The 70,917-nt window shown below is 43.7% G+C and overlaps 3 protein-coding genes and 1 long non-coding RNA gene across 4 annotated transcripts in view; 3 read left to right on the top strand and 1 right to left on the bottom strand.

Moving 5' to 3' along the window:
• SCD (stearoyl-CoA desaturase) overlaps positions 1–3,292 on the bottom strand; it is a 13,240-nt gene extending 9,948 nt beyond the window's left edge. Inside the window, exons 1-2 of the mRNA XM_029932379.1 lie at positions 2,839–3,292; positions 2,056–2,338 (exon numbers count right to left, since the gene is read on the bottom strand). Of these exons, the coding sequence (XP_029788239.1) occupies positions 2,056–2,338; positions 2,839–2,865 (310 nt within the window). The 5' untranslated portion in view covers positions 2,866–3,292. The remainder of the gene's footprint in view (positions 1–2,055; positions 2,339–2,838) is intronic.
• A 21,945-nt stretch (positions 3,293–25,237) lies between these two features.
• On the top strand, positions 25,238–26,810 carry LOC115274200. Its single transcript, XR_003901140.1, has 2 exons — positions 25,238–25,278; positions 26,627–26,810. It is a non-coding gene; the product is annotated as an uncharacterized LOC115274200 (long non-coding RNA).
• A 5,196-nt stretch (positions 26,811–32,006) lies between these two features.
• On the top strand, positions 32,007–61,733 carry PKD2L1 (polycystin 2 like 1, transient receptor potential cation channel). The gene is made up of 15 exons (XM_029916508.1): positions 32,007–32,232; positions 32,778–32,891; positions 52,517–52,644; positions 53,101–53,354; positions 54,363–54,587; positions 54,802–55,030; positions 55,667–55,837; positions 56,020–56,201; positions 56,519–56,639; positions 57,455–57,553; positions 57,763–57,884; positions 59,135–59,261; positions 60,053–60,171; positions 60,416–60,539; positions 60,855–61,733. Exons 1-15 carry the CDS (start codon positions 32,007–32,009, stop codon positions 60,912–60,914), a joined length of 2,301 nt encoding a protein of 766 aa, XP_029772368.1. The 3' UTR covers positions 60,915–61,733.
• Positions 61,734–63,151: 1,418 nt separating this feature from the next.
• Positions 63,152–70,093, top strand: BLOC1S2 (biogenesis of lysosomal organelles complex 1 subunit 2). Its single transcript, XM_029916495.1, has 5 exons — positions 63,152–63,229; positions 63,555–63,671; positions 66,807–66,926; positions 67,601–67,705; positions 69,514–70,093. The coding sequence occupies exons 1-5, from the start codon at positions 63,169–63,171 to the stop codon at positions 69,543–69,545; spliced, it is 435 nt and encodes a 144-aa protein (XP_029772355.1). The 5' UTR covers positions 63,152–63,168; the 3' UTR covers positions 69,546–70,093.
• The last annotated feature ends 824 nt before the right edge of the window (positions 70,094–70,917 follow it).

Raw genomic sequence — 70,917 nt, 5'->3', positions numbered from 1 at the left:
CCCACTCCCCACCAAGGGCTCTTCTAAGAGGCTCTCAAAATTGCTCAGAGTCATGAGAAATACTGGAATCACTACCAGTTGTTAATTTAATACTGTCCTTAGGATAGAACAAAACAAGAAGCCAAGCTCCTAAACTATGAAGATGGACCTCTGACCTTCCCTTCACCCCTCTTGTTTCCAAAAAAGAGAGGTTCTGACTTCCCTAGATCCAGCCGGTCTTTCCATCAACTAAGCCATCTACCACATGGCCCGAGTCGGGGGGGGGGGGGGGGTCCCCATCCAGTCCCTCTGTGCCATGTTTCTCTGTCCAAAGGTACAGTACACACCCAAGGGCAGGGCCTCCAAAAGGTAGCATTCTTCCCCCTACACCAGCAGCCAAGGGGCAGGAACAATCAGCAGTAGTCCAGCCAAGCTCTGGGCCTAACAAGGCCTCCAGGGAGTTCTGAGGTTAGAAGGGGCTAAACTACTTTTGAAGAATCCTCTACTGGGGAGGAGTGAAGAGAAGAATCCATAGTCTCCCTTGGGGATCCTTATACCTGCTCTTGACCTCTCACACAACAGCTGAAGTTCTGCTGGATTCTCAGAGGGGTACAGAACACATGTCCGTCCCCTTCCCTCCCAAGCACAAGAGCCCTTCCTGGTCTGCAGATGAACTGATTTCTTGCACCTGGCCAGCCCCAGCAGGGACACACATGTGACCCAAGGAGCACTACCTTCCTAATCCCCAAAAAAGTCCTGTTTTCCCAGTTTGTATCTGGAAAAACTGAGATCCCAAAAAGAGGGGATCTACCCAGTTGCATTTCTCTGTGGCACTGAAAGGATTTCCCAAGACGAAGCTCCAGGGACCAGATCCCACCACCTTTACACCAAAGAGGTCTTGGGGGGAATCCGCTAAAACTTGGCCTGCCAGCCCTTCCACACAACTCTCCCCTAAGAGCACAGCTATCGGCAAGGACCCTACACCCAAGACGGCTCTGGAAACCCTCCAGTTGTTTTTTGGAGGGGAGTTCTGGCTCACTAGCCTCAGAGAGGGGCACTGTGGAGCCCCTGGGGCACTGGAGCTCTCTGCTCTCCCCTTCCCCTGCCCAAGTCAGGCTTTTGGTGGCAGAGGTGAAAATGCCGGCAAAGCACATGTGTCTGTCCAGCGGGGCAGAGCCCTGCCATCAGCCCATATATCCCGGGTCCCTGAAAAAGCTGAACTAAGGGCAGGTTCAGGACAAACTGGAAACCATCTCCCTTGCTGCAGCAGCCTCAAGGCTGGGGCTGCTCAGGTCCTCTTTTCTGGCCTCTCCTGGCTGTCCCCGGCAAGGAGGGCATTCCTGGCATCAGGAGAGAGGGGCCAGAACATGCCAGATGGACATGAAATATTTCCTCAGTTGTATTTCATTCTTAGAGTATTTTCCTTTGGTGGCATACTCCATTCCCTGGAGACTTGCAGGGAGTCACAGAGCAACATCTGTGTGACCTGCTTTATACAGGAGCTTCCCTTCATCTGCCTGTTTAACAAAGAAGCCTGGTTGGGCCAAGGGCCAAGGCAAAATAATTTTGTAGATAACTTCATCTCTGTCCCTCCCTCTTCTACTAGCTCTTCTCTTGAGCGGTATCTCTTGCTTTCCTATGACTGTGCTCAGGATATGCCCCTAAAGCTGCTGGTCTAGTCCCATGCTCCCCTGCCTCCCAGACGGTGGCTTTGATTCTTTTGTGGCTGGCAGGGCTAGGACAGGCAGCCAAGCAAATGACTTGAAACAGAAATGCTCTTTCAGGGAAAGTTGAAACTCTGGCACAGGTCAACTCACTTCAAGGCCTGCAGCACTGACTGGGCTCAGGGCTCCCTCCCCAGCCCCCATATTAAAAGACCTCCCCAGCATTGTCACTCCTGCATCCCCATCTCCCCAGGCTCCATTCCCAGCCCACCATTCGCAGGTCACCAAGAGACATGGCTGGGAAAACCTGGGCCTGGAGGGGCTGTTCCTCTGCTCTCTGCAAGATCCTGCCTTATTAAAGGAGTGGGGAGAAGCCAGGGTACTGGGTCAGAAGGATAAGGGAATCTCTTACCCCAGATCCAGGTGTAGACCTTGCAGGTGGGAATCAATGTGATCCCATAGAGGGCTCCTAAGTGTAGCAGACCCATAAGGATGATGTTTCTCCAAACATACTCCAGCTTCGGCCTCGGGCCCTCAGGATCTTTGTAGCTTGGGTCGTGGATGTCATCACTTATTTCAGGGCGGATGTCTTCTTCCAGGTATAGGGAAGGCTTCTCCAATTTGCGCCCTCCATTCTGCAGGATCCTGGAGGGAGGCGCAGTGATGGTGGTGGTGGTTGTGTAGGAGCTGGAGATCTGGAGGGGAGAGGAAGCAGAGTCGGGAGAGAGGAGAGGACACGTGCACCTAGCCCTTGCCACTTCACTCTAATCAAGGAGGGGGGGAGGCTGGTGGAGTATGGACAGACCCTGTGCCCAAAGCCCAGTTAACTGAGAACCGGGGCTCTCCTCTGATGGAAGAGAGGGAAGCCCCTAGGAACTGTGCAGATAGATTGTGTAAGGTGGTGGAATCTCAAGGTGAAGAGCGATAGGAAGGAGAAGACCACTCACACCCTTAGGAACACAAAGGAAAACCCGCACGCACATAGACATCAAAGTGCCGGCACGACCGGGTTTTTCTTTAAAGCTTAAGAAACAAAAGTTTGGGAACCAAGTCCTCAAATTACAATCCACGTTCCCAACAAATTGAAGGCAGTACAACTCGCGAAAGATCACTATACAGTCCGCGGAGATCCCAACGCTCTCGTCCACCCAGCGCCTGCGAACCCGCGGTCTGCGGGCAATTGCTGGGAGCTCACCTCCTCTTGCAGCAAGTGGGCCGGCATCTGGGCTCTGTGATGCTGGGATCACTTTCCCGGGGCTGAGATTGCAACGTAGGGTTCGGGACAGCCCGAACACAGGCTTCGATTCCCGAGCCCGCGTTTGCGCTGTGACCCGCGGCGCTTCCCTTCTCTGGCGCTCGAACCCTTCTCTGCGCGATGCGCACCGGTTCCGTGTCGGGATCCGATATGCTGTGCGTGGACCTACCCGGGATGGGGATTTAAAGGCTAGAGCTGGCAGAGGATGTCCCGTATTTCCTCAGACCCCTTTTATTCGCTGCCAACCAGGGGCAAAGTGCGCGGAGTTGGCTCGCCGTGGGAGACCCGCCAGGGCGGGAGAGGGGAGGAGACAGAGCCGAGACGTGCTGCAGGCTGGAGACGCGCAAACAGGATGCTGCAGACACACCGCGGCTCCGCCGCTGCAGCCCGGGCCCTTGCCCCTGCCCCCGGGGAAATGCTAATGTGCTTGTGTAGAATCTGGCGCGTCATTGGCCGAAGGGAATTTGGTGCCACCTCGTCCAGCCGTTGCCATTGGCTCCGCTCAATCTGCTGTTCCCTCTGCCGCGAGCTACTCACTCCCCCTCCCCTCTCTTTCTCCTTCTCGGCTCCTCTTCCCTGGGCCACTGGCCGGGTGCCCTGCACCCTGCGGCCTCGGAGGCGCTCGGGAGCCTTCCCTCCGCAAGCGGGAGAGGACCCGATCCGGGAGGGGGGGGTAGCTACCTGCCCAGGACGGCCCCGCGACACTGGGCGAACCGATGGGCACCGGGAAGTTTCCCGGCAACAGCGGGAAAGCCCCGGGCCGACCTCTACGCACAGCTCGGGGGTGTCTTCGCGGCCCCAGAGACGCGTGGCCGGCGAGACGTGGCTTCAGAGGTGGCGTCCCGAGCAAAGGGTCGGGGGTCCCGCGTGCCTCCCCAGCGGGGCGCGAGGCCCGGGGCGGCTGGGGAACAATGGCCCTGCCTCTCCCACCAGCCCCGCCGAGCGAACCCCAGCCTGCGGAGCCCGCGGGGTCTCGGGACCGGCGGCCCTCACTCCTGCATGCACATCCACGTGTGTGTGTGTGTGTGTGTGTGTGCGCGCGCGCGCGCGCGGGTGTGTGCGTGTGTACCTGCACGCGCGCAGGGTGTTCCTGCCTCCGGGCGCGCCCAGCAGGGGACAGTCACCGCCAAGCACCGCGGTGGAGGGGGGTGGTCAGGAATCCCATCCCTCTGCCCAAAGGCCTCTATGCCTCTGGGATGTTTGGGGAAGACTTCAGCCGGGTTGTGATTGGGGATCTCCTTCAAGGAAAAAGGCAGAGAGCATGGGCTTTCGCTTTCACACAGACACAGGCCAGGAGGACTGGTGGGTGCAGCACAAGTAACCAACAGGTGTTGCATTATTCCTGTAAGCCAATTCGCCAGGATCAGTGTATTTCATCCTTACTGCGACCCCATGAGCTGGGGTGTGTGTTCAGTGAGATATGGGGAGATTCAGTCCCTTGCCTCTGGTCACCTCAGCCAGGAGTTGAGCCTACAAGTGTGATGCTAGAGCCCAAAGTCTTAATTCCCTGCCCAGATTCCTGGGTCGCTGCTGCGCTCTGACCTCCCTGACCTGTCCCTCATACCCCCTGTCTTTCTGGGCCTGTGGGAGTCTGACCATGAGAGCAAGCTCAGAACCAGGCAGGGTGTGCATTCTCCCAACCTCCTTCCACACCCAGGCCTCCCCAGGTACCATCCCAGGATCCTTGCTCTGGGAAGAGGAGAAAATATGGAGTTCCGTGCCAGCCGTTGGCTTCTCAGCAAGAGAGGCACCTGGGATTGGCTGGGAGGAAGACTAAGGAACTCCCTTCTTGGCCACTGGTCTCAGGATCAGGCCAACCCCGTGCCAGTCACGGGCACCTCCATCCCAGACCTGGCTCCCTGGCCAGTGCAAAAGTTTTGAATGAGACTGACTGCCTGTTTCCCCTCAGAACAGCTGGTCTTGTCATGGCTCTGAGTGCTGGGCGTGTGGGAGGGAAGTCTGTGCCCTTGCTGCTCCTCCTCAGGCTTGCTGTGCACTCTCTGTTTACTTAATTCCTCTCCCAACCACGGGCTACTCTTCAAAGGAGAAGATCCAGAGTTTCTTTAGTTTCTACCCTTCACTGTGCCTGAAGGTAGCTCGCTACCATGGAGACCAGCTTCCTTCTCCTTAACTGCCCAAGTATATTTGACCCTGTTTCTTCCGGATCCTGGACTTCTGCTGGTATTACTTAGGCCAGGAACTAGATCATTCATTTTCTGCCAAAGAAAGAAAAGGAAGGCCTGCTAAGACAAAAGTAGAACTGGGATATTATATGTCTCTCTAAGGACAAGATGCTGCCCTATGGGGGAAGCTTTGGGAATCTAGGGAAGGTCTTGATTAAGGAGAGAGTTTCAGGGAGAAATGGTCAGATCCCATGTCATTGTTGATAAATATAATAGAAAGGTGACCTCTGGTTCCCTAGCTTAGGCTTCTCTAAGTTCATCTGGGGCATATCACATGGAATTGAGTGTGTCATCCACAATTTTAAAACTGCCCACAAAATATGGCTGCATGGTAGGAGTAATATGGGGAGATCTTGAGCCTTGTTGTCAATAAGTAGCAAACTGGAAGTTATATATAAGTATGTGATCCATCTTTGGATACAGTAGAGTTTACATATTGACTTAGATGACAGATGTTTAGTATTTAAGAGCACAAACTAAGCTTGGGAGGTGGAGATTGGAGTCACAAATTTTCCTCTATGCAAAGGGACACAATGTACCATGGCAGTTTTAAAATTTAACTGATTTTTCAACTCAAGAGAACAAGAAGAAACAGACCTCTGTAGTCATGCAGATAAATGTCAATCACAGGAAGTCACAGATAATGGTCTCCTGTTCCTTCAGGCCTTCCCAAATGTTCTTTAGCCCGTCCTAAGTGTTCTTGCATCTGGTTCTTACAGGCATGGAATTGTTCATATTCAGGACGTGGTTAGGAATGTGTGCAATCTGTGTTTGCAAATGTCCTTGATTCACTCCCATTTTTTCTGGGTGTCCTGGTACTCTGAGGCTGGAAATCCTGAAGTTCTCTTATCCAGGACAGCCTGGGAATATGTGGACCCAGAGGAATATTTCAGTGCAACAGTGTGCTGCAAGTGTAATTGTCCTTCAGACACACCCTTGGAAAATCATCACTACTTTTGACATAAACCTGATGAGGACATGATTTAGAATCAGATGATTTTTGGGGCACCTGGGTGGCTCAGTTGGTTAAGCGTCCGACTTCAGCTCAGGTCATGATCTCATGGTTCATGAGTTCGAGCCCCGTGTCGGGCTCTGTGCTGACAAGCTAGCTCAGAGCCTGGAGCCTGCTTTGGATTCTGTGTCTCCCTCTCTCTCTGACCTCGCGCTGTCTCTCTCTGTCTCTCAAAAATAAATTAAAAACATAAAAAAAACTTTAGAATCAAATGATTTTTTAAAGTTTATTTATTTTGAGAGAGAGAGAGAGAGAGTGTGTGTGTGTGTGTGTGTGTGTGTGTGTGTGAGCATGAGCTGGGGAGGGGCAAAGAGACCTGGAGAGGGAGAGAAGCCTAAGCAGGTTCCACACCAGCAGTGTGTAGCCCTATGCCAGGTTCAAGTTCAAGAACAATGAGATCATGACTTGAGCTGAAATCAAGACCTGAGCCATTCAGGTGCCCCATAATTAAATGATATTTCAACCCCCACTCCATTCTCCTTTGTTAGCATTAGAATCTAGAGGTGCTTAAACTGGAAAAGAAAAAAAAATCGACCTCAAGTTAATCATCTGAGAATATTTTTAAAATATTAAATTTTTCTTTAAGTTTATTTATTTATTTTGAGAGAGAGAGAGAGAGAGAGAGAGCACAAGTTGAGTAGGGGCAAAGAGAGAGAATCCCAAGCAAGCTTCATACTGCCAGTGTGGAGCCCAATTTCGGGCTTGAACTCACAAACCATGAGATCATGCATGACCTGAGCCAAAATCAAGAGTTGGACGGTTAACTGACTGAGCCACCCACGGGCCCCCATCTGAGAATATGTTTATTCTATTTCCCTAACTGAGAATTTGTTTCCCTTTTGAACAGAGATCACACGCACGCCTGAGGGACCGGTCACACTCTGGCTCTCCAATGTCAATGGTCAAAGCAACACACTAACTTGGATTCTATGTCTATTTCTTGGTCAAGGGGCTTTAGTCAGCAAAAGAAACAAATTGTCCCAACAGTTATGACAACAAAATATCAACAGCCTTGATACACAAAGGGCTCATACAGACTGATAAGCTTAATTGCAACTCAGGTAAAGGAGAAAAGGAATGGAGGGGGCACTTCATAAGGGACAGAGATAGATGCAAACACTTGGAAACTTAAACTTCACTAATCATTCCACACAAAGTAATAATAATATGTATTCATCAGTACCAAAGACTTGAGAATAATTAATATTGTTGGGGAGGATGAGAGGAGATAAGCATTCTCTTACATTGCTGGTAGGAAGATCAATGGATTCACACATATTCACTGTAGTATTATTTATACTATTTTGTAAATGTTTTTAAATGTTTACCTTTTTTTGAGAGCGAGACAGAGAGAGCAAGGGAGAGGCAGGAGGAGTAGGGACAGAAAATCCCAAGCAAGCTCTGTGCTGACAGCAGGGAGCCCAATGCAGGCCTCAAACTAGAAAACCGTGAGATCATGACTTGAGTAGAAGTTGAATGCTTAACTAATTGAGCCCCCCAGGCACCCCAGTAATATTTTTATAATATATAATATTAAAAATAATGTTCTAAAACATAGTATTGCAGAAACTGTCAATGATGCTGCAGCTTTATGTAGTCAACACCAATAAGAATACTGTGTAAGAAGATTACTACTGACATGGAATAATGTTCATGCTATAATGTTAATGAGGGAGGACAAAACTTACATATCTATGAGATCTCAACTATGTAAAATACTATTTTCGAAAGGAGGAAAAAGTGTTAGGCTGAGATCCTGGTTCTTAAATTTACGGAGACACCTGGTAACCTTGGGCAATTTACTTTGTTCTGTGAACTTCAATTTCCCTATTCGTAAAAGGGGGATAATCTTTGTTTTGCAAAATTTTTGTGAATATTAAATAACATATTAAGGTGATTAATACTCTGTTGGAGGGACACCAGTATGGCTCAGTCAATTGAGCATCCAACTTTGGCTCAGGTCATGATCTTTTGGTTCGTGGGTTCGGGCCCTGGGTCATGCTCTGTGCTGACAGCTCAGAGCCTGAAACTGGCTTTGGATTCTGTGTCTCCCTCTCTCTCTGCTTCTCTCTTGCTCACACTCTGACTCTCTCTCAAAAGTAAGTACACATAAAAAATTACTCTATTGGACACATAATAAGTTGCAATTATTATTTCATTTATACCTAGGCTCCATACTTTTAGTATTCAAAGTGCTCCATGGTTTGACCATGAATTTCCCATTCCAGCCTTAATTCCCGCACTTGTTTGGCATATCTTACACTACCCTCAAACTACACTTGCTAATTTCTAAACATGCTCCATCTTCCCAGCTTTTTCTTCCCCTCTACTTTTCCTGTCCTAATGTTAGTTCATTTCTCAAGGCAAATTCAAATTCCATCCCTTTCTTAAAGCCTCCCCTGACCTTCACCATTGCAGGATATGCTCTCTCTTTCTCTCTCACCTGGGGCTTCCACAGAGCACCATCATTTTTGGTCCTTCTTCCCCAGACTTAAGGATAATTACCAATATGTAACTTATCTCTCCTATCAAAGTCCAAGCTCCTTGAGACAAGGGTTTTGCTGCATTCTTTCATTGGGCCCAGTAAGAGGGAAATGAATAGGAAACCTTAAGCACTGAGCTGGTTGCTAAGAGTAAGGGAGTTAACTGTGCACTGGGGTCATATTGTTGTGTCGGAAGGAAATAATAAGAGGGCTCAGTACTGTTTTTAAAGCCTAGATGTGGGCGCAGGGGGATGGGTGGGATAAATCTCTCAGCTCCAAAATAAAAATCTCTTGGAAAACTCGATAGAGGGGCACCTGGGTGGCTCAGTCGGTTCAGCGCCCGGCTTCAGCTCAGGTCATGATCTCACGGTTCGTGGGTTCAAGCCCCACATCAGGCTCTGTGCTGACAGCTAGCTCAGAGCCTGGAGCCTGCTTCAGATTCTGTGTTTCCCTCTCTCTCTAACCCTTCCCTGCTCGCACTGTCTCTCTGTCTCTCAAAAATAAATAAAAGACATAAAAAAAAGTGAACAATTAAGTTAAAAAAAAAAAACTCGATAGAAAAAAACCTCCCTAAGCTGATAAAGAAGGTCCATAAAAGGACTATAGCTAACATTATACTTAATGAGGAAAGATTAAACTCCTTTTCTATAAGATAGGAGAACAGGCAAACATGTCTGCTCTCACCACTTCTTTCAACATTGTGCTTAAAATCCTAGCTAGTACAATAGGCAAGAAGGAAACTAATAAGAGAATTCAGAAAGATCAAGAATACAAACTCACTATAAAAATAATTCCATTGTATATACTAGTAAAAACAGTTGGAGAAGGGCACTTGGGTGGCTCAGAAAGTTAAGCATCCAACTTCAGGTCAGGTCGTGATCTCATGCTTTGTGAGTTCAAACTCTACATCGGGCTCTTTGTTGACAAATCAGAACTTGTTCTGGATTCTCTCTCTCCCTCCCTCTGTTTCTCCTCCATTCTCTCTCTCAAAATAAAAAAATAAATCAAAAAAACAATTGGAGAATAAAATTTTAAATATATTCTTTGAAATAGCCTCAAAAATAGCACATACAAAAGAATAAACCTAAGAAAATATTTGCAGAATCTCTACACTGAAAATTAGAAAACATTTATGAGAGAAATGTAAAAATTCTTAAATAATTGGAGATAAAAAAAGATAAAAAAGAAATAATATATACAATGTTCATGGATGGGAACACTCAATGTTGTTCTACAGATTAACTTATTCCCTATAAAAATCCAACAGGTTTCTTTGAGGAAATAGATAAGTTGATTAGAATTATAAGCAAAAATATAAAGGGTTTATGGAATAGCTAAAAATAATCTTGAAAAAGAATAAAGTTGGAAGAATTGAGCTATTTTATTTCAATAAAAACTTACTGTAAACTTACTGTAAAGCTAGAGTAGTCAAGACACTGTATTACTAGCAAAAGTAGAAACTATTTAGACCAATGATATAAATAGATCAATGAAATGAACTAGAAATTTCAGAAATACATCAACACATATATGGTTAACTGATTTTTCACAAAGCTCCCAGGTCAATACAATGTGGAGGAGAAAGTCTCTTTAACAAATATTGTGGCAACAACTGTATATAAAATAAATGCACCTCATCCTGCAGCTGAATCCATACACAAAAATTAATTTGAGAGGGATGATAGCTAAATACAAAACCCACAGCATTAAAGCTTGAATATAAAACCATAGGAAAATATCTTTGTAACCCTGAGGTAGGAAAAGATTCTTTAGCTAGGACACAAGAAGCAATAACCATAAGAAAAAATGCATAAATTAGACTTTATGAAAGTTAAAGTTTTCTGGCATGAAAAAAATTTTAAGGAATCAAATAGACAAGCCAGAGAATGGGTACATCTATCAGAGCACTTAAAAAGATAAATAAGTCAATATGAAAAATGGCAAAAGATTTGAAAAGGCATCTCACAAAAGAAGATATAAAATGATAGATAAGCACATCAAAATCGTTCAACATCTTAGATATTACACCTAAGGCATAAAAACAAAAGAAAAAACAAATAATTTGGGCATCATCAAGATCAAAAACTTTTGTGCTTTAGAGGATATTATCAAGAAAGCAACAGAGTGGGAGAAAATTTTTACAAATCACATATCTGATAAGGGACTGACATCTAGAATATGCAAAGAACGCTTACAATTCCATAATAAAAAGACAAGTGACACAATTAAAAATTGAATAGACACTTCTTCAATGAAGTGTTACAAATGGCCTATAAGTGCAAGAAAAGATGCTCAATATCAGTAGCCATCAATGAAATGCAAGTCAAAACCATATTGAGATACTTTATACTCATTAGGATGGCTTTTTTAAAAAAACAGATAATAAAAAGTGTTGGGGAGGATGTGAGGAAACTGGAACCCTGGTACACTACTGGCGGGAATGTAAAATGGTGCAGCCACTTTTGAAAACATTTTGGCAGTTCCTCAAAGTCAAACCTGGAGTTCCCATCTGACCTGGCAATTCCACTCAAGTATATACTCAAGAGAAATGAAAACATGTCCCCACAAAAACTTGTGCACAAATATTCATAGCAACATTATTCATAGTAGCAAAAGTGGAAACAACCCAGATGTCCATCAAATGATTAACATCAATAAGATGTGGTATATTTTTACAAGGGAGTACAGGCATCCCTCATAGATGTTGTAGGTTCAATTCCAGACCTCTCTAACAAAGCAGATATTGCAATAAAGCAAGTCAGAACATTTGTTTGGTTTCCCAGTGCCTATAAAAGTTATGTTTACACTATATTGTAGTCTATTAAGTATGTGTTAGCATTATGTCTCAAAAATGTACATACCTTCATTAAAGACACATTATTGCTAAAAAGTCCTAACCATCACCTAAGCTTTGAGCAACTCATAATCTTTTTGCTTTTGGAGGGTTTTGCCTCCATGTTGGTAGCTGCTGACTGATCAGGTTGGTGGGTGCTGAAGGCGGGGTGGCTGTGGTAATTCCTTAAAATAAGACAACAACTAAGTTTGCTGCATCAGCTGACTTTTCCCTTCATGAATGATTTCTCTGTAGCACGTGATGCTGTTTGATAGCATTTTACTCACAGGAGAGCTTCTTTCAAAATTGGAGTCGATCCTTTCACACCCTGCTACCACTCCATCAACTGAGTTTATATAATATTCTAAACCCTTTGTTGTCATTTCTTTCTCTCTCTCTTTTTTAAGGTTTATTTATTTTTGAGAAAGAGAGAGAGTGTGTATGTGATCAGGGGAGGGGCAGAGAGAGAGAGAGAAAGAGGATCTGAAGTGGGGTCCCCACTGAGAACAGAGAGCCTGATGTGGGATTCTAATTTATGAACCTTGAGATCATGGCTTGAGTTGAGTTGGATGTTTAACTGACTGAACCACCCAGGCAGCCCCACTTTGTTGTCATTTCAACAGTCTTTACAGCATTTTCACCAGGAGTAGTTTTCACCCCCAGGAACAACTTTCTTTACTCATCAATAAGAAGCAATTTTTTTATAGGTTAAAATAATCACAAGATTATAGCAACTCAGCCCCTTCTTCAGGCTCTACTGCTAATTCTAGTTCCCTTGCTATTTCTACCACATCTGCAGTTACTTCCCCTACTGAAGTCTTGAGCCCTTCAAAGGCATCCAGGAAGACTGGCATCAATTTCTAGAAAATTTCTGTTAATGTTGAAATTTTGACCTCTTCCATGAATCATGAGTGTTCTTCATGGCATCTAGAATGGTGAATCCTTTCCAGCGAGTTCTCAAAGGACTTCGCCCATATCCATTAGAAGAATCACTACCTCTAGTAGCTATGACCTTGTGAAATGTATTTCTTAAATAACAAGACTTGAAAGTTGGAATAATTCCTTGATCCATGAGCTGCAAAAAGGATGATGTGTTAACAGGCCTGAAATCAGCATTAATCTTGGACATCTCCATCAGAGTCCTTGGGTAACCAGATGCCTTATCAATGAGCAGTAATATTTTGAAGGGAATCTTTTTTTTCTGGGCAGTAAGTCTCAACAGTGGGCATACAGTATTCTGTAAACCATGTTTTAAACATATGTGCTTTTATCCAGGTTTTGTTGTTCCATTTCTACAGCAAGGCAGAATAGATTTAGCATAATTTTCTAGGGCCCTAGGATTTTCTGAATGGTCAATGAGCATTGGCTTCAACTTAAAGTCACCAGCTGCATTAGCACCCTGACAAGAGAGCCAGCTTGTCCTTTGGAGCTTTGAAGCCAGGCATTGGCTTCTCTCGAGTTATGAAAATCCTAAATGGCATCTTCTTCCACTATAAGGCAGTTTGCCTACATAGAAAGTCTGTTGTTTAGTGTATCCACCATAGTGAATTATCTTGGCTAGATCTTCTGGAGAACTTGTTGCAGCTTTTACATCAGCACTTGCTGCTTCACCTTGCACTTTTATGTTGTCGAGATGACTTCTTTCATCAAACTTCATGAACCAACCTCTGCTAGCTTTAAACTTTTCTTCTGTAGCTTCCTCTCCACTCTCAGCCTTCGTAGATTGAAGAGTCAAGAGCCTTGCTCTGGATTAGGCTTTGGTCAAAAAGAATGTGTGGCTAGTTTGATCTGTTCAGACAAGTGAAACTTTCTCCCTATCAATAATAAGTATGTTTCACTTTCTGTCATTGGTGTGTTCACTGGGCAGCACTTAGGTTTTCCTTCAAAACCTTTTCCTTTGCACTCACAACTTGACTATTTCATGCAAGAGGCCTTGATTTCAGCCTATCTTGGCTTTCAACATGCCTTCCACGCTGTGCTTTATCATTTCTACTTTTTGATTTCAAATGGAAGACATGTGACATTTCCTTGCACTTGAACATGTAGGGGGCATTGTTTAGGTGTTAACTGGCCTAATTTCAAAATGGTTGTGTGTCAGGGAATAGAGAAGGCTGAGAAGAGGGAGAGAAAGGGGCAAATAGCCCGTGAAGCAGGCAGAATGCATATTATTATGAATTAAAATCATGTAGTTTGTGTTCCCCCAAAAACAATTTACAATAGTAACATCAAAGATCAATGATCACAGAGCACCATAACCAATAGATAATAATGAAAAACTTTGAAATCTTATGAGAATATCCAAAATGTGACATAGACGCAAGAAGTGAGCAGATGCTGTTGGGGGAAAAATGGCACCAATATACTTGTTCCACAAAATTGCCACAAACCTTCAGTTTGTAAGCAACACAGTATCTGTGACATACAATAAAGTGAAGCCTGGGGCACCTGAGGGACTCCTCGGTTAAATGTCTGACTCTTGATTTCAGCTCAGGTCACATTGTCGTGATTTATGGGTTTGAGTCCCATGTGGGGTTTTGCACTGACAGTGCAAAGCCTGCTTAGGATTCTCTATCGCCCTGTCTCTCTCTGCCTCCCCAAATAAATAAACATTAAAAAATTGAAGCATAACAAAATGAAGTATGCCTGTATTATCTAGCAACAATAATAATGAAATGCTGGTACGCGATGAACTAAATGAGCATCAAATATGTAATGTTAACTGAGAAACCAGTCACAAAAGACCACATCATATTATTCAAAATACATGAAATGTCCAGAATGGGGAACTCTATAAAAATGGAGTAGGTTAATGGTTGTCTAAGGCTTGGAGTGGGTAATGAGGGAGACTGAAGAAGGGGGTGGTGGCTGAGGAGTGCATTTCCCTTTGTGATGGGTAATAAAAATGTTCTAAAATTGATTTTACTGATGGATGCACAATGTTGTAAATATAGTAAAAGCTGCCAAATGTATAACTTATATGGGTAAATGGTAGGGGCTGCAAATCGTATCTAAACGAAACTATTTTTCAAAAAACTACAGTGAGATACCACTACATCTTTACTAGAATGACTATGTTTAAAAAGACTGAGAACAGTAGATGTTGGGTGAGCACATTGGAAGCCAGAGCTCTCATGCGTTGCTGATGGAAATGTGAAATGGTACAACTAGTTCAGAAAATGGTTGGCCAGTTTTTTATATAAAGTTAAATGCTCATCTATCTTAAGATCCAGTAATTCCACTCCTAGGAATGTCCTCAAGTGAAATGAAAAGCCATGTCCACAAGAAAATCCACTGCAGTTTCTGTCATTGTTGCCTCAAATGGGAAACATCCCAAAAGTTTGCCAGATGGACCAGATAAATAAGTTATAGCCCATTCACCCCTTCGATGGGTCAGAATCGAAAAGAATGAACCACAAATGCATGCAGCAACATGGATGATTCTCAAAAACATGCTCAACAAAGTTAGCCACTGGAAGGACAAGATGGTGAATTCCCTTCATAGGAAATCCAGGAACAGGAAAGACTAATCTCCAGTGAGAAAAGGCAGAATGTGGTTGCCCAAGACAGGAGGATTTGATTTGGAAATGGGCCAAGGGAAGATTCTGGTCACTGAAATGTTCAATGTCCTGTTTTGGGTGGTTGTCTGAGTACACACAATTGTCAAGATCCTGGAACCGAACACTGAAGAGGTACACATTTCAGGGTGTGGTACTTTCCCCTCAGCTTAGCTAGGAAGAGTTGGGCACCTGCGTATGAGCCCAGGAAAGGGAGTCCTAAAATTTGCTTGCATTATCCATACCCTCAAAATACCATATACAGTAAAACCTTGGATTGCAAGTAATTTGTTTTGCAAGTTTTCCTCAAGACAAGCAAACATTTCTAGTAAATTTTAAGTTGATAAACGAGCAATGTCTTGCAGTATGAGTAGTACACGATGCAGAATGTCATATGATCGCAACTGAGCCAATGGTTCTTCCCCTTCCCTCTCTTTCTCTCTCTTTGGGGCATTGTAGTTGTACATCTCCCATGCTGAAATGCTCAGTCTCAGGCCACGGTGTTTAGCAGATATCAGTGACTTTTCAGAACGTTGGAAGGTGACTGCAACAGGCATTAGTATATTTTTCGTCATTTCAAAGCACCTATGGAAAAAGATATGGCGAAAGAGAAAGCTTAGGAATGCTTTGCTTCATTCTAGGTCATTGGATAGATTCCTTGTTAAAGATGCACGAAAAGAAAAAGAATCCATTGAGTCAATAGACAGCAGTGATTCCGTTAGTGATGGTGAAAGTCCTACACAATAACCCTCCTCTCTCCTGACCTCCTCACACCAGCCATGAAGGTTTTCAAAGGTAAATGAAGGTTAATTTGTTTACTTTTCTTTCTTTTTTGGATTTTCTTTGTTACTTTGTATTATATTACAGTATTGTAATCATTTTTATATGAATATTTTTTGGATTGTGGAACACTGTCTGAGTTTCCCTTACTTCTTGTGAGGAAATTTGCTTTGATAAACAAGTGCTATGGTCTACAACCATGTTTCCAGAATGAATTATCCTCCCAAAATGAGAGTTTACAATAGATTTACTGAGCTCCTACTATAGAGCAGGCACTGTTCTGGAAAGTTTGCATCATGGGTCAATTAACTCCATGTTCTTGCCCTCATGAAGCTCACATTGTGATAATATACACAATTAACAAAATAAACAGATATAAAAGGTCAGGTGCAGAAAAAAACGATAAGGGAATTTAAAAGTAAATTATTCTACTAAATGCAGACATTTTGCAGATTATGGGCATCATCTTTCCTCAACAGGCGCCCAAAGCTCTTCTTTTCTCCCTCGCTCTGCCCTTGCTTCCTTCCTTCCTTCCTTCCTTCCTTCCTTCCTTCCTTCCTTCCTTGTCATTACTGTCCTCTTGCCCTGAGCCTGGTGATTCAGTGTTTGAGCCTTACAAATTTCCTAGCTGATTTCTCACCAGCCTGTGACTTTCCTGGCTCCCCTCTGGGGCACAGAAAATATCATAATCAAGACTTACCCTCATGGGTGTTTTCAGTGCTGGGCCTGAAGGTGGGCAGAACCTCCATCAGGAGATGTTGATTTCTAGATTGCACATAGTTGCAAGAGGACAGCCTGAAGGCAGAGCTCACCAGAGCACCTGAGTGTCTCCACCTGACCTCTCAAACTTCCTGACCTCTGCCAGGGATCGGGAGCTTTCTGAGGAATTCTGTGCCCGAGCTCTTATTTGATTGTCTTCCCATCAGGGGCCTGGCAGCTGAACCCTCTCCAGCACTCGCCCTGCAGCATTTATTGGATGTCTGTCTCATAGGGAGAAGGGTGGGCAGTCAGGACACTCTCCTGCCTCTTCCCACTGCTGAGAGGGCAAAGAGGTTGATTGTCCTGTAAAATTCGTCCAAGCAGGTGACTGTCAAAGGAGATGAGAGAGACTTCTATGCCTCTTGGGGGGTAGGGGTGGGCAGGCGCTTCTCAGAGTGGTGTCAGCCTCTCTTTAATGACCTCACGGTCCCAGTCATGGCATTGGGTGTCCCAGTGTAAGGAGCCCAGTGATGGGGGGTGGACTTCCCCAGGAAGCGATGATGCTCCTGGAAGGGGAAGTCTTCCAGTCATGGGGGGTTGGGGTCAGAGGAGAGTGGCCCTCTCCCAGAGCTCTCCTGGGCTTTCAAGAATAAGCAGCCTTGTTGCTTCTCCCTGTCTCACCTCCCATGGCTGTGAGCCACTCTTGGCAGGAAATTCAGCTGCCACATCTGCAAGACAGTCCCCGCGTTGCCTCTGACAAGGCCTGGCCAAGGGTTTGAAATGTATGGGCACACACCGTCTGCTGTCTCTGCTTCCTTCCTGGACTCATGTTGAGGACTCCAAGTCCTGGGCATTGTGATACTGACCCTGCACTGCACTGTGGCTGATCAAAATCACACCCTTTGTAGGATTCAGTTTCTTTCCCTAGGCCACAGGAGGCAAGGGGGTGACACAGTAGTCCTAAGTTGATACTTGGAAAGATGGAAATTAACAAGATTCCGGAGCCTGTTTCTTTCTTCCCACTGTCCTCCCAGCTTCACCTTTGATTGGTTCTTTCGATGCCTTGTCCCTCAGTTTCTCTTCTGTGAAATGGGGACAAGCTGCCTCTGATCATCATGTGCTTCCCTCTCAGGTGGGAAGTCAATAGATCCAGCTCTGGTCTCCCAGGTGTTTGGGGAAAGGATGAGAGGCCCTGTGATAGGCTTTCTGTATGTGAATGACCTTCATCCCAGGAGATCTTGTGATTCTCATGAATGCTGACTCATCACCTGGACAAGCCCCAGCACTGGGGACAGTTTGGGCCTTGCTTTTGCCTTTTCTTGACCCGTTCAGGGAGAGGGAGCTTGGGGACACATCCATGGAGTTACGGCGCACTAGGCTGCAGAAAGAAAAAGAAAGATGGAGTTGCCACTTTGTGATTGGGTCTAGTCTTTGTGGAACACCTCCTTTGTGGGTCTGTGACTGTCCCCAGCCAGATGTCAAATGGGGTGGTGGGTTTAGGGGAGGTATGCTTACAGATCTCCAGCAGCCTGGACAGTGCACTTGGCATTCCCTTCCTTTTGCCCTTCTGGCTCCCTGCAAGAAGAGGCCAGCAACATCCATAAGGCTCTGAGCCTAGGGAGGCAAGGCCCACAGAAGGACCAGCTGGGCACCGCAGAGGCACTCAGGGAGCTCATGACTGTCTCCTGGCCTAGCTGCCCTCTAGCTCTGGCCTTCTTACCTTCTCCTTCCTCCCCCTTTGACACTTTCAAACACAGATCTGAGTCAACTCTGGGTGTACGTAAGTAAAGATAACACATTCTCTTACTTAAGTCTCTACTCCACAGTCACAAAAACTAAGCCCTTCTCTTCCCCCATGACTGACAGGTACGGGACCTAAGCCTTCTCCCAGCACTGTGGCTTCAGCCTCTCTGTGTCCTGAAATTAACATGTCAACTTGTTCAAATAAACAAGCACACTGTGACTAGTTGTGATCCGACCAGCCCCACGTATTTGTCCATCCACACTGTCATGGCATCATGCAGCAGGGCAGGCGGCCAGCACTGTACACAGTGTCCTCACAACTCCGACCTGGGGCTTTCCCAGGGGACCCAGTCAGTGTGGAGAAGGGATGGAATCCAGCTCCTGCATCTGGCCCGGTATTCGTGTGTCCTAGCGAGTTCTCTGTTTTGAAAGATGGAGGAAGGACCCCCTGGGCTTTGGAATCCTCCCTGTGCCCTGGCCCAAGCTGACTCACACAGGCAGCAGACAACCTTGGGGCCAGTGTGAGTGGACTCCCCTCTTCCTTCCCAGAGGAGAGGGGACCAGGCTGGTCTGCCCTTCTGATCCTGTCCTGGCACCACGGGCTTCTGGAGGTGCTTGAGTGAAATAAAGCAATACCTCTGTGACTATGCTGGTTCACTCAGTGAATGTTTATGGAACACCACATGGTCCCAGGCATATTCGCAAGTGCTGAGGTCACAAGGAGTTCCTGACCTTGGGCAGTCACCACAGTGGAGCAGATTTTTATGACTAATCTATGATAGAGCTTAACACAGGATGAGGAGAGGCACACAGCAGACCAGTTTGGGAGGATCAAGGAAGGTTTTCTGAATGAGATAGTGGTGCTAAACCCAATGGGGTCATTAGTGCTGAAATTGTATGTAGGCAGTTGATGAATTTATGTGGGAAGAAGAAAGGACAGAGACTCTGATATGACACCGCACTGACTAGGTCCCTGCATTGCGTCTTTTGGACTTGTGCTACGTGTTCGTTTGTGCATACCAGGAAAGAGCCCTCTACCAGGCCATATATCTATCTATCTATGAGACTTTGGGGTATATCTCCAGATGACAGAGTGTGATTGGGAATAGTTAGTTGTGTTGGGGCATAATATGTGACCTAGGGACTGACTGCCTGGGTGTGTGAGACCCAGGGACAAGATCACAGGACCAGGCTAGAGATTTCTCTGGTGGCCTGACCTGCCTCAGGGATCTTTCCCCATTCCAGAAAGGCAACCTCACATTTGAGTATTCTATCTAGGATGGACAGCACAGAGGACAGGCAGACACAGGCACAGCACTTCCCGCAACAAAGGAGCTGAAGGAAAGTCCTTTTTGCCCTAGTTCTGTTGAGCCAAAGTGGGATGAGGGGAGGGACTGCCTCAGCCTTACTTCTGTGGTCAAAGAGAAGTATAACCCCATTTGTTTACTTACGTTGCTAAGAGTCTCTGAGAGCATCACAACCAGTGTTCCAGAATTCCAAACCAGTACCTCCCTCCCAGGATCAAAGGACAGGAGAACCAAGCCATTCTTATCCCTCCCCCCTCCCACTCTTTTTTCTCTCCTCCCCTTTTCATCCCTTTCCCGTAGCTCCCTGCAGGCCCCTACCAGAACTGAGAACTTCCCCCCAGTGCTACAACCTTACCCCATTGGATCTAGCCCCATGCCAGGCTAGATCTGGCTAGTTCCTCTTCCACGGAGCACAGACAGCTTTCCCTCCCTTGGCCTTCCCTTTGCCTGACAATAACCTCTTCCACAGATGATGTCATCTCTGCTTTGCAGTGACACAGCAGCTGAGCTGCGCACAGCAGGACTGCAAGGTCCAGAGGGCAGCTGGCTATGTCCCAAGCCAAGCTTCCCTCTGTGTTCCTTCCACCAGCCTTTTCCAGCCAAGAGTCTGCTGCTCTCCCCTTCTGTTTCTCTGAGCCGTGTGTCCACCTGGGGATTGAGTGTTGACTGAGCATCCCACGTGCCCAACAGAAAGTCAGAGCTGTTCTCTCCATGGGGGAGAAGGGAGCCAGAGTTCTGGTCCTACCCTTGGGGAACTCACAGATTTCTCAGAGAAACAGGACAAAGCACAATAGCCAATTGGGCAAGATAGTATCTGATATTGGCAGAGTGTAAACACATTAAGTGGGTAAAGGTTCAGGAAATGGAGAAGGAACCTTCCTAACATAGATACCCTAGAACTGATTCGGGGAACAGGGTGGGCTTGAAACAGACTCATTTAGCAATTTTTAAGTGTCTACTTATGTATAATGTGCTAAGTGCTTTGACAAACTGTTAATATTTACTCCAATTTTGGGGGCACCTGGGTGGTTGAGTTGGTCAAGCATCTGGCTCTTGATTTTGACTAGGGTCATGCTCTCACAGTTCATAGGATCAAGCCCTGCACCAGGCACTGCAGTGACAGCACAGATTCTCTCTCTGCTTTCCCCCACCTCATGCCTTCTGGCTCTCTCAAAATAAATAAATAAACATTTTTAAAAATTTTACCTTTTTTTATAGTTAGTACTTTTTTAAAAAAAATTGTTTTTGTTTATTTTTGAGAGAAAGAGACACAGAGTGTGAGCAGGGGAGGGTCAGAGAGAGAGACACACACAGAATCGAAACAGGTTCCAGGCTCTGAGCTGTCAGCACAGAGCCCGATGTGGGGCTCGAACTCACAAACTGTGAGATCATGACCTGAGCTGAAGTCGGCCACTTAACCGACTGAGCCACCCAGGCGCCCCCAAAATTTTTTTCCCTTATATTTAATCTAATTTTTCAGGGCTCAGAACAGTTGTGCCAATTCAGGGTTTTGAGGTGGGGGGTGATGTGCTAGGAATAGTACATATGCTAGGTGGGTGGTAGATACTCCATAGATCGTCTAGCAAGCAGTCTTTCCAAGCATAGAACAAACATCCTATGCAGAGAGTGGACAGGAGACTTGATGGGTCCCATCCCTTTTCTGCCTTCCCACCACCCATCACTGCACCCTTGGTCCCATCCAGGCTCCATAAACCCTGGAACCTGGGGCCCTGGCCCTGGGCAAATTACAGTCTGGAAGGCCCTCTGGTCACCCAGAGGCATCTCCCTTCCACATTTCTTCTCTGATGTTCCCTGCCCAAGAGGGAAAAGGGCAAATCTCATGCTTGCCATCAGTTTTGCCTTTGACGTGGAAGGTGTAAAATAATGTAATCACAGTGGATTTCCAGGCTCTCAGCTGTTCCCACATCAAAATTTGGCTGGATTTCCTTTTAAAGCCTGGAGTTATTGCCTCATATTTACCTTGAGAATTCTGAATTGGCAGTCCCATTTGGCCCAGACAACTCTTACAGAATTGGTTTCCCTAGGCCCTCCTTTCAAGCAGCAGCCAAGAGAGCCAACTATATTCATCCCATCCCTCCCAAGCCTGTGTTGCAACTGAGACCCAGCCATGGGGAGAAAGGAGCTAAACTCAGAACCCCATGTACTGTGGGTCCCTCAGCCCCAAGAGCCCACAGGGAGGCCCACAGGGGCCACTGACAGTGTCAGTGGCTGTCATGCCGGGTGCCCAATACTCTTCTCCCCTATCACCCTCCTTACCAAACCTCAGCTTTCCCTACACAAATGCCAGCTTCTTCATCCTGACCCTCTAAGAGCTACCTGGCTCTCTGGACCACCTGTAAAGCTACGGCTGCCCTATCATGTCCTAGGTCTTGGTTGAGGCCAGAACCACACTGTCAACCACTCAGATGCCTGGGGAGGGTCACCTGAGACAGTGGAGACCCCAGGAAAGGGATGGGGCCTGGTGCTGGCCCACCAACTTCCTGCCAGGGCAGGCTGGTACCTGGGCCTGTGGGTCAGGGCTAAAGTCAACACATATCTCATCCCATCACTACCTTCAGGTTGCCCTGTTTATAAGCAAGAAGGAACCAAAGACCGAGGTGTAGAAGGTAAGGCTTGCTTGGGAGGATGTTTGTATCTGGATTCATCCATGAGAGCAGAAACAGAGTCAGATGCAGGGGATGGGAGGAGCTTATTCTCTGGTGGGGTGGCTAGGCGCTGCCCTGCCAATAATTGAGCTTAGCAAAGATACTAAGGTAGGCCCCTTCCAGGGAGACCCAGAGTTCCCTCTCCCTGAAGACCTTGGCAAACCTTTCTTATGCTAACTGCAACCTACACGGCAGAAATCGACCCAACCTTCCTACCCTCTCTTCTTGACTCAGAGACAGACTTCCCTCATGGTCTGACAGCTCTCCTAGCCTTCCTGGGCTACCTCCCTATTTTCTCTCACAGGTGTTTCCCCTACTAAAAACCTCAGGACCTTCATCCAATCTTGGTGTCTGCTCAGAGGACCCAAATCAACACAGAGGTCTATTAAGGCTCCTGAATGATAAATCCCTGTGGGACAGGACCTGTTAGCAGGGCCTGTCATGCGCTTTTAGCCTTACCTAGAAGAAAAGAGTAACAGGAAGAAGGTGGGGAGAGAAAATGTCTCTGGACCCTCTGAATGCAATTCCCCCCCAGCTGGTTTGTTTTTTACAGACTGAGATAGGGCAAGAGTTCTGCTGTCATCTGGTGGCCATTTGAGGCAAAGCACCTTTGCATCTTCCCACTGTTGTGTGACTCCACTCAAGAGGGCGTCAGTGAAGAATTTGTTGTGGTGGTGTTTGGGGTCCACTTTCTCCCTCACTTACAGCACTAATTGTAGGTATTGACTTCCAAACCATAGTCCCAAATGTTCCACCTTTAAAATTAGTACTATAGGGGCGCCTGGGTGGCTCAGTCGGTTAAGCCTTCGACTTCGGCTCAGGTCAGATCTCATGTTTGTGAGTTCGAGCCCCGGGTCGGGCTCTGCTGACAGCTAGCTCAGAGCCTGGAGCCTGCTTCCAGTTCTGTGACTCCTTCTCTCTCTGCCTGTCCCCCTCTCATGCTCTGTCTTTCTCTCTATCAAAACTAAATAAAACATTAAAAAATAATTAAAAATTAAAATAAAATTAGTACTATAAGGGCACCTGGGTGGCTCAGTCGATTAAGCGTCCAGCTTCAGCTCAGGTCATGATCTCTCGGTTCGTGGGTTTGAGCCCCGTGTCAGGCTCTGTGCTGACAGCTAGCTCAGAGCCTGGAGCCTGCTTCAGATTCTGTGTCTCCCTCTCTCTCTGACCCTCCCCTGCTCATGTTGTCTTTCTCTGCCTCTCAAAAATAAATAAAATTTAAAAAATAATAAAATTAGTACTATAATTGCACACACCTGTGAATTTACAGAAACCTATTACATGCTTTAAATGGGTGACTAGCATGCTATGCGAATTGTATCTCAATAAAGCTGTTTTTAAAAATCAGCATCATAAGAGGAATTGGAAGAAAGTGAGCCTTTTAGAACACAAAGAGGAGATGAGGATGGTTGGTTTCAGTTTCTTAGGATATCCCCAGATATGCAAGAAGTTCACACAGTAGGTATTCAATAAACATTTAATAAATTACTTGTGTAGTTAAGTGGAGCCACATTGTTTCTCGCCTCACCACCCATGCTTTACAGGCCTCCACAGCCTTCTCACCTTCCAAGGTCACCTGAGAGATTCTAGTCTAAACATCTGAAAGGCTTTTAAGTTATCAGAACCCTTGACCTTTTAACACTGTTTGATACGGTCAAGAATCGCTCCCTTCTTAAAATACTCCTCCTCTGACTTTTGTGTCTTTAAAACTCTTGGTTGCCTTCCTGTCTCTCTTCCGACTCTTTCTCTCCTTTCCTGGCTCCTCTCCTTTCCCCTTGACTCCTTTCTCCCTTCATGCAACCCTTGGGCAATTTCAGCTATTCCTGTGGCTCCAATAAACACGTCTAGCTACATGATTCCCACATCATTCCCACCAGGGTTGATTGCTGCCTCAAACTCTAACCCAGATTGTCCAATGACCTCTCAGATTTCATCATCTGAGTGTCCCATTAACATTTCAGACTCAAACACACCTAAAGCTGAATTTCCTGCTGTAAGCTGCTCCTTTTGGTCCTTATTCCTGCCCCCACCCCACCCCTTTACACCATCACTATCCTTCCAGTTGTAAGGACTTGAGACCTTGGAGCCGCCTTTGACTTCACTCTCCCTTGTACCCTACATCCTGTCAGGGGCTAATCCCGCAGCTTCTGCCTAGGAGATGCTACACACATCTTTCCTTTCTTTTCTATTCTTATTTTACAACCATCATTCAGGCTTTCATACCCTGTCCCTAAACTAACCCAGCAACTTTCCAACTGATTTCCTTACTTCCAATCTCCCCTCAAATCAACCCATCTTATTGTCTGATTATTTTTCATAAAATATACCTTTAATTTCATTACTGTTTGGAAGCTTTCTTTGTCTTTCTATTGCCTGAATAGAATTAAGTTTCTGTTGCCTGAATGAATGAAATGTTTGGCATTTGAGGCCTTCCATATTCACTGCGGACCCTCTTTCCAGGCTTATTTCCTATTCTCTAGTGAGCATAGTGGGACCGTTCTTCCCAAAGAGCAAGCAATGTTCCCACCTGCCTGCCTCTGCACACACCACTGTCCCTGCATGGATGACACACAGGAAGTAGTCTCACTGTAGTCACAGACCTAACTCAGAAGACGGATTCCACCTTAAGTTATCTCTCGGATCCTCGATTTCTTCACCTGTAAAGTGGAGATAATAAAAACCTACCCCATTGGATTGTGTGAGAATTAACTGAGGTGACACACTGTAAGGAGTCTGCCTGTGGATCGTTAATAAATGGTAGCTATGCTTCATTTTTGTTCCTTTAAACATCGCATCCTTCAAAGTCCAAAGTCCATCTCAATGCCATTCATTTCAAAATTCGTTTCTTGACTTTTCCACTTCCAAACCCAATCACCTTCCTCCCTCAGAGCACTGTTAGAGGCTGGACTTCTCATTACATTCCTTCTCGTTGTAGCTATTCTCATAATTGTCACACATTTCACCCATATTCTTCCTCAGCTGTAATCTCCAAGGAAGTAGTGATTAACACAAAGTCTGGGAGCAAGCGACTGATAAGCAAATCTATTGCGTGGAACTTTCATGTCTTCTGGCTGATATGTAGAGCTAGTGTGTGAAGGCAGCCACCCAAGAGATTCTGTGAGTATAAGATGAAAATTCACCTCAAGTCTTTATGAACATAGTAACTACTGACTACTAGCTTTCTAAAAATAATTTTTTTCTGAATATGAAAGCACTCATAATCACTGCAGAAAAAATTAACAAAATGGGCACACCTGGGTGGCTCAGTCAGCTGAGCGTCTGGCTTTGGCTCAGGTCATGATCTTGTGGTTCATAGATTTGAGCCCCGCACCGGGCTCTGTGCTGACAGCTAGCTCAGAGCCTGGAGCCTGTTTCGGATTCTGTGTCTCCCTCTCTCTCCGACCCTCCCCTGCTCATGCCATCTCCCTCTCTCTCTCAAAAGTAAATAAAATGTTAGAAAAAAGTTTATTTAATTAACAAAATAAAAAGCACCATTAACATACCATCCAGAGATATCACTACCAAATTTTTAAATTCCTTAACATAAATCCTTTTTTCCCTATGCATCTAATTAATATATAACTTACACATAAAATTTGGATTCTGTAGACATATCTGCCAGAATTTTTCACATAACTTGTGATGAGCATTTTCTCATGACATTAAATACTATTCAAAATGTTGATTTCTGCACAACACATGTGCATGTATCCTTTTTTTAAAAAAAAAATTCCAGTCAGTTTTAATGAATGGCAGTACCATATCACATGCAGTTCTGAGGAAGTTCAGGGTGAGAATTTTCCAATGAACCTTTTCTGGTACTAAAACTGCTTTTTCTGTGTGTCATCCAATGTTCACCTCGAGTTGAAAGAGGGAAGAGAAAGCTGGATGAGTCCTAAGTTTCTTGGGGGGAAACCATATGTTCCCTCTGTGCAGCACATAGGGCAGAGCATGAAGATCAAGTTCTAGCCCCCAAAGAAAGAAGGACTAACAAACAATAAACACATGACTCTGTCCTTCTTATGAGGTCTGCCTTCCTTTTAAAAGGACCTACATCCCTAACCCACAGGTGGTTTTCAACCTTGTATCCTCATTTAATATTTTTTTCTATTGTTGGATATTTGAGCTTCCTCTTTTCCAACTTTCAAAAGATTATTATCAATTATGCTGATAGAAACACCAGGGTAGATCTCTAGATTTGTGGTTCTAGGGTGAACAGAATAAAAGAAAAATTAAGCTTTTGGTTCCAAATTCCTGGTCAAGAAATTTAAAAAAATTTTTTTGAAGTATTGACCATGACTGGGTTATGACCGGCAAAGAAAAATTGTGTGTGCTTCATGTACGCGACTTGATGAGCTTGGAGATGAGTATAGGCTTGTAAAGCCACCACCTGAGGAAATTTTGGATCAATTTGTAGTTTTGCCAGCGACTCTAGCTCTCTTATTAATTTCTGCCTCCTTTATAGGTGTCGAGGTGATCATCAATTTCAGGAATGAAAGAGTGGTTGGATTCCATGTGTTCGGAAGGAATCCAATACAAGCCTTCAAGTTTAGCTCAACTCGTATACTGGTGACTATGAGGATTAAATAGTACTGTATGTCATAACCTTTCTTACACTATAATAACTTTCTCCTTGTTTGGTCATTTAATGCAGTCTGTTTCCTTGTGTATATTAGCATTAAACCATTTCTGACTCTCAGAAAAACCTGTTTGCTGCAGGGCCAAGAAGGGGGAAGAGAGGTAGAAATCCTGATTCTATTCCTCATTTGCCTTAGAAATTCGAGTCTTCTGCCATATTTCCTCCTAGCACACTGTACTTCTCCTTTGTGGCACTTTTTATGATTACAAATCATAAATTATCTGTGTATTTGCTTGATGCCTGTCTTTTTTTCCCCCAGAATATAAGTTCTGTGAGGCAAGGGCCCTGATGATCTTATTTGTTACCTACCCCAGAATCCCCACTATATAGAGTTGGCACTCAAGAAACACCTGTGGAATAGATTGAACCTAGAATGAGGACTCAGGATGGACAAATGTGTGTCTCCTGTGATGGGGCCCTCAGAGGCTGGGACAAGGAAGTGTGTTGGGTGATTGCCCTGAGACCCTGAAATGATGCTGGTAGAGTGAGCACCTTGGGGATCTGCCCTGGTTCCCAGTCTCCCCTTTTCACAAGCTTGGGACATTCAGTCAGCCAAGCCTCCTGTGAAATTTACTGAGTAGCTCTAAAGGAGAGAAATGTGTGCTTTCAGGTCCTCGTCCCCATAATCCACTTCCTCTCTCATGCCTTTCTTTCCCCTTTACCTCCTACCTTTCTTTCTAGCCTAGTGTCTCCTGCTCACATGGAGCTCTTCCTCCCCCACTCCACCCTCTCCTGCAGGATACCTGGCTAACACTCACCATCCTACACAGAGCCCTGCCTGCCACAGCTGGAGCTCTCCCTAGAAGGGACAATGCTAATGAATCACTTCAGGACCATGTGAACACTCCGTGTCTGGACTACACTTAGGCAAAGGGGCATGATCATGGCCTCAGGCTCAAGTTTCCAAATAACTGAAGAGTGACTTCCTTATTTTTGTTGATGGCATCATCTTCTCTTACCACCTGGGCTTAGTTGGTTCCCTCTACGTGTCCAATCTTCTGTAGAAGGCATGAACAAATGGGGATACATGTCCAGGAGGGTTCTCTAGATATGGGAGGAGAGTTGAAGGGCTCATTCAAAAAGATTCTCTTTGGAGAAATAAAAATGTAAAATGCATTCCGGCAGGACTTGTTAAATCCAGGAGATAATGGGAAGGAAGGAAGAGACTGAAGTGGGTCATTGTGAGGAGGGGAAATAAGTCTCCTCAAGCCTCTCTGTGAGGTCCCTGATGAAATACAACAAAATGCTTTTTTTATTTTTATTTTTATTTTTATTTTTGGCTTTCTGGGCTGGAACAGCTGTAACAGGACTTCATACACCTGAACCTTCCAACGGATCTGGCTTGTTCTAAAGTATTCAAAAGCTGTGGCTTGTGGTACAGTACAGTGCAAAAACACAGTTTTTGTGTGTATTGCACAAAAACAGGGAGGGGAGGACTCCCTCAGGATTAGACTACTCGTGTCTGTTTGCTTGGTCCACTGTGTTTATTGCTGAAAACTTTAGCTACTCAAATTTCTATATTTTTGCCGTGCAGATGACTAGTGGCATATTGATGAAGGGTAAGCTCTTAAATGCAGGGTTCTCTTATAGGTAAGTGATCTTCAGTGTCTTCCATTGAGAATCATTGCCACAGGGACCCACTGTTACTTAAGGAGCTCTATTATTTATGTTCATTGGGGTGGGAAAGGTTGAAGGTCACAATGTAAAACAGAAGGTGATTTGAAGCTTGCTTCTCCCCGTGGAATCTGGGCTGTGAGTCATGCCAGGGTTCCTTCTTTGAAATATGAAAGGTGACTTATCCTGGGGGAATTTACATGGAGAACTTATGAGAAGATGGGCCACAAGTTTCCTTCTTATGGCCTTTGCTGTCTCTGGGCTTTTTGTCAGGACTTAGTGGATCTGAGTGGCACTGAACAGCCTGACTAGGATGGGCATGGCATGAAAAAGGAGTTTACTGGTGGCAGAAATGGAGTAATCCTTTTGCTGGTGTGTGCAATAGGATAGTGTGCAACCACAAAATATATCCCAGTGAAGCAATGGGATCAGTTCACCAACTGGGCTAAGAGGCATCACGATGAAGAGGTACTTTGGGTTCTGATGGACAACCAGGCTTGCCATTTGGACAAAAAAACTCTGCAAAGAGCTGCTTTCATTCCAGACTACTGTTACAACACCCTCCAGGTAAACACCACCGTTCCTCTCTGTTGGTGTCAGCCTGGAATGGGTGTGCATCCAGAGAGTTCTGGGACCCTTGTCTCTTAGAGATAATGACAACAGAATCCTGGCTGAACGTATCTTCCTTAAACATGAATTTCTTGTTCTGGGCACAAGGATGGATGCTACAGCAAGATAACTAAATTTGTTTTGTGCTTTGTAGCACACAGTTCATAAAGGTTTCTATATTTACTGTTTTAATCCTAAAACAGTCCTTAAATTCAGCAGGGCAGGCTTTAGTATGAACACTTTGCAGATACATAAACTAAGTCTCAAAAGGGACTTGCCCAGAACCATACACTTAGTAATTTGCTGAGCCAACAGGTCAACCTGGCAGGTTGGGTTTCAAAGTCAAGCCTCCTGGGTTTTGCTAAACTGCTAAAAGGCAGCCTGAGCCACAGGACTCTGATATTGTTTGCCCTTATTAACTGGATCTGGCCACTCAGGAAAAGCAAGTGTCACGGAAGTTAAGGACATGAAGAACTGTTGGACACAAAAGTATCAGGAGATCCCACTTGATTCATATATTTATGACTTCTTGTGCAAGACAAAACACCCTAGGAATGCAAAGCACCTTTTGAGAAAATTTCTCAAGCTACATTGCATAACCTATACTTCGAGAGGAGGAATTATAGGTTGATCCATGCACGTAGGGAGAGGTGAAGACTGAGTAGGGAAAAGCCGTGTTTCCTAGGTTGGGTGACCATGAATAAAGCAGTCCAGCTCTGGGCTTATGGTCACACAGATGTGGGACCCATCACATGATGAACCTCCTTGAGTCCACCCAAACCCTTGTTGATTACAGGCCTCTCTCAGAATACAAATTACTCCCAAAGAATCTGAAATCATCTCCTGTTCCTGTAACCGTTTCTTTGAACTACGCTGCTAGCTTTCTATTTATCACCTCTGTGCTAATGTTCAGTTTTGCAAGCCAGGGATCCTTTTGCAATTGTTTGAAAAGCTTGTGGGTGAGAGGCATCAGTTCCTGTTCTTTTACTATCAGCAGATTTCACGCAAATTGGTCAGAACTGGCACACTTCCTTGTCTTTTGTCTTCCCAAAGAAAACAAGCACCTTAGAATATGTTGCATTAGCTAATAAAATGTAGAGATGAAACTGTTCCATCTAGGAAAGCTCACAGAGAGGCCATAACTCCAGCCCAGACAGAGTTAATTCCCTAAAAGTATCAGGGTCTGAGGCAGGAGATCCATGCTGCAGACCCAGGGCTAAGACAGCTGCTGGTTTTTCCACCCTTTCTTGAGTGTTGGAGTACACTTACTTATCAGGACCTGAGGCAAGCCATGGGTTGTTTGGGATCAGGATCTCTTTATGGAGAGATTTAAGACTGGTGACTTCCACTAGGTTGATGTTTTCCTGAGTGGTAAGGTGGACTTCAGTCGAGTGAGCAATAGAGTGGCCCAGATGGGGAACCAGCAGTTGGAGAGAGGGCAGCTCTCACCTCAGCCATTAAGAAGGATGTAACCCCTGCACCTGTGGGGCCAGTGCCATTCTGGGCACAAGACATGCTTATAGGCAAGCTCCAGGCAAGTGATCAAAAGTTGGAGCAGGGCAGAGGCTGAAATGTGCCTAAGGGCACGTGCCAGGGTTTTAATTCAGACACCTGAGATTGGAAAGAAAGACCAGTTCTGGGGCAGCTGGGTGGCTTGGTCAGTTAGTCATCTGACTTTGGCTCAGATCATGATCTTATGGCTCTTGAGTTCAAGCCCTATGTTGGGCTCTGTGCTGACAGCTAGCTCAGAGCCTGAAGCCTGTTTCAGATTCTGTACTCCCTCTCTCTCTGACCCTCCCCTCCTCTCTCTGTCTCTCAAAAACAATAAAAAAAATTAAAAATAAAAAATAAATAAATAAATATTTAAAAAAATTTAAAGCAGACCAGTTCTGATAATTCTCATAGTTCTATTATGTGCTCATGTTTATAGTCCTCGGTTGAGTACCTAGCAGAGCCATAAGATAAAGTTGTCAGCTGAGCTGAGTCCAAATATCCACGCTTCTTTAGGAGTCCCAAATCCCACTGTCCTTGCCCTTTGCTCTCCAATGCATTCTCCCAATCAGGGCTTAGCCTCTTCCCTAGGCTGAGCCTCATAGCCTTAAGGAACACCTTTCTGCCAATGTAGCTCTCTCATAAACCTTAGAAGGGCGGACCTCAAAGAAAGGATGTAACCAGTTTGGACCTCCACAGCGCCCCCCACCATCGTGACCTCATCAGCGGTCAGGACCGTGCCCCTTAAGTGTATAAAACAAGGGTTCCTCCTGCCTCTATCCTTTCCCCCAGCTGTAGGGTTGGAGTGAGGGAGGGGAGCCCCCTTTCTCCACCCCATGAAGGGACAGCTCAAGGTCAGACATTAAAGGGGCCTCAGACACCATTGAATGAGCCTAGAAGGGGGGCAGCACTTTCCAGTCTCCTGTCCCTGGCCTTGGTCCCCAGCCCAATCCATGTCGGCCCTTTCAGGAGCTTTTAGTGGAAATTAGCCCAGACCTACAATGGAGTCTGCCAGGCATCCTCTCCTGCCAGCTCCTCCCACTGCTCTTTCATCCTCTCTTCTTTCTGACTGGGACCCTCCTCCCTCCATCAGCCACCAGGCTCATCTGTAAGCAGCCCTCCTCTCCCCCTCAGCACACCTCTCTCCCTCCTCCTTCCTTCCACCCCATTTCCATACCTCCCTCCCAGTCTTCTCTTTCTCCTGCCAAACCCCTGCCTTCTAGCTCTCTCCCACCCCTCTTCTTGAAGGCAGAGGAAGAGAGAGAGCCCCAGACCGGACTGATGGCCATTCTCCACCCCCGCCTGCCTGCTCTCTCCCCACAGCTGGTATAGATTCCCCCTACAAAAGGCAGGACAGCAGAGGCTTTCTGAGACCAGCTGCTTTCACCCTCCCTTTCCTTTACCTCCTGCGGGCTAGACTGAACTGTGTCTTCGCTCAGTGACAGTGGGAACCTGACGTGCCAGGTCTCGCACCTCATTCCCCAGGAACACTATGGGAAGTCCCAAGGGGCAAGAGCTCCAAAATATGGGGAGTGGAGCCTGGGACAACCCTGCCTACAGTGGTCCTCCCTCCCCACATGGGACATTGAGGATCTGCACCATCTCCAGTGTGATGCCCTCCGAGTCCCAGCCCCAAAAGCCTGAAGATGGACCCCAGAAGAAGGCATACAGGACCCTTGTGTCCAGCTGCTGCTTCCAGATCTGTCGTGGCATCAGAGGTACCTGTGGGAGGAGGGTTCTTTCAAGATATTGGAGTTAGAAGAGGGGCCCCAAAAGCTTTTGGGGGGAGATATGATCTGAAGAAGAGGTAGGATCTCAGTATCTCTTTGGGTTTTATGAATTATCTCTTAGAGCTGATGTCTCCAGAACGCAGAGACAAGTCTCATGGTCTCTCAAAGAGAGAGAGAGAGCCTGGTGCAGTCATCTCCATCTCTGGAGACCCAGAAAGGTATGTGGGAGTTAGCTTGAGGGAGGACATGTTTGTGATAATACCCTAGACAGCCCCACCTGAAACAAGGACCTCCTTTCCAGGTCCTCATTCTCTACTACTAGTGTCTTTTCCACTATCCACCTCAGGGTGTTTGGTGAAGGAGGGCAGGCTTGAGTGTGGTTAGAGAAGCCAAGTTCAGCCAAGATAATAATAAAGTGATGGGTAAGGAGAAGGCCAGCGTAGAAATGGGAGCAAAGTCCAGGGACTGGTGGGCTGGGCAAATGGGAGGAACCCTGCTTTGGGAATCCTAGACATCTCTCCTATGTCCCTTAGGACTTTGGGGAACAACACTGACTGAGAACACAGCTGAAAACCGGGAGCTGTATGTCAAGACCACCCTGCGGGAGCTTTTAGTATACATTGTGTTCCTGGTGGACATCTGTCTTTGTGAGTAACATCTGTCTTTGTGTCTCTGTGAGAAACATCTATGCATACAACATCTGTGTACACGTCTCTGGAGCAACACCTGTGGAGACAGGATCTATGTGTGAACAGATGTGTCCTGGGATTGATTATCTTTTCAGTATAAGATTTTTTTTTACTAAAAAGAATTTGTCAGGCACCTGGGTCGCTCACTCAGTTAAGGCTCTGACTCTGGTTCAGGTGATAATCTCACGGTTCATGAGCTCTGCACTGTCAGTGCTTGGGATTCTCTCTCTCTCTTTCTCTCTGTTTCTCTCCCGATCATGCTCCTCTCTTTCTCAAAATACATAACAATAAAACTTAAAAGAAATTTTTGTCACTGAGTTCAGGAGAAGAAGGCAGATTGTTAGAAAGCCATTAAAGTTTCTTTGTCAACAGTTACCAGGGGAATACAGTTTTTAAATTCAAGTTCCTAACACCAACTCAGCAGCCACTCAGAAAGTAGAAGTTTTTACCCTTCTGTAAAAAGTGGAAAACAGTTCCTTTCTATCTGGAACGAAAATAGTTGATGGGTTTCACATGGTTATTATGCTATGTCTGATCCCCGTTTCTTTAGAGGCAGAAGGAAAAAGATTCAGTAGGCCTTAGAGCTCAGATTCCTGATAGAAGGGTTAAAGATGCAAGTGGTGTGGTGGGGGTCAATACAGCTAAGATTCTCCCATGTGAGAGACCACCATGTCACAGACATTGAAGCAAGCTTATCTGAAGTTCTAGCTACACACACAAACTGGGAAGGTTTGGTGTCGAAGTTGAGAGAACCCAGTGAAAGGATAAAACACTGAGCCGGGGGAAGATAGAGTCAAAGAATTACAGATAATCACAAAGGTGGGCCAAACAGATGCTATAATCCCTATAGAGAGGAGGAGTACATAGTCAACTGCTTTTTCAAAAGCCTGCACATGTGAATTTTGGCTAGTTTCATAGGCTTGTGTGTGCACGTCTTGTTAATTAAACTGAAGTTTGGACCATACAACTGCGGTGCCTCCATTATTATATGACTGTATACCCCACAGGAAGCTCTGTTCTTTTTAAGACACATGAATCTTTTAAAAGTGGAATTTGAAGGTCTGAAAACATAAGTGTAGATGGAAAATGCCACCATCTTTGTGAGCCAACCACATTTATGTGAGCCCTGTAGGAAAGCTGAGCAGAAAGCACTTTCTCTGACTGTACTCTGTTGGGACTCACTCTGTGGGAATAGAAGGGGCAGTTCTGAGTGTTTTCCATGGGTCATCAGCATGGAGTGAAAGGAGACAGTGTGTGTGGGAATCAACAGTCGACCTAGTGTACATTCTGTGGGGGCCATTTGATCCCTTTCAGCCAGTGACCATCAGAAATTCATTTGTTGACATATTGATTGTTTGTTTTAACCATCTGCTAGGAAGGAGTGTTCTCTCCTTTTTTCAGATCCCTTGACAGCATCTGAAATCCATAGAGAGAGCCTTTCTCTATAAATGTCTCTATTTCCAGATTAGCCTTTTGAGCAAGATTGGGAGGTTCCTAGCTCCCCAGAGTTATAGTGAACCATTTCTGGCTCCTGTGTACGAAACTGAAGGGGGTTGAAGTTGGGTTTCTGGAAGCCCATTGAGAACATTTAGGGGCATCTCAATGCACTGGTGGATGTAGATAGTCTGTGATTTGCCAAAGTCTGAGCCATAAACTCGGTCCAATAAATGCGGGAGAACTAGAGGTTGTCCAGTTCAAGGACACAGAAATCCCATTTCTATGATTTCCCCTGTGGTGCTCTGTTAGGTAACCAACCAGCCCCATCCTGGGGAGTATCCATGGGGATTTCACTGTTTCATGGGGCAACCCATTCTACAGCTAGGCAGGTCTATTTCAGGGTGGCTATTGTGTTGTTCTATCAGGATATTATCTTCCAAGAGCTTCAATGGCATCTGTTTAGAAATGCACCCTTATCAGTGTGCTTTTCCCTGTAAGTTTCTATGACTGGATTCAGATGTTCTAGGACCCAATTTGGTATTAGGGTCAACACTGTGGCATGATGGAAAGATATGAAGGTTGCAGTCAGACAAACTGGATTCAAATACCAGCTCTACACTTCCTTGTTGGTAGAACAAGGATAGTAATATTTATCTTACGAAGATAACATATATAAATAGTCTAATACAGTCACTTATAGTAATTATCTTTGTATCATCTAGTGGAATTTCAATATACTCACTTGGTCCTCTAGAGTGGTTATAAAAAAAAGTACCTTTCAAGAAAGAAGCAAATCTCAAAGGGCTACATATTGTATGATTCTAACTGTATGATGTTCTAAGAAGGGCAAAATTATGGAAGTAGTAAAAGGATCAGTGCTTGCCAGGAATCCAGGAGAAGAGGGAGATGAGTAGGTGGTGCACAGAGAATTTTTAAGGCAGTGAAACTACTCTGTATGATGATATTATGATAGATACGTATCATTATACATTTGTCCATACTCACATAATGTACAACACCAAGAGTAAACCCTAATGTAAGGAATGGACTTTGAATAAAGATGTGTTGATGTAGAGTCATTGATTGTAATAACTGTGTCACTCTGATGGGGGATTTTGATAATGGAGGAGGCTCTCCATATGTAGAGACAAATGCATATGGGAAATCTCTGTATCTGCCACTCAGTTTTGCTTTGAACCTAAACCTATTCTAAAAAGTAAGGTCTATTTAGTTTGTTGTTGGCTTTGCAGATAGGCATATAGGACTAATATCATTTGAACAGCACCATTTAAGTTAAGGCATTTTCTCCAGAAGACCTCAGTTTATCACTACAACCACCATCATCCTTGCTGTTATTAACAGCACACACACCAACCTTTTACTGAACGAAAGCACTATACTATGTACATTATCTTGTTGACTATTCACAATGATTTAGGATATTGGTTCTGTCATCACTTCCATTTTATAAATCCAGAAAGGTTTAGATATGTGAAATAGCTTGCCCAGGGCCACAGGTAAGTAAGTGGCAGAAGCAGGAATCTAATTCAATGACTGTTGACCTGATTCAATTATTGAGGTTTTGACCTAGAATCTACTAAAGCCTCTCTGCATGCCAACGTGTTACACATTAATTTATTAGCACCCATCAACATCTTAGCAAGGATAACTACCTGTCCTATCTTAGTAGAAGCATAATTTTGAGAGAATTGCACCAGCTGATTAATTTTCTTTCTTTTTATTGATGTATTTTAAAAATGACATAAAAACAATTCAAGAACATTTTGAAATATAATTCGCCTGTAATATACCACCACAATCCCATAGATATATTGTCACTCATCACCAGTCCTTATCCACATACCTACATATTTTACCTAGTTGTATCACATGGTTCCCTTCACTTACAATATATCTTAAATACTTCTTCGTGTTTGTAAACAGTTTTTAGATTTTCATTTTAATGACTACAGTCACATCACAATTAACTAAAATATTTTTCTTGTTATCTCAGTATTTTCCAACTATAGGTAAATGTATCTCTATACTTGATACTTTTTGCCATTTTTGTTAAATTATTTCCTTTGGAATTTCCAGGGAGGAGATTACTAGGCCAAAAGATAGGAAAACCTTCTTAGTACCTGCCATGTGTTGTTATTTTGCCTTTGTAAGGGATCATACAAGTTTATTATGCCACTAGTATGCTGAGATGAGACCAATTTTGTCACAATCTCGCCAACATTGGATATTCTCATTTTTGTTATTAAGTAGGCATAACATGGTACCATTTGCCTTAATTTGTCTTTGATTACCAGTGAGGAGAATGGACAGTTTTCTCAAGCTTTAATTTATTATGTGTATCTACTTTTGTGCACATTGTTTAAGGAAGGTATGTTTTAAGAAGGACAAGAGAGGGGATGGGGATGAAGTTTGGAGCATTATACCCTAGGTGAGGGACCAACCACCAGGGGGCTCATTTCCAGGATTTGGGTTCCTGGGGCTAGGAAAAATAGCCTAACTTTGGCCTGGGACAGGCCCTCATAAACTATGGTGGTCAGCCATAGTGACCACATTTCTTCTCCCATATACTTTATGCTAGGACTTGGGTGTGCCAAATACCAGAGCTATTTGGAGTTTCTTCAGCTAAAATAGAGCTATCTTTTTTATGCAGGCAATATGGGTGAAACATCAGTCTTCCCACAATAACCTTATCAGTTGGGTAGCTTTTTAAATCTTACAAAGAGCTTTTATACCTATTATCTCATTTGGCCCTGACAGCAATCCTGTAAGGGATAGATATTGTTTCCATTTCACAGATTAGGAAGCCATTATTATTGTCATTATGAATAGTTCAGGAACGGTCAGTAATTCAGAACAGTCCTTAATGAGTGGATTTGGTCCTATTCCTCTACATAGAAAATGCTGGAGAATGATCTTCTTGCCTCCACTCCTCCCCTCCCACCATCCTGATATTTATGAAAGGGCTTCCAGCACTTTGTCTTCTTGGCAGGATGGCTGTAGCCTTTTGTTGTTGGAGGAAACATTGAAGGTCTTTGTGCGGAAACAATGACTGTTTGTTTTAGGAGACAGTATTGTTATCTCAAAGGTGCACCTGGGACTGGCCCTGTAGAGGAGTGGCTCTGAGACAGGACACAGCTGGGTCTGGTCACCATGCAGTTGGGGAGGAGGGCAGAGACCCTCAGTCTTTGGTGACTTGTGCCTCTCCACCAACTAATGTCAATTGGATGCTCTTTATTCATCAACAGTTGCAAGGAAATGCCTACTTCTGTTCACTCTGGCTTTTTTGAGTGGATCTAAAGGATCTGTTCATAGATTGGTAGAATCCTGCATTAATAGAAGTTCAAGTAAGTTTGGAGGCTAGGAAGAAGATGTCTTTCTTTCTTTTTTTTTATTGAGATATAATTAACATACAACACTGTATTCATTTTAGGTGTAAAACATATGATTTCATATATCTATATATTGGGAAATTATCACCACAATTAGTTTAGTTAACATTCGTCACTATATGTAGTTACTTTTTTTTCTTATAATGAGAATTTTTAAGATTTAATCTCTTAGCAACCTTCAAATATACAATACAGTATTGTTAACTATAGTTATCATGCTGTACACTACATCATCAAGCTGGACTTATTTGTCTCATAATTGGAAGTTTATACCTTTTGACCACCTCCCCTAATTCCACTTCCCCTCTCACCCCCCCGTATCTGATAACCACCAATTTATTCTCTGTATCTGTGAGTTTGTTGGGTTTTGTTTCTGTTTTTGTGTTAGACTCCACATATTAGTGATATCATGCAGTATTTGTCTTTCTCTGTCTGACTTATTTCACTTAGTATAATGTCCTTAATGTCCATCCATTATGTTGCAAATAGCAGGATTTCCTTTTTTGGTGGCTGAATAACAGTCCATTGTACATACATACCACATTTTCTTCATCCATTCATCTGCCAATGGACACTTAGGTTGTTTCCATGTCTTGGCTATTGTAAATAATGCTGCAGTGAACATAGGGGTGCGGATATCTGTTTGAAATAGTAATATCATTTTCTTCAGACAAATACCCAGAAGTGGAATTGCTGGATCATATACCCATATGGTACCTCTAGTTTTTTAAATTTTTGAGGAATGTCCATAGAAAAATGTCTTTCTTGAATGAACATTCCTAGAATTGACAAGGAAAGGAACAGAAACATCTTGGAGGTTCAGGAAATGTCTGTGGGTGAGCTCCTATGCCCTATGTGGCTGTAAGGATGACAGAAGATAATTGGTCACATAGAACTATGATGTTAGTGAAGGTACAATGGTGATGGGGAGAGCATGGGACCTGGAACAAGATGACATGGTTCAAATGACAGTGCAACCAGTTATTAGCCATTGCCTTTAGCAAGATAATTCAAGATATATAAATCTCTGGAAGCCTTGATTTCCTTACATATCAGATGATGGTAATGACCACCTCTGTAAGATTGGTGGAAAATAAGTAAGTACAAATAGAACAGTGCCTGGAATATAGTGGGCTTTCAATAAATACCAGTTTATTTAGTTTATAAATTAGGAAATAATTGAAATGTAAACTTTAACCCACTGGAAGCCTGAGATCTTAGAAAAGACTGAGAAATCATCAGGATAATGCTTATGAAGGATCAGAAAAACTAGGCCCTCTAGAAACTGTTGCCAGGGATCATGTCTGGCCACGTCTAGCATGCTCAGTTACCCATGGCCTACCCAGATACAGAAAGTTACAAAGTCTTCTTAGTACTAGGGTGAAGTGATCTGAGCCAGCTCTAGCTAAATAATAGGGATTTAGGCCCCACAAGCAGGCTTTGGGCTATACTTAGCATAGTAGAATTCCTGGGGGCACCAGAATTCTGAGGGTCTGGATCACTGTTGCAAGACTGGTGAGCCTGGACGTATCCTGTTGTCCAATGCTAGATGACAACCCGTCATTTAGTTTTCCCCCGTGTGGGGCTGTCATTGGTCTCTAGGAATACAGTAGTACATTTAAGTGCCAGTTCTTGGAGTCAGGAAAAGGCTTTTTACCCATGACTATGCTTTGATTGAATACAGAAGGGCAGGCAGCAGTAGCTGATAAAATCTAGATATTCTAGATTTTTGTAGATGAGCTCAGTCTGGGGCACTGCTGGTATAAGTAGCCAGAGAAAAAATATGTAGCTCTCATTCATAAAGCATGAGTCTCAGTATTGACTCTGCCTCTTGTCAATTGAATGACCCTGAGCAGACCATGTAAATTTGAATTTCATGATTCATAGCATTAAAAAGAAAACCACGGGACCCAACTGGTGTCACTGAGGTTAAGGCCCCACATCAGTAAATCAAGACTTAATACCTAACCCAACTGCAATTTCAACCTCCCAAAAATGTAACCTTTAACAAGTTGACATGAGAATTTCCTGGCCAACATTAGGAAATTTACTGATAGGCCCCTTCTGTTCCCCTTAGAAGGGCGAACAAAAATGGCTTCTTTGCTAATAATTTCCTTTTTTCCACTCTCTCTTTAAAAACTTTTCCTTTTCTGCAGGACCCTTTGGAGCTCCCCTCTACTTGCTAGATGGGATGCTGCCTGATTCACAGATCAATTAATAAGGCCAATTAGGTCTTTAAAATTTACTTGATTGAATTTTGATATTTAATGATAGGAAAACTGCTCACGGGCAAGGTGGAATAGTCAGACCATGTCTAACAAGCTGTTGGGAGGCATTGTATAGGAAAATGTTTTGAAAAAAATGAAACACGGTACACCGGTAAGGGATTATAATAATATTGATCATAATCTCTTTATGCTATTCAGTGCTGGCAGCAGTAAGTCTATGATTTTAATTTTAAGTTCAAGTAGATCATTAGGCCTGTGTGGAGGCTCTAGTCACAGATATAATCCAAAGGGCCATATTGTCAAAGGTGTGCTCCAAGGACCACTGGGGCTTCCTGAGACCCTTTCAGAGAGCTTGTGAGGTCTTCCCTTACCAAATTACGTATTTATGAGAGGCCATATTTTCTTCAAATATATTTCAACCAAAACAACATACAACAAACCACAGGTTGAATTCTGAAGCAAATGTAAGAATCCAGCAGTGTTCTTTTAAGATGGACATTAAACATGCTTGCAAAAAGGTTAAACAATCCCATTTTCCTCACTGAATTCATTTGTTTTGCTTTAGAAAATAGTTGTTTTTCATAAGAATACGTTGTTTATGTTTATGTATATTGGGTTTGTTATCATTATTTAAAAATGAATCATTATTATTGTTTATATTTTTCCTCAGTTTTAATTTCTGTAAGGTAATTATTGTTAGGTAGAACCCAAATTAAAACTGTTTTGAGTTCCTAATAATTTTTAGGAGTCACAAAGGGGTGCTGAGAACAAAATGTTTGACAACCACTTGTTTAGAGAATGAGTCTGAGCCATACAAATCATATTATTTCACAGCCTGGAGTGCTCAACAAATGAAATGTTGAGAGCTTATTAGCAAAACGTTCAAACTAAGGACAAGATCTTGGCTATTCCCACATCCATTCATTCAAATATTTATGAAGTCCTATTGTCACAACCAACTATTAAAGGTTTTGAAATACAGGACATACACCCTCTGCCTTCAGGGAGCAAAGGCAGCCAACGTAGAAACCAGTAGTGACACACGGATGGAGAGGTGCTCCAGAATGGTGGCAAGGTGGACAAAATGTTCAGAGAAACCTAGGAATTCTTGCAGGTCTCGGAAGCATTCAGGACTGAGGAACCCCAAAGTCATTGCCATTTGTTTGTGTATGTGTGTGTGTGTGTGTGTGTGTGTGTGTGTGTGTGTTGCTGCTGTTTTGTTTTAATATTACTGGCTCTCAGCCTGGAGTAGGCAGGGGTGGGAGAAAGAGCCAACTGAGGCCTCAGGCTATGAATATGCAAAAGCTTTGCCAGAGTCAGAGTCTGGAAGGGCAATGAAAGGAAAATATAAAACAGTGTTTTTCCTCATCCCATTACAAAAGAATTCTACCCCTTGCCCCCCAGAACCCTGGGAATATCTTTATTAAAAGTTTAACTAATACATAGTTCTTTGTTTACAAAAAGTCAAATAATATGGAAGATGTTAAAGGGCACTATTATTAAACCCTGGTAATAGTTTGTTGTATATCATTTCAGCCATTTTCCAGGCACTTGTATTTGAATTTTAGTGAAATGCACTGGTTTTATATAATCCTCTAGTGAATACTCTGAGGATTTAACCCTTCCCTCATTTCTAGGTCACAACTTTCTTCTGCCTACTGTCCATTTTAAGAAACATGAGACATTTGGAATCCAACTTTATATAAATGACCTAATAGCATTAATTAGAATGTGTGAGTGGAAGGTGGAATTGCCTAAGAAGAGAAACAATAAGAGGATTTATTCTTTTTTTCAAGTTAATTATTTATTTTGAAAGAAAGAGAAGGAGGTGCATGAGCAAGGGAGAAAGAGAATCCCAAGCAGGCTCCCTGTTGTCAGGGCCTGACATGGGGCTTGTCCATCCCATGACCATGAGATCATGACCTGAGCTGAAATCAAGAGTCAGACTGCTCAACTGACTGAGCCACCCAGGCACCTCCTATGAAGATTTCTTTTTTCTCTTTCTTTTATTTTTTTAAAGAGGATTTCTTAATAGGTCCCTTCCTACTAAGAGAAGGAACAGGGTTTTATATACTCAGTAAATGGTTTTAACCAAGAGATCTATGATTATATTTGACCTAAAAAAATTTTTTTATGTGTTTATTCTATTTTGAGAGAGAGAGAGAGAGAGAGAGAGAGAGAGAGAGAGAGAGAGAGAGAATGAGTGGGGGAGGGACAGAAAGAGAGGGAGACACAGGATCTGAAGCAGGCTCCAGGCTCTAAGCTGTCAGCGTAGAGCTCCACGTGGGGCTTGAACCCATGGACTGTGAGATCATGACCTGAGCCAAAGTTGGCTGCTTAACTGACTGAGCCACCCAGGCACCCCTTGACTTTTCTTAACATAGGAATTTCGTGTTGTCAGTTTGTTGACTTCAACTCTTTTTCCCTAATTTTCCTAGAAAAAGTCCTTTTCCAAAGTACCCATCTGATGTGGATGTATTCATATGAAACATTCACAGAAGTTTATTTCTCTGTCTTATAACATTCTGAGGTATGAGAAGCCCTGGACTAATGTGGGGCTCCACAGTCATGTGGGGCCCAGGTTGCTTCTACCTCACTGCATTGCCATTTTCAACATATGCCTTCTACCTTATGCTCCAGCTGCTGCTCTTATGTGCATATTACAGCTGTCAGGAAGTAGGAAACTACATTCCATCCTCTTAAGGACATGAGCCAGAAGTTGCAAGTGGAAGCCTAACACTACATTCACATTCCATTGACCAGAACTTGTTCAAACAGTCACCATAACTAGCTGCAAGGGATGCTGGGTAATGTGGTATTTAGATGGGAGCCATGTGCCTCTAGATAAAATTACATGATCATGTAAGAAGGGGAGGAAATGTATTGAGAAATGACTAGTAGTCTATGCCAAGTAAGGGGAGAACTCTTGTCCATAATTTGACTTGGGACTGGCAACAATTAATGGAACCCAGAGAAACCAAGGCACTTATAACCTCCCTGATACAAAATCACTGGGGAGGCTAGTGAGACCTGATAGTTTTCCACCAGAAGTGGGTATTAAAGTATTTTGCTAAGCTATTGTGAAACTATTCTTAGAGGCTGTAATGGAGACATAAGAAGTGACAGTTTCAAGGTGTTATATTTTTTTTCCACAAGAAAGAAGAATCACCCTATAGGAGTAACCATAAATCTTCCCTTCCTCTCAAATTATATAACCAAAACCAAACCTATCCAGTGTGCTAAGAAATATGTAGGAATGTTTCAGAGGACTTCTCCACAATCCAAGTCACAAGAGGGGCTCTGGAAGAGGCCATCCAAGTAACCACATCTATAAATTCATAGAATTGGTAAAGCCCAAGGAACTTCCAACTCCTTAACAATTGGAAGAGTGATGGAACCGTGGAAGTTTTATCCACACAATGACAGTATGGGCTGGGTTTGGGCAGAGGGAAGAGACCTCCAGATTTCTAGAAAAACATCCTTGCTTTTCCTCACAGCTATCCAGCTTAGGAAGGAGTAGTTGTCTTTTGAGTTTCAAAAACTTGAAGGCACAGTTTCCAACAGAGGAGTAGTATTGACATATAAAGGAATTATAATTATATAGTTGCTGGCAGAAGTAACCCAGCTCTTCAAGGTTCTTTGTCAATTAGCTGGCACTCTCCTACCCAAGGAGAGGGCTGCTAGAAAACAACAGCTAAGGTCCATTAAATAGTAATTAGAACCAAGGAAGGAGCTCAGTAGCGTATGATGGCCTAGATGGCAATCACCTGGAGAAGTAGGCTCACAAAGCAAATGCTGACTTCTTCCTAGCTCTGAGCTGGGAAGGTCTTCTATCAGTTCAAAAAAGAGGACTTAATATTCAGTCTCTACTATAAATGTTGGAATGGATAAAATCAGGTTTTTACCCAAGCTCATGATGATGATGATTAATAATAATTATTACAGTTATGCTTCTTGAATAATAATATATTATGCCCCACCTATGTCTCAAAGGCACCTGGACCAGCTTACATTAAAAAGCACAAGATATAGGAGCACCTGGGTGGCTCAGTCAGTTAAACATCCAGCTCTTGATTTCAGCTCAGTCATGATCTGATGGTTGTGGGATTGAGCCCTTCGTCAGGCTCTGCACTGATAGAGTGGAGCCTGCTTAGGATTCTCTTTCTCCCTTTTTCTCTGCCCCTCTCCCACTTGCACTCTCTCTGTCTCTCTCAAAAAAGATAAATAAATAGTTTCCAAAAAGCAAAGATACAACAAAATATAGCCCATTAGAACTATAATAAAAAGACTTAGCAAAAGAAATGGGAAAATGTAGGGGAGGAAGATACCTTGTACCAGAAAAGATGAACAAAACTACTGCAAATAAGAACAAAGCCTGAGATTCCTGGTAGCCAAAGCCAGAAGAAAATATAAATAGGCTGCACAGTTCTCATTGGTAAGAAAAAGCACACAAGTTAATAAGGAGCGCCTAGTTCTGGGAAGAATTGGCTTTGTTGGATTTTATATAAGAGACATAGAATATCATAATGGATAAAAGCAACGTTAAAGATTGAAGATACTTTCCTTTTGATTGTCTTTTATATCTGCCTCCTTTAAAATCCATATTAAATCCTCATTCTTAAAGAATTTTTGGTAGGGATATACTGTAAATACATATATACATATTTGTGTATATATACATGTGTATATGCATTTATATCCATATATAAATGCCTATATATACACACATATATGTGTGTGTAAATTTTTATTGTATTCTAGAGACTTGGATTTACCCAAATAAAGCTTGGAGAGCCTTGAGGAATTAATGGTAGGTATGTTCCTAGAATATCATCATCAGTTGGTTTAGTCAGCCTTTAATATAGGGTGATGATGTATTTGAATTAATGTAGACTTTGGCATAAATAAGCTAAAGTCATCGACTGCCCTCTAGAAATGTTCCAACAGTAGCAGAAGCTTTTCTAGTTCCACTTTCCTTGGAAATAATGCAATCTTTTTGAATATGTCATGGTTTCCACATAAGTAAGGACCATGTTTCAAGGGGGAGAAATGCAGTGAAAGCTGGCTTAAACCATATGGGATTTATTGTCTAGGTAATGAAAGTCCAAAAGAGGGTAGGGTTCAGGGGTAAACCATCCAGTGACTTAATGATATTATCAAAGACCTGTCTATTCCTGTAATTCAGTTCTGCCAGCTACATAGTTCATCTTAGGGCTGAATCCTCTGGGACTTTCTCATTCATATCTATTATAAGAGAGAAGGTCCTAAAAGGGTCCAGAACTCTCTCTTCATGACTTATTTTTTTTTAAGTTAATTTATTTTGAAAGAGAGAGAGCCGAGTGGGGGAGGGGCAAAGAGAGAAGGTGAGAGAGAGAATCCCAAGTGGGCTGCCATCAAAGAGCCCAATGTGGGGCTTGATCCCATGAACTTTAAGATCATGACCTGAGATGAAATTAAAAGTCAGCTGCTCAACCAACTGAGCCACCGAGGTGCCCCTCTTTATGACTCCTTGATCTAAAATGTGTTACATGCTCATGCCTGAACCTGTAATGATGCCAAGGAAGGGGCATTCGTGGATTAGTTTAGGTCAAAGCTTTCTGCCAAATCCTAGAGTCAGGGTTGAATTCAGCTTCCAGCAACATATGTAAGATGATCTACAGAAGTGTGATATCTCAATTAAAATCATGGTATTAACTAAGAGAGGATCTTAAGGAAGCAGACACAAAGTCTAGTATAGCATCCAGCACCTGGAAATTTTAACATATAACTTGGAAACAAATAGGAGGCAAGGTTTTTAGAAATAATATTATTTTTATACTGTATTATTATTATAGCATTAATTGAACTCCATGGGAATGAAGAGAAATAAAATCCACTTATTACACTACTCATTCATTTAAAAGTCCGTTTTTGCTTCAAGTTTTTACATACCTAGTATTTTTGTAAAGTATTTAATTCTCATGATGACAAAGAAACAATTTTGCATTCTATGTTTATTACCATTTCAATGGCTTTGGAACACTCCATCAAGTGACTGAATGATCTTATAGTTTACTTCAGTATTGCCTCTTTGTAGGACATTTAGGTTGTTTACAACCTTGTGATACTATAAACAACCCAGGTAACATTTTTGTACATGTGATTTTTTCCTTCTTTGGGCTCACCTATGTCAAAGTATAACTCTTCATATAGATTTATATACAATTATCTGTTATTGTACATACAGGAATGAAGGACTTTGGAGCTTCTTTTATGATGGTGATGTTTTGAGTTTACGAAAGCTTTTTATAATTCACCTCCTAACTCAGATATTGAGCTCTTTAAATAGAGTTTTCTTATAAGGGCACCTTATAAACGTGCATAATATTAAACATTTGGCTTGGTTTTTGGAAGGAGAGTTAGAGTCCCTAATCAGAAGAATTTGAGTGGTAGAGGATATATTAATGTAATGTAGAGTGGTGGCAAAATTCACAGTCTTTGGATTAAGGCTGACCTGAGTTTGAATCAAAGTTCTACTTACTTGCTATATGATCTTTGGACAAGTTATTTAACAGCATAAAATGCAGATGATTCATTCCTACTTTCTGAGATTTTTTTTTTAGGCTTATGGAGACAATGTGTGCAAAGCCCAGTGTATAACATGTGTCAGTAATGGCAGTTATTATTACTCAGCAACTGTGACTTTGATCTGAGGCCAAGGTTAAAAGGCATGATATAGCGAACGCAAGAGAACTCAGTTCAGTCCAAGAGGAAAAAAAATCAGATACTCTGTGCTGGATGGTGAGACACCAGCTGGTCTATGAATCTTCTTCATGGCATTCTCAAGCAGTCATTGTCCAGTGTCTGAAAATATCCTAAAATGAGGCCCTCACTACATCAAAAAGGTAGTAATGTGCGAATATATGGACATTCAATATACTTCCTCAAATTCTGATTCTTTCCAGCTCTGACCCCCTCCCTTGTTTAGTGTTGCTTTTGAAACAAACAGCAATTCCACTCCTCCACTGGATCTTAAAAGGAGGAAGCAGGAAGGTCACTCACAGGAGCCCCCACCACGTGCTCTCAGCAGGCAGTCCTCGCGGACTCTCCTACAGAGGAAATGGGTGTTTGCGAAATGGTCCATTTCATAGTCTGAAAGCACTAGTGGTTAGGATGTTCTGCCTTTTATGGAGCTTATGTTTTTCCCTCCTGTTACTTCTACCATTTGGATATAGATGGGTCCTAGGAGCAGAACAGAATGAGATTACTATGGAAGCAGATAGATTTGCATTTGAATTCTGTTTCCATGGGCAAGTAGGTTACTTCAGCTACCTGAAACTAGAAAATGGGGATAATAATAACACCTAATATGTAGTGCTATTTTGGGATTAAATGGAATAGGTATGTCAAGCACTTAGCATAGGGCATATAATAGATTTTCTGAGGTAATGAATGGCTATTCTGGTGTTTTATTTCTTCTGATATGGAGAAGGATGGCGGTAGAAGGGGTATGCTGAGTCCTTGTCAGATTCGGAAATCTCTGAACCAGGTGTTCCACTTAGACAAGCTGATTCTTCAAGGGAAAGTCAATTTACCTGAATGGTAATTAATGGGATCGAGTGGGGGACAGGAGACAACAGGAAAGATCAACAAGTTGTTTTCAATATTTTTCTCCTACACTATGCTGGAGGGGTATGGCCTCCTCCTATAACTACCAGTGGCTCCCTAGGACAATGGATTCAGTGATTTTCCTTTGGTGGTAAGAAGGGGCTATGTAGTTTGTCAAAGCTTTCTCATCCCAGAGAGGTTCTGAGAGTCCCTTGGGAAAGATAGATGTTGTTTCTTCTTCTCCACTCCCAGTCTTTTTTTTTTTTATGTTTATTTATTTTGAGAAAGAGAGAGAGCATCAGGAGAGGAGGGACAGAGAGAGAGACACACGCACAGAACCTGAAGCAGGCTCCAGGCTCCGATGTGCTTTTGGGTTCAGATTGCTGTCACCTCTAAGCCTGATATTCATCTGGTGTTCTGGATGGTTGAAATGTTAGGAAGATCGAGTTGTGCCACCAACATTTCTATGAAATGTTCGCATTGTGTAAGGGCTGCTGGCTGCCTATACTTGCTCCATACGCCAGCCAAGGACTGGCTTTGTTTCTCTTACCCAAGACTTTATGAATTTATTGCTCTCTTTGGATTAAGGAATATTCCAGCCTCTTTCCAATACCTATTAAATAGGAATTATCCTTGACTATTTTATGGTGTTGTTGTTATGTGTCAAATATGGAGTCATAACACCTTATTTAGTTTGCAAGTACTCATTTATTTTATTCTACTCTGCATTGCAATTTCCCCCCACTTTTGGTTCAGCCCAACAAACACTTACTTTAAAACTATTAAATACCAGGCACTATGCTAAATGAATGCATTATAGTCCTTGTCCCCTCAGGAGTATATAGTGGGATGACTAGAACCAGTTGTTAAGCACCCACTGGGTTCAATGCATTCTAGAGATATCATCTTCAATCTTCATGATATTAAAAGAAAGCCATTGTATCCCCCCACTTAGTGATGAGGAATCTGAGACTTATAGCCTGAGTCTATACTGTAAGTGACAGAGCTAGGATTTGAATCTAGGTCAATCTGGCTCCAAAATTCATGCTTATTCTACAAGTTCATTCATACATGAGCAGGGTAAGTCAGCATACTATTAAAAGCTTCTATTCTGTATAATTCCATTTTAACTTTTAAAAAATTTTTAATGTTTATTTATTTTTGAGACAGAAAGACAGAGTGTTAACAGAGGAGGAGCACAGAGAGAGAGAGAGAGAGAGAGAGAGAGAGAGAGAGCCACAGAATCCAAAGCAGGCTCCAAGCTCTGAAGTAAGGCTCAAACTCACCAACTACGAGATCATGACCTGAGCCGAAGTTGGATGCTTAACTGACTAAGCCATCCAGGCGCCCCTGTATGATTCAATTTTAAGTGTTAAAGATGTACTAATAAAAGTTCATTCTGAGACAATTTTCTCAATAGAAGTTTTTAAGGATAGAAACCCATGATCTAGCATTTCATACATGTTAGACTTTGAGTAATATTTGTGTAATGAATACAAAATGTGTCTTTAGAATAATTAGGTTGGTAGACTGATAATATGTTCTATTTGGGCTTTTGGAAATAGTAAGCTGAATTTCATAGAGGTGGGTGGCGAAACACCCCTTATCTCCTGAGACAAAGTATAAAGTTTGCTGAAGAATTTAAAAGGGAGAGAAGTGGGGCACCTGGGTGGCTCAGTCAGTTAAGCGGCCGGCTTCAGCTCAGGTCATGATCTCACAGTTCGTGGGTTCAAGCTCCGCGTCGGGCTCTGTGCTGACAGCTAGCTCAGAGCCTGGAGCCTGTTTCAGATTCTGTGTCTCCCTCTCTCTCTGACCTTCCCCTGCTTGCAGTGTCTGTCTCTGTCTCTCAAAAATAAATAAAAGACATAAAAAAAATTTTTTAAGGGAGAGAAGGTATTTGGGTAGAGAGAAGGTAGGGAATAGGAATCAAACAAAGCTTAAACCTTAATTTAGAAGGTTTTTATTATTTATTTATTTATTTAATAAATATTTATTTGAGTGTGTGTGTGTGTGCATGTGTGTGAGCAGGGGAGGGGCAGAGAGAGAGGGAGAGAGAGAGAATTACAAGCAAGCTCCATGCTGAGCATAGGCAAGATCATGACCTGAGCAGAATTCAAGAGTCAGATGCTCAACCACCCAGGTGCCCCCAGGAGGTTTTTGAATAGCTTCTTGGTCTTTTCTGTTTGCATGTACTTCAATTAATAAGTTACAAAGAATACTCAGTATCTGAGTATTGGTGGGGATTTGACCAGTAAAACCATTTTTTTCTCAAAATACATAGTCTTTACTAAATTGGTAATAGTCAGAGGTGTTATGTCTCCAGAAGGGGTTGATAACCAGTTCAGAGAAACGTTAATTCTGAGTAAGATTGGAGAAGGGGAAGAGAGAAAAAGACACAGCAACAGTACCACCTAGTGGCCATCCAGAAGTTGTAACAATTTAATCAGCCTATGGCATTAGGAAAAGTTCAGCTTACTCATCATTCTTATTCTGTGGTTGGGCTCTCAGCAGACAGAAGCTTCACTTCCAACCATTTTCCAAGTCCAAGAAAGCTGAGTATGAGTCCTGCAGATACTAAGGGCAGATAATCACAGATTTGAATTAAAGAGGAGTCAAGTTGTTTCTTGGATTTAAAAAGAGTTCAATGAGGAAATGTGAAGTCATAATGGTTCCTTCTTTGCAAATTTCTCCCCTGGAAAGGTGTGATGTTATTTGTACCTATTCTAGGATCACTCACCAGTCCCTCTTTCCTACAAGACTATGGAGGAGCTCCAGGGATGATAGGGGCAAATACGGCCCAAAATTTGAAAAGAAAAATTCTTAAAGAGAATTGCCCATGAGAGACTGAAAAATCTTACTTTAATTTTTGATGTAATTACAGAGTTAGAGAAAAGCTGCAAGAATAATACACAGAATTCTTATATATATATTTCACCCATATTTCCAAATTATGTACATTTTACCATGCTTGCATTTCCTTTATTTTTCTCTCTCCCAATCTCTCTCTCTCTCTTTCTCTCCCTCTCTCTCTCTCTCTCAACATGCACGTGCACGCGCGCGCACACACACACACACACACACACACACACACACACACTATTTGAGAATAAATTGCAGACATAATGCCCTGTTGCTCCGAAACACTTTAATATGTAATTCTAAAAACAAGGACATTCTAGGGGCGCCTTGGTGGCTCAGTTGGTTAAGCATCCGGCTTTGGCTCAGGTCAGATCTCATGTTCGTGGGTTCGAGCCCCGCGTCGGGCTCTGTGCTGACAGCTAGCTCAGAGCCTGGAGCCTGCTTCAGATTCTGTGTCTCCTTCTCTCTCTGCCGTTCCCCTTCTCATGCTCTGTCTCTCTCTCTATCAAAAATAAATAAAATATTAAAAAAAAAATTTTTTTTAATTAAAAAATAAAAATTAAAAAAATAAAAAGGACATTCTCTTATGAAAGAAAATTATCATTGATTCAGTACTATCATCTAATGAACAGACCTTATTAAAATCTCACCAAGTATTCCCCTAATAGACTTAACAGTACAAGAAAAAAAAATTATTGTCCAGGATTTAGTCCTAGCTAAAAGCACGTGTTACATTTAGTTTTCATGTTTCTTTAGCCTCTTTTAATATAGAACAATTCTTTAGTTTTTCTTTATCTGGCATGACTTGGCTAAAAAATCAAGTAACGATAAATCCTAATACTAACAAATTAAAAACTATAGAAAAGATAAGAATCCATGAGTTAATGCTGATATACATAAATGAGTAAATAAATGAGGAGGAAAGGAAAGTTCTTCCTGAAGAGAAGGCTAACTAACAAATGTGGAAGGAATGATGGAATGAGAAAATCAAAATTTGACAACCTTAGTAGTAATAATCAGGCAAAAGTCATTAATGGATATTAAGCAGGTAGGTGAAAGATTGATGTTTACATAGTATAAATAGAATATTTACATAGTTTCAAAGTGTTTCCCCACAAAATGCATATTAATTACAGAGAGAAAAATAATTTTACATTGAAGATAGCTGGAAGATACTACCTTAACAAGGGATGAAAGTTAACAGCACCAGTAATGATACAATTAGATAATATGTGCTTTCTGATAGGGAGCTCTGAGAAGGAGACACATCTCTTCTTTGGTATGCTTTGCCCAGTATATAACCTGAGTTTTTAAACACAAGGAAACATCAGGCAAGTGTAAACTGAAGGACAATCTATAAAACAAATGGTTTATACTCTTCAAATTTGGCTTTTAGCTAGAAAACTTATAGCTTCCCTTGACATCCCTGCTTTAGACTGGGGTAGGTTGGTTGAGGGAGATTCAGTTTCAGGGCAAAGGCCTGGTCTTTTTTTGACCTGGGGATACTCTGAGTCCCTCCCTCATGAGACAACTGTGCCCCCTAAGGATGCCCTGGGGCCAGAGGTGCCATGCCTATCTCCTACTCCCATGGCTGTGGAGTCACTGACTCCAAGGTCCAGGACACCACATCTCCATTATAACGTGTTTGGCCAGGACCTTGGAGTACTCTAGAATTAAAAGGTACCTTTCCCAGGGCATAAATATAGGGCAAAGGAAAGGAAGCATGGCCTGATGGAGAAGGTGGAAATATCTTGGCTCTGGGGAATAAGAACCAGGAAGTTAAGCTGATTTGGGAGAAAAAAAGTGAATTTTCAGAATGACAATCTCAAAAGACAATTTCTGAGTGGAGTTCAGTCTTTCTGAGGTAAGTTGAGAGGAGAGGAAGAGACCTGATAGCCATAACTCTTCCCTAATATATTCCCTGGTTTCCCCAATGCTACTATTGCCAGGGGATCCCATCTAGATAGCATCTCTGGCCCCATGGCAATGGGCTTTCCTATTTCCTCTGGAGAATGGATATGGAAACAGTGAGCAGGACACAGTTTCTTGGGTTTGTTTCTAGTGACCTACGGAATGACAAGCTCCAGTGCCTATTATTACACCAAAGTGATGTCTGAGCTCTTCTTACATTCTCCATCAGACACCGGAGTCTCCTTCCAGGCCATCAGCACCATGGCGGACTTCTGGGATGTGAGTATGAGATCCTTTCTACCTCTCCTTTCTTCTTCTCAATGGTCTGAAGCATGAAGCCACAGGCCAGGATTCAGGGATGTCAGAGTGGACCAGGCCATGTCCAGGGACCAGATCATTCTAGGATCAGGCTGAGTCAAAGGGTCATTCAAGAATAAAAGGGTCAGACTAGAGTTCAGGTAGAGATAGATAAGAAATTGGGATGATGATCAGAGAGTCAAGCCAGTAGTTAAACTAGTTTTGGGAGTCAGAGGTAACGCTGAACTTCAAAATGCATCTTAAACAAAGAGTAGGGCCACATCAGGTCAAGAACTGGTCAAAGTTCATGGGTCAGCATAGGGATCCAACATAAGCAGGCTAGAAATAAGCCAGGGGGTCAAGGAGTGAAGGCAAAGTCATTCCAAGAGTAAAGATCAGGATGAAGCTGGGTCTGGCCCAACCCAGCTCGTGGTCTAGTTTGCCCAGGGTCCACTACTGGACAGTTTGTATTGGACCAAATGGTACAACAATCAGAGCCTGGGCCATGGCTCCCACTCCTTCATCTACTATGAGAACCTGCTGCTGGGGGTTCCAAGGCTACGGCAACTGAGGGTCCGCAATGACTCCTGTGTGGTGCATGAGGACTTCCGCGAGGATATTTTGAGCTGCTACGACGTCTACTCTCCAGACAAGGAAGAGCAGCTCCCCTTTGGGCCTCTCAATGGCACAGCGTGAGTAGAGTCCCCCCACCAATATTGCTAGGCTTGCTTGTCTGAGCCTGACACCATCCAATGGTTGGGAACCATTTCCACTTAGTCTAAAGGAGTATTAGGGGAACTGGGAGGTGGGAGGAGCATCTCTCTGAGCCCCATCTGTGACTGTTTAGAGATCTTGGTTTAGGTCACTCAGGAACAGAGAAGATACATTAGCCAACAGAAACACAGCCTCTGGACTTGTTTCCACACACAGGTCACAGTCACATTTGCACTACCATGGGGGCAGTCCTGGCAGAGAAAGCATCCTTTCTTGTCCAGATGTTCTTATGGGTATGGAGAATGGATGAAGCACTGATGCTGCCACACAAGTCAGAACTGGAAGAGTCTGACCCTTGGAACATATGGAGAGGCAGCAAGGGGTTGAGAATCAATGAAGAATTAGGAAAGAAAGGGGGAAAAGATGGATGGGATATAAAAGGGGAAGGAAGGAAGGAAGGAACAAAGGAAGGAAGGAACGAAGGAAGGAAGGGCGGGTGGGCCCAGAGAGAAAAGTTTGTAGATGGACAGAGAATCATGAGGCTAAACAGCCAAGTGCACAACCATAAGAGCAGAAGGGATCATTTCTGGATTATATGAGCCAGGTGTTTCCCTAGCGGGGACTCCTCTGTCTGGGATCAAAAGTGGGACATGTGTTTGTCATCCTTAGTTTTGGATGACATCATGAGAAATCGAAAGATTTATATTTGAGTTTCAGTTCAGCCACTAACTAACTGGATTATCTTAGACATCTCTGAGTCTTAGGTTCCTCATTTTAAAAATGTGAATAATATTTACCCTCCATTCTCAAATAGTCATTAGTATTAAACAAGATAATATATGCAGAATATATAGTATAATGATATGTATATATAATATATATGAAACTATAAAGCCCAGACAGTCATAAAGTGTTGCCATTGCCTTGGGAGATCAGCTTTTGGACTGGCTCAGACCTCTCTGCTCAGATGGCTTCTTCTGTGACAGGTGGACATACCACTCGCAGGATGAGCTGGGGGGTTCCTCTCACTGGGGCCGGCTGACAAGCTACAGTGGAGGTGGCTACTATCTGGACCTTCCAGGGTCCCGACAGGCCAGTGCAGAGGCACTCCGGAATCTTCAGGAGGGCCTGTGGCTAGACAGGGGCACTCGGGTGGTCTTCATTGACTTCTCAGTCTACAATGCCAACATCAACCTTTTCTGTGTTCTGAGGTGGGTCTCCTTTTCCTATCTTCCCTCCATCCATGGTTCCTGGTTCCCTTCTCTGCTTGACACCCTTTCTTAGCACCACGCTCTAACCAACTGAGCTAACCGGCCACTTGACACCCTTTCTTAAATTGTACCATATGGTGGGAGTGTGGAGGAGAGGGGATGGGAAGAGCCATCCTAGCTCAGGCCTCACCAGGTACGTCCCCTTCCTCCACAGACTGGTGGTGGAGTTTCCAGCTACAGGAGGTGCCATCCCATCTTGGCAAATCCGCACAGTCAAGCTGATCCGCTATGTCAGTAACTGGGACTTCTTTATTGTTGGCTGTGAAGTCATCTTCTGCATCTTCATCTTCTACTATGTGGTAGAGGAGATCCTGGAGCTCCACATCCACCGGTTTCATTACCTCAGCAGCATCTGGAACATTCTGGACCTGGTGGTCATCTTGGTGAGGGACAGATATCTTCTACTTGGGATATATTAGGAGGAGGAAGGGGATCTACCCTGATAGGGACTCCAAGTTCTTCCTTTTGGAATCTCAAGTGGTCCTTATGACCTTCAGTCAAATCACTCTGTAACAGCTCCCAAAGCCAGAGGCTGATGTTGGCCTGGCTCAGCCCCTGGGAAAACCCTGTCTCCCACATGCCCTCTCACTCTGACCTGTGAGAGGTTCACTTACTATCCCACTCCTCTTCTGTCTTTTGCCTTTACGATCTGTTCCTTTGAAATTCCTACCTTTCCCCTTATCTTCTATTAAAATAGTCTGCATCTTCATCTTCTTCCTGTTAACAGGTCACAATTTCTTGACCAGTACTCGGAAATGATAAGAGAAATAAAATTACTTGGCTCCAATTCTCCATGGTCCTTTAAAACCTAACTATTTACTACTGGTGCCAAAGCCTTCTCTTGGGATTTAAGATATTCCCCAATCATCCTATTCAGTTTAATTTGAACTTTAGTCGACAGCTCAGAAGAGGATTTTCCCCCACCTGACTTACCTACCCCAGCTCTCCTCTAGGACCTTATCATTAAATTTCCCTTGAGAGCCTGACTTCTCTGACACGTCTGACCCCTGTGATGACAGCTCTCTATTGTGGCTGTGGGCTTCCACATATTCCGAACCCTGGAGGTGAACCGACTGATGGGGAAGCTCCTGCAGCAGCCAAACACGTATGCTGACTTCGAGTTCCTCGCCTTCTGGCAGACACAGTACAACAACATGAATGCTGTGAACCTCTTCTTTGCCTGGATCAAGGTACTTTGGAATCCCTCACCTCTAACAACACCTCAGGGCACTCATTCTCCCTTGTTCAGTACTTGTCCCATTTTCCTTGTCTAGTTTGGCAGCTCTGGTGGTTTCCATGGGTCCCTGGAGTGCACTATTTAAAGCTTGTTTCTTTTCTTCCTTCACTGTTTGGTTCAAAATGGCCTTTACAGATATTCAAGTACATCAGCTTCAACAAAACCATGACTCAGCTCTCCTCCACACTGGCCCGCTGTGCCAAGGACATCCTGGGTTTTGCTGTCATGTTCTTCATTGTTTTCTTCGCCTATGCCCAACTTGGCTACCTGCTTTTTGGGACCCAAGTGGAAAACTTCAGCACTTTCATCAAGTGCATGTGTGTGTCCTGCCCCCTTCACTGTTTCCTGGCCCCTCACCCTCCAGCGCTGTGGGTGTGTGTATCCTTGGGGAAGCTGAGTGTGTGTGCAGGTGTGTCTGTGCTTAAAGCGTCTGTGTGAGAATCTCCAGAAACCCTGGTGGATGTGCTCAAGTATCTATGCACCTCACTATGTCTCTATCAGGTTGGGCTGGAGGTACAAGGGAGGTCTGACTGAATTCACTGAAGAATGGTAGTTAGGAAAGTGGTTTGGGGGTGTGAATAGGTGTCAGAGTTATGGTTAGGCTCTAGGTGAAGTCCAGACCCTGGTCTCTCAGTTTCACTCAGTTCCGGATCATCCTTGGGGACTTTGACTACAACGCTATTGACAATGCCAACCGCATCCTGGGACCTGCCTACTTTGTCACCTATGTCTTCTTTGTCTTCTTCGTGCTCTTGGTGAGGGTCCCTCTGGGAGGTGGGAATTGGGATCCTGAGGGGTGGAGACATAAAAAACCTACAGGATGAGGTTTTGAACCCCCCATATTTTGTACTCAGTATTAAGCTGGGTGTCTCAAATCAGGGATGAAGAGGAAGTGGGGGAGCTTCTGGATCTTCTGAGAATTGACTCATGTGCTCAGCAAGGCCAGGATAGTCAGTTTGCAGAGTAAAAGGGAATCTGCAGGCTCTTTCAGCAAAACCAAACCCTTAGTCTCCAAGAATGGAAAGGGAGAGGAAAGTGTCCCATGAAGAGCAGTAGTTGAACCTAAAATTTTCTACATCTATTCTCCCCTTCCTCTACGAATTTCTGCCCATTTCTATTACCATTGCTTTGTATTCTCTTTCTCTCTGCCAACTATGAAAGATCTGGGTTTAATTTTTATTAACAAAGCCAGAAATCTTTATTTGATCATGGTTAGGGATAGATAGGTTGGACTGGGGTTAGATGGTAAAGATAACAAAACTGTACTCTCAAGTGACTGGTAGGCCCTTATATGGAGGTGAACTCTGGCATATGATGGGCTCTCTTTGCAGTCAGGTTACTACAGCAACTGAGTGAGGAATAGCAGGTGGATGAGGGAGCTTGATCCCTAAAGGGATTGTGCTAAACAGGGTCTTTGGAACCCTGAGATGCAGGGGGTAGTGGCCTGCAGAGCTGAGATTGAAAGCATTGGCCCCTTTAGAATATGTGTCTGGGACATTAATAGGGTTAGTGGGCACAATGCTGTTAGTGAATCTGGGGGTGAGGACCCAAGTCCCCACTTTATCTCCAGAACATGTTCCTGGCCATCATCAATGATACATATTCAGAGGTCAAGGAAGAGTTAGCTGGACAGAAGGATGAGCTGCAACTTTCTGACCTCCTGAAACAGGTAACCACTCATTCTCCTTGAGTGATACATCTGTGTTAGGGCCCAGGTCCAAAGCTCTGTGTCCTGGCCTGTTTCTGACTGGTGTGGGGCCCTGTGCCCTTGTTTGCCTTTGACTCATCCCTGGAAGTCTAGCATCTAGTGGGTGGGGGAGGGGGCCAGGGATGATGAGAAGGCTATAAGAACTGTACCTGTTTCCTTGCCCCTTCCAGGGCTACAACAAGACCCTGCTGAGGCTGCGTTTGAGGAAGGAGCGGGTTTCAGATGTACAGAAGGTCCTGCAGCGTGGGGAGCAGGAGATCCAATTTGAGGATTTCACCAACACCTTGAGAGAGTGAGCAACCAGAGATCCAACCTTCTCTGACATTGGTCTATTAAGTTCTTGGCCCTCAAAGATACATCCTTTGCCTAAAAGCCTCTGATATTGGCCTAGGCGCCTCTGACTTTAACTTTTGGTCTTTGATTTTGACCTATAGGCCTCTGATTCTGACCTTCAGAATTGTGCCCTTGGTTTAAAGTTCTTCGACCATGTTCTGTAACATTCTGGACCTTGTTGGACAATTCTTAGGACTAATGTAATCTAATTTCCCAATCAGCACATGCATTTCTCACTCCCACAAAACTTTGCAGTTGGTTCTTTGTTCCACCACAAACACTGGCCTATTCCTTTAGCCTCTTTGCCTCCCAGTTAAACATATTAACAAACACTGAACAAATGTATTGTGAGCGCCAGCTGTGGGCCAGGTACTGAGTAGGGCACACAATTAAATGAGACAGTCTTTGTCCTCCAGGAGCTCATGCACATATAAGCAAATAAACTGAATCACAGAACAATTTCAACAAGAGAAGTGACCAGAAGAGAGGGAGCACAAAGAAAGAGAGTATTCAATTCTATTTTTGAGCTTAAGGAAAGGCTTCCTGGAAGAGGTGATGTATGAATAGGGTTTTAGAGGATGAAAAGCTTACATGTAGACAAGCAGGGTAAGTCCACTCCAAGAAGAGATTGAAAGCATATACAAAAGCACAGATGTTTTCAGCTGAGCAACATATACAGGAATAGTAAGTTGCTAAGGTATCAAATAAAAATGGGCATAGCAGGAAATGAGGCCAGAGGAATGAGCCAGGACCACTCTAGGAAGGGCCTTGAATACCACCATTCTATCCAAAGAATAGGGTGCCCAGGAGGGATTTTAAGCAGGGAAGGGGTATGTTTAGACCTGTACTCCAAAAAGATTAATTACTCTAGTTGCATTATACAAGATGGATTTCAGGGGTAGGGAGTGAAGAAGCTAACCAGGTAGGGGTGGAGGGACAGATTATTTAGAAGCAGAGATTTTTCAATAATTCCTACAGAACATGAGGAGGGCCTGAATCTAGTCAGCAGGAGTCAGAGAAGGAAGAAATAGATTAAAACAATTTCTTGGGAGTAAAAATGCTAGACCTTGGAGATCCTGGCTTTCCCACATAGTCCCCTTCTTCCCCAGAGAACAAGAGCCATAGAGTTTGGAAAAAAGTAGGGAGTCCATATTGAAAGATCACAGCCACAAAAGGACAGAAATCATTTCATCATACTGTTCTCCTCAGACTGGGACACGCAGAGCATGAGATCACTGAGCTCACAGCCGCCTTCACCAGGTTTGACCAAGATGGGAATCACATCCTGGACAAGAAAGAACAGGAAAAAATGCAACAGGACCTAGAGGAGAAGAAGGTGAGCCCAGCTGGCTGGTGGAGAGGCAGTGAAAGAAAAATGTTCACTCTCCCCTCCCTGAGAACATACTCAGAACACAAATCCAAACTGAAAATCCTTTGATAGATGGGCAGGAAAGTACTCTCTAGAATAGTGGTTCTCAAACTGCTGCACATTAGCATACCCTGGTGGGGTGGGGGTTGGGAGTCAAATAATCCTCATACTCAGGCCACATACCCTAGACAGAATCTCTGGAAGAGTGAGGGCCCAGACATCAGTACTTCAAAAAGACTCCCTAGTGTGATCCAATGCACAGCCAAAGTTGAGAACCACTGCTATAAAACGGTTTTAGGGGGAAAGGATCAATTGCCCAAGAATCTCTGACAATTGCTTCTGAGGATTTGCCTTCTACTTGGGATTTTCAAATTCAGATCCTTAGCTCTTTAGCTGTGCCTGCTTCATCCCCATCCATTGTAGACCAAAAATTCAAGGGCAGGAGAGAAAGTGGCAGGAATCCTGGTACTGTTCTTCCTTTGCCAAATTGAGTTGGATTCTAGCAAGGGTCTCATTAATTAAGGCTTCCAAGAGCTCATGTTTTGGTTTTTGGGGAAGTGATTTCCTCCCAGAGGTTGGTCCAGCTTTGTATCCAGTACCACCACACTGATCCTATTGTCTCTAGAGTTTGAGAGGGAAGGGGACTAGCATGAACTGGAGCCCAAAGGGCCTGGTCCTGAGGTCCCATTTGAGCAGGTGATGAAACAGGAGCTGATCAATTCCCAGAGTCATCTTCTTCTCTCTGACTTCCTGATCAGGTGGCCCTCAACGCTGAGATTGAGAACTTGGGCCGGTCCATTGTGAGTAGTCCACCAGGCGAGTCGGGTCCAGAGGCTACCAGAGCAGGTGGCTGGGTTTCAGGAGAAGAATTCTACACGTATGTGCAGCAGGGGCCCCAGGGCTGAGTGTGTTTATAGTGTCCTACCTTGAGCTTCTTCCCACAACCTTATAATTCTGTCTGAACCCAGGAAGAACTTCTGCCTCCCTTTAACTCTTCCCTACAAGGCTGGGCCTTACCTTCCATGCTCTCATCCAACCATTTTGTCCTCCCTGCCCCTACAGACACTTAGCCCCCCAGGCACATATTTCTGCTCCTTCCATCTCTCTCAAATCCTGTACAGACTCACAAGGAGAGTTCTGAAGTTGGAGACTGTCCTAGAAGGAGTCATGTCCCAGGTGGATGCTGTGGGCTCAAAGCTGAAGATGCTGGAAGGGAAGGGCCAGCTAACTCCCTACCCAGGCATGGTGAGTGAGCCTTCACCTGATCCCCTTGGTTCCCCACATTGGAATTCTGCCATCTTTTCCACTCAGTGGCTAGAGGCAAAACGTTTTGGGAAGAGCCTATTTTCAGGCTCCCGGGGCAACATGTTCATAGTAGTCACTATATCAGTGGGAGTAAGGGGTGGAAGGAAGGCCTGAAGTTGGTTGCTCTGGCCTGAAGGCTGCCTTGGGCTCCAGGAGATGGTCTGAGGTTGAAGAATCAGTTACAGATTTTCTAGAAAAAAGGAAGTGGGATACAAATTCCTCCTTCAAATGACCTGTCCCTTTTTATTCCAACAGGGGGATCAAGGCATTTGGGAACACCTGCAGCCAGCCCCAGCTGTGACTCCAGTCCCCTGAGGAGTCCAGAGCGGGCAGGAGAGTGGTGGGGCAGGGGTTCTAAAGCAGACCGCAGGCTCCTCCCTCACTGCCTCCACAGAGACCTCCTCAAGACATGCCCTCTATTCCTAGGGCAGCAGCTCCCACCACTGCTACTGCTGAGTCCACCTCGCGTCTGCCCTTTAGAGCCAGTGTTTCTATGTGTAGCTTGCATCACGCTTGTGCTTGTGACTCAGTGTTTCTGTGTGCAGCCATGTAGCTCTGTGAAATAACACTTCCCACTGGACCTCTCACTTCCTGTGCTCCTAGCTCTGCTGTGATGGGAAAATAAAGGCAATAATAAACCAAATAAAGGAAGGGAGGGTGGTGTTCCCTAAGCACCTGGCACCTGGATAGCCACGATTTGGGGGAAAAAAGTAGAACAGAGCAGCATTATCTGAATGTCTTCATATTTGCCAGTGAATCTTATCCTTTGTCGATCTAGAGAGCTGAGGCTAGCACCCACAGGACTCTCATCTTCTCCATACTTTCCAAGTGAAAGAGAAGGGGAAGCCTTAGAAGACAAAAGACTTTCTCAGGTGTGGAGATTACAATGTCAAAGAGGAGCTGGAGTGACCCCTCCACTCAGAGCAAAGTCTGTGAAGGCGCCTGCTCCCAACATTCCACTAAACACTGGGAACTGCAGGGACTGTAAACCGGGACAAAGATGGAGCCTAAGGAGAATCAGACAAAGAAATGACCTCCAGAAACAGAGATCTTTGGACTAAAATGTGGTGGGCTCTGACTCTATTCTTGTAAAGAACAATATGGGTTTCTCTGGTGGCTATCAATAAAAATCCTTAGGAAAATCAGGACTTTGCATTTGCTTCTGGGATTTTAGGGAAAAGAAAAGAGGCTGGAGCTGGGAGCCATTCTTGTACTTGGGCTGGGGGCACTCATCCCTGCTGGGAAGTGTAGAGTGGGGACAGTGACAATGCGAAGGGGCTGGGCTGCCCAATAATTCCTGAAACAAGAACTGCTGGTTCATAGCAATGATTTGAAATGGTTGGCACTATGACTGTACCATTAGAGAGAGTGGAGACTGTGACCTAGGGATCCCTGGTCCTCAGGATGAAGAGAGTAAAGTAGGCCTTACTCTGGCATGAAGGGTAGTTGGTGTGTATGTGTGTGTGGTGTAGAGTGTGGGAGGGGAGAGGGTGCAGATGGAGGATAACCAGGGATAAAACTGAAAACTTCACCAAGATTTTGGGTGTATAATTTTGCATCCCAAGACCTGCTATATATCCCTTTTCCCTTGCCCTGTGATCTTTACCTCTTCCTCATTTTGCACCTTGTTCCCTAGTTGCTTTTTCTCATCCATTCCTTTCTCCCACCTGTTTCACCATCCCATCACATACACTCTCTACACCTAGGAGACTTGTGAAACAGTTAAATGCAATCAAGATAAACAGAGTGTATCCTCAGTCATAAAAGAGTTACAAAGCTTTCTTCCAGAAAGGCTGTATCAGCTGAAGAGAAGTAGGTACCAACCTGCAACCTAAGGAAAGGGGGCTGAGGCGCCTGGATGGCTGAGTCCGTAATGTGTCAGACTCCTGGTTTCCCCTAAGGTGATCTCTCAGTTTGTGAGTTGGGGCTCTGCAATGGGAGTTTAGCCTGCTTGGGATCCTCTCTCTCCCTCCCTCTCTCTCTCTCTCTGCCCCTCCCCTGCTCATTCTCTCTCTCTCAATAAATAAATAAATAAATAAATAAATAAATAAATAAATAAATAAATAACTTTTAAAAAAGGAAAAGGGGCAATGCAATGAGTTGTTTATCCAAGACATTGAAGGGGGAGTATTTCTGTTCAGAAATCAATGAGTGAAGATTTCCTAAAGGTTGGATGAGACTACCTTCAAAAGGATTCCCTGAACCGTCTTTGGCGACTAATACCAGCCTGGGTGAGGAGTCTCTGGAGAGGGGCAACTTATCTCTGTGACTTTGGTCAGCAGGCCACCTGAACTCAACCAACCGGACAGGTCGTCGGTCTTACTATAATGTAGGGATGAGCAGATTCTCCGTTCCAGGCGTCGCAACTCTTGGCAATGGATGGACTCACCATAGCTTATTTGAGCTTCACTGTCAGGTTCATGCTTATACTTTATTACTCATCCTGTGAAACAAGACTCAGCGGAGAGGTGGAGAATCCCAGGACTGCGAACCCGGGGTCGGGGAGGGCGGGATACGCCCGGCGCGCATGCGCAGGCATCCCACAACCGGAAGTAGCGCGGGGCCAGGCATGGCGGCGGCGGCGGCTACTGAGGGTGTCCCGGCGACCCAAAGAGAGGAGACAGCTCGAGGTACGCAGAGTGATTGGGGATGAAGTGTCCAGCACGAGGCCGGGGCTCGCCTGGCAGGAGCAAGCAGGTCGGAGGGGAGCACCTGACCGGGCGACTGAGATGGTTTGGCCACGGGATCGGGTGTGAGCCAAGGGCTGGTGCAAGGGAGCAGAGTTGGGGTGTCAGGTGGTGCAAGGACAAAGTGAGAGACTTTAAATTATGGCACATAGAGAGTGGAGCCGACTTGATCGAATGAGGACAGGTGAAGGGGTTTGGGGAGAAGATGCCATCGCTGGATTAGGACACGGTGTACGGTGGGACACTTACTCGTTCTCCTTTGATCCAGACGATGCCGCCGTGGAGACAGCTGAGGAAGCAAAGGAGCCGGCTGAAGCTGACATCACTGAGCTCTGCCGGGACATGTTCTCCAAAATGGCAACTTACCTGACTGGGGAACTGACGGGTAAGGCGTGGGGTGGGCTGATTCGGGTACTGCCCTATACAAATCTATGGAGCTGCGGTTTGGCTCCGGGAGCCCTGTGAGGTGCTTTAGCAGCATCAGTCTGTGCCTCCCTCCCCAACACTACTCATGCTCTGAAATACGCCTGTTGGAAGTTTGGGAAAGTCATGAATGGGAAAGAAAAAGGTCTGTTCCTTCCCTGTAGAAATTCACTAGCTAATTTCAAAAATACATAAAAATACTTAATACAATTCTGCAGGCCTCCGTAAGTGTAGACTAACTATGAGAAGACAGAAAACGAATTCATCAAGAAGTGCTTTCTTGGGGGAGGTGCATTTTGATCAGGACCCTGAAGGGAATGATTGACCAAAAGGGGGAAACGATTAGTGAGTGGTGTGGTATAAGCAAGCAGTTTGCTCTCTTAAAGCAGATGTATTTACTAGGGCAAAGAGAAATGAAATTGGGGAATAGGGAGTAATCTGCAGAGTTAGGGACCTGCCAGCTTGGTCTGAGGATTTGGTGACCCACCCTTTGGGACATGATTAATTTTGGGGTTCATTGTGTATTTTCAGGTCAATACATGACCTATGTGTGAAGAAGGGTCCAAAAAGTGAAGTCTGGTCATATGTGGCCTCTCATAAGCATTTCTTATATTGTTTCACTTCCCCAGGCAATTGATGTGAGTTTAATTTGGGAACCAGAATTAATGAGAAAAGGCTTGAATGAGAATGGGAGGGCTTATGAGGCTCTATCAGTCTGATTAGTTACTTAGTTATTTCTGAGCAAGAAAAACCAAGTAGCAAAATATAGATTTTTGGGTTCTCTTTAAAAATTCCAAAGATTTTGGCAATACTGTTTCCCCCTTGCAATGCTATGATTGGCTAGAGCGGAGCAGCTGTCTCCTCTAAATGATTTAGGGCGATGTAATGTGTCCCCCACCACTCTGTTTTCTCCCTTTTACTGAGACCTGGTCAGTTGCCATTTATCACTGTTCTTACAGTGTTCTTTTTAGTAGTGGTAGAGAAACAATTTTCTGTACCAATATTTCTATCGAAGTTCATAAAGTAAATGATGGATCGGAAGACTGCATGTTCCAAGAAGTGGGAACAAACAGATTTCTTTATGGAAGTGAATAATCCAATGTGTTTAACATGCAAACATCTGGCTTGCTTCAGTCATTTATATGATCTTGCTGGCTTCTAGGTATTAGAGTGTATAGCCTTTGTTTTAGACTAATTTGCTAGCACTGACGTATGAATATGAAAGATAGAGCTCAGGGATATATGGCCAAGATTTCAGATGAAAAGAAATGGTGATGGTCAGTGACAGGGGGATGGTAAAGGGAATGGAAAGGAGAGCCTGGGTACAAGAATATCACAGAAGTGGAATTTATAGGACTTGTTGAAGTGTCTGTGGAAGGTTGGGAGCAGCCCAAGATGTGTTTGAGGTTTTAAACTGGCGGTACCATCATCTAAAATAGGGAAGTAGAAAAGTGGAACCACGTTTAGTGTAAAAATATTTTTGGTTTGGGCTTGGCTGATTTTTGATATTATCAGAACACTCAAGTGACTTGCACATGTGAGTCCTGAGCTCAGAGAGCGATCAGAGCAGGAGAAACAGATTTGGGAGTCACCTGCACTGTGGTGTGTGTCGAGGCTCTGCAGGATGAGATTGGCAAGGATGCGCTTTCAGGTAGCCAAGGGCCTCACCTACAGTCCCAGTGAATACCTGTATGGGGCAAATCATTTGTTTCTAACAACAGTACTTATAGTACCTAGGATTGATTACACATGACTTGCTTATAAAATTAATTTTAAGTAATTAAAATTGTAATCGTAATTCCCCTGTGATTGTCATTCTTACTTGTACAAATGCTTTTTTGAGTTTGAAAGGAAGCTAGCATCACCCTGGGGATGCCCATAGGAAGGTACCACCCTTGTAAACATCAGTCATGTGTCACAGCTGAGTAAAACTTGGGAAGGGATAGTTAAGGATGAATGAGAAAGCATCTGGCATAGAAAGCTACAAAGAGCAGGTTGAAAGAGATTAGAAAATAGGGTAATATGATGATGTAGCAGACAAGGGAAATGAACATTTTGTGAAAAGAGGGAGATCACAGGGCCAGGTACTATGAAGAGATTCAGGGGGATAATAACTGAGAAGACACTGTGGATTTGGTGGTTAAGGAAGCACCATGACCTTGAAGCATGTAATTTCCCTGGATAGTGGGGCAGAGGCCAGGCTATAAGGGTTTACATGAACAAATGGTGAGGAAGAGGTAGCAGTGAATATAAGTTACTCTTTTCAAAAGGATTAGCAGTGAAGCTCCTTTGCTTTACGAGTAAATGATATAGGTGTAGCAGAAGAGAGAATGCTTTTGGGCTGCGGAAACCTGAATATATTTCAGGTTAGAGAAGAAGCTGCCAGGATAGAGAGAGATTTGGAATGTGAGGAAAAAGGTATGATTGAAGAGAGGCCCTGAAGGGTTGGAAGCAAGGGCACAGGAGAAGTTGTCTTGATAAGAATAGGAGCCCTCCTGCCACTTGGGACAATATTAGGGTACAGAGAAGTTTTGAAGTGAGGCAGAAAGGTTGAGGGAGCTTATGTAAGTAGAGTTTTCCACTTTTCAGGAAAATTGGAGTAGAAGCCATTTGTTTCTGAGTAGGGATGGGGAAGGGAATTGAGTATATGAGGAGCAGACAAATGGTTTGGAAAAGTCAGTGCATAAAATGCAGTATAGAGTCAAATAGTAATCAATGCGTTACTAAGAAGCGGTGAGGTCCTAGTTGATTTTGTATATATTTTTGATGCAGTTCCCGAAATTTTATGTTTTCATACCACAGAAATACGAAGACTATGTCACCTCTCTTTTCTTAGGGCATGAATTTATTTCCCTTTCTAACCAAGATTCTGAAGTCTCTGGATCTTAATTGGTTTAAATAGTATGCTGATTATTATCTGAGTTTCTACCTAGACATTCATAGTACACAGGCTGAGTATAAATGTTGTAAATCAATAGTGGCCTGCTCCTTTGACATTCTCTGGGTCCTGCCTTGAACTACCATTTGGCCTATAATTCCACATTCCAGTGATCTATGACAAGTCTTAAAGGCATCACATCTTCTGTTTATTTTAAAGCCACCAGCGAAGACTATAAGCTCCTGGAAAATATGAATAAACTAACCAGCCTGAAGTATCTTGAAATGAAAGATATTGCTATAAACATTAGTAGAAACTTAAAGGACTTAAACCAAAAGTGTAAGTAATAACATTTATAATTTAACATGTTTGTATTTAATATTCTTTTGTGCTTGGGGTTGTGGAGAAGTGGAGGGAAGACGTCACCTGTTCCAAGGGAGCTCATTCTCTAAAAGTGAATTAATTACAAAGTAAAGGTGAATTTCTTCCATTTTGAAGATTAGCATGTTTCAGTATGGTTATTTCCGCTTCTGAATCTTGATTTGGTCAGTTTATTCCTGGAAAAGGAGAGGGGAGAAAAATAATGGCCAGATTCTAATGAATTTATTTAACAATGCAATCCGTAAAGGACTACTTTCTAAGCAGAAAACCAGAACATCTATAAATGGAAAATGCTAATTTCGAGACTGGTAGAATATATTTTTCCATTGAGTTTTATGTATGTTCCCTATCTCTAGGGCACTCTTTCTTAGTATGGGATGACCCGGGAAACTGAATCAGTTACAGAAAGATTGCTTGAGGAGCAAGGAATTTAAAAGAGAGGAAAATTAGTAGATGAGAGAAGTAATCTCCCTGATCAGCTAGCTGCTGTCCTGTGAGTGATCAGAAATATGTCACCCCATCTAGTGTGTCCTGGGCCGAGTTGGAGGGACACTAGCATTCTTTCTTTTCCAGTCTTTTCTATACTCCTTGTTGAGGCTGTATGAACATGTGGCCTGTCTTTGTTTTCAAAGATGCTGGACTGCAGCCTTACCTGGATCAGATCAATGTAATTGAAGAACAGGTAGCAGCTCTTGAGCAGGCAGCCTACAAGTTGGATGCATATTCAAAAAAACTGGGTAACCATTTTTATTCTGTTTTGATGTAATAAGAGTAATCCACCCCCCCCGCCCATCCCCACCCTGTATGACCCCAGCCAATAGGATAGTTAACATTTATGGTGTACCTATAACCATCTGTTTTAATTAATTTTCACAAAAACTTAATGAGAGTAATTTTTTAGTAGTAGTAGTAATAAAAATACTATTTCCTCAGTACTTGATATATATCAGGTACTATTCTTAGTACTGTACATGTATTATTTTATCTTCCCAATAATCTGTGAGATAAAGACATGATTTTTATCCCCATTCCTTGGAGGAAGAAAGTGGTTGATGGGGTTAAATAACTTGCATTAAGGACACAAAGCTGGCACGTGAAAGTGCTATATTCCAAGCCAGGTCTGTTTGGTTACAGAACTTGAACTCTTAAAATTATGGTTCAGCAGGCTGAAGCATCTTTAATAATGCAGATACATATGTCTTAAAAAACAGAAAAGTCAGTCAAGAGTTTACTTTTCCTTTAAGGAGGAAATTGGTACTTGTTGATGGCTTTCTCTCTGGCTCTGGCTCTTACATCCATGATTAAAAACAATGAAATTGTTTTTATCCTCAGTATAATTTATAGATTATTTTCATCATTGACAGTTGTTGACTACTTTAGGAGAGTGGTTTTTAACTGAGATTTGACATGAGTGGTGATTAACAGTTTCATTGTCCAAAATTAAATTTACTAAATGGTGACTGGTTAACCTTACTATATAGAAGGCATTGTACCAAATGCTTTCCAGGTTTTAAAGAAAAAGGAAATCTATCACAATAAGAGGCTTATTTGAGAGTCTTTTAAATCTCTTTGTCTTTCCTTTTTTTTTTTTTTACATTTATTTATTTTTGAGAAACAGAGAGAGAGAGCGTGAACAGGGAAGGGGCAGAGAGAGAAAGAGACACAGAATATGAAGCAGGCTCCAGGCTCAGAGCTAGCGGTCTGTACAGAGGGGCTCGAACCCACAAGATCATGACCTGAGCCCAAGTCAGACGCTCAACCGACTGAGCCACCCAGGCACCCCAATCTCTTTGTCTTTGTCTTTCAAAATTGCTTTCCTATAGTGAGGTGTAGGGATAAGAAAACAAAAGGAGTGGAGTGCCTGGGTGACTCAGTCAGTTAAGTGTTTGATTTCAGCGCAGAGTCATGAACTTGCTGTTAATGGGTTCGAGCCCTGCGTTGGGCTCTATGCTGACAGCTCAGAGCCTGGGGCCTGCTTCAGATTCTGTTTCTTCCTCTCTCTCAATTCTTCCCCTGCTCGCACTCTCTCTCTCAAAAATAAACAAAGATTAAAAAAAGAGAAAAGAAAGAAAAAGAAAAGAAAAGGAGAAACAGACATTTATACGTCCAGAGAGTCTGGCTCCCAGAGAGTGCCTGGAGAAACACTGTACTGTGCTTAGTAAAGCTCCTCCTGGCTCAGGTGCCAGTAGATCTGCTTGACCCTGGTGGAGCCATTGGAGCAGGTTCTGATGACAGGGTTAGAACTTAGGGGACTTGTTCTTCATTCTGTGTGTGTGTTTGACTCCCCGTCTTAAGTTGTGCACGTGGTTGATCGATACCCAAAAGTATCTGTCCTTAGCTAATATGATAGTTAATATTGACGGCGTGCCTCCAGGTTGGACCCAATTTGGACGATGATGAGATTGAAGCCAATAGATTTTTTTTTTTTTACATAATCGATATTTTTTAATTTGCCTGAAAATGCTAAGTAAAAAAGATCTTTGTAAGAGCTGATTTTAAAAGATCTCTCTCTCTCTCTCTCTCTCTCTCTTTGTCTCCCTGGTAGAAGCCAAGTACAAGAAGCTGGAGAAGCGATGAAAAACGTATCCCTGTGGAACATTATCTTTTTTTTTTAACATGGAGGAAGGTTTTATAAGACCCGAGTCCCGAGGCTGGTGACGTCAAAACTCCTCGAAAGGAACCTCTGCTGGTCGTCCCAGAAGTGTCCCAGCACTGGAGTGAGCTGGAGGACTGTGGCCAGCCCTGAACTTCTTGGGGGGCAGCATCCCTCCGAAACTCACACTTAAAACTCCTTACCTTTTACTTGAATGTTTCATCATCCACTCGGGACAGAGAGTCTCTCAAAGTTCAGGATAAACCTGGGTTTGCCAGTAGATCAAATGAGAGGACCTGTTTTCTCTCACGATGTTGATTATTACATTATTTTCTTAATGGCTGGTTTTGAGTTTCTGTATCAATGGTTCTTTTTTTCTATTAATGATGCTAATGTATTGCTAATAAGATCCTAAATTTAAAAAGGAAAACAAACTTGTTCTTTATAGGTTATTACCCTATGGATTATCACCTGTGAATGTTAGTAATTTACTTTTCCATAACATTATAAATAACAGAAAATCTTTTTCTTATTTTATTTTTTTAACGTTTATTCATTTTTGAGAGACAGAGACAGAGCGCCAACAGGGGAGGGCCGGAGAGAGAGGGAGACGCAGAGTCTGAAGCAGGCTCCAGGCTCTGAGCCATCAGCATGGAGCCCAACGCAGAGCTTGAATCCGTGAACCATGAGATCATGACCTGAGCCAAAGTCAGACACTTAACTGACTAAGACACGCAGGTGTCCCATCAAATAGCAGAAAATCTTAAAATAATTTCAGGCTGAGTCCTCTAGACTGAGTAGAAGCAGTGAAAGGAGTATTTTGATAGCTTGATGTAGGTGATGGGTCCTACCCGTCTTTTCCTCTGTGTGAGTCAGATGTCTAGAGATAGATAACATCTTGCAATGTGCTTCCTTTGGAAATGTGATGAAGACAAAGTGTGTGTATGTGTGTGTATGTGTTAGATGGGGGGAGGGGGGAGGGCTGCCACTCGTGAAGTAAAAGCATCTGTAAAATATCTTCCTACTTGTGCCTGCAGGATCAAGGGGGCTCCTAGGGACTTGATCATCTTCCTTTCAGACTAAACACATAAATGGATGGAGGACCAGTCCAGTTTCAAAGATGGGCATCCTTATCCAGAGTTAGGTGCTAGCAGTTAGGAAGGTGTCTGAGGTCCCCAATTCCATCTCCAAGAGAGTTTTTGACCCTGTTTCTGTCATTTCCCCCATCTCTGTTCCAGACCATCATTTATCATCTGTCCCTCGGCACAATTGCTGTGAGGATCCCTTCAGCCATCCACACTGCTGCCAGAACAGTCATTCTAAAGTGTGAAGTGACCACATTACCCTTCCTGCGGA

The sequence above is a fragment of the Suricata suricatta genome, chromosome 2, assembly GCF_006229205.1.
Source record: "Suricata suricatta isolate VVHF042 chromosome 2, meerkat_22Aug2017_6uvM2_HiC, whole genome shotgun sequence".
In the NCBI taxonomy this organism is placed as follows: Eukaryota; Metazoa; Chordata; class Mammalia; order Carnivora; family Herpestidae; genus Suricata; species Suricata suricatta.
This window is presented reverse-complemented; position numbering and strand designations above follow the sequence as displayed.

What these genes read in the sequence shown, in the direction of transcription:
- PKD2L1 (XM_029916508.1), top strand. Translation starts at nt 32,007, where the DNA reads ATGGGAAGTCCCAAGGGGCAAGAGCTCCAAAATATGGGGAGTGGAGCC. An exon ending in CCATGGCGGACTTCTGGGAT is followed by an intron (nt 52,645 to 53,100) that starts GTGAGTATGAGA and finishes CTCGTGGTCTAG; the next exon opens with TTTGCCCAGGGTCCACTACT. An exon ending in AACCTTTTCTGTGTTCTGAG is followed by an intron (nt 54,588 to 54,801) that starts GTGGGTCTCCTT and finishes CTTCCTCCACAG; the next exon opens with ACTGGTGGTGGAGTTTCCAG.
- BLOC1S2 (XM_029916495.1), top strand. Translation starts at nt 63,169, where the DNA reads ATGGCGGCGGCGGCGGCTACTGAGGGTGTCCCGGCGACCCAAAGAGAG. An exon ending in AAGAGAGGAGACAGCTCGAG is followed by an intron (nt 63,230 to 63,554) that starts GTACGCAGAGTG and finishes CCTTTGATCCAG; the next exon opens with ACGATGCCGCCGTGGAGACA. An exon ending in AAAGGACTTAAACCAAAAGT is followed by an intron (nt 66,927 to 67,600) that starts GTAAGTAATAAC and finishes TTGTTTTCAAAG; the next exon opens with ATGCTGGACTGCAGCCTTAC.